This window comes from Cavia porcellus, unplaced genomic scaffold (assembly GCF_034190915.1).
Source record: "Cavia porcellus strain 051 isolate PalLab524CR breed Dunkin Hartley unplaced genomic scaffold, mCavPor4.1 scaffold_32, whole genome shotgun sequence".
Taxonomy (NCBI): domain Eukaryota; kingdom Metazoa; phylum Chordata; class Mammalia; order Rodentia; family Caviidae; genus Cavia; species Cavia porcellus.
In genome coordinates, this window is record NW_026947515.1 from 13,018,854 (window position 1) to 13,090,942 (window position 72,089).

General features: G+C 39.4%; 1 long non-coding RNA gene and 1 other non-coding gene across 2 annotated transcripts; both read right to left on the reverse strand.

The window, feature by feature from the left end:
* Positions 1 to 12,840: 12,840 nt before the first annotated feature.
* On the reverse strand, positions 12,841 to 28,774 carry LOC134474329 (uncharacterized). The gene is made up of 2 exons (XR_010045117.1): positions 28,595 to 28,774; positions 12,841 to 14,405 (listed from the first exon to the last, which is right to left on the reverse strand). It is a non-coding gene; the product is annotated as an uncharacterized LOC134474329 (long non-coding RNA).
* LOC111755534 (small nucleolar RNA SNORA2/SNORA34 family) lies at positions 27,254 to 27,390 on the reverse strand. Its single transcript, XR_002790083.1, has one exon. It is a non-coding gene; the product is annotated as a small nucleolar RNA SNORA2/SNORA34 family (small nucleolar RNA).
* Positions 28,775 to 72,089: the final 43,315 nt, after the last annotated feature.

Consider the following 72,089-nt stretch of genomic DNA (forward strand, 5'->3'; position numbering starts at 1 on the left):
TTATGTTATCACCACAATCTGTGTTGAACTTGGAATTTAGTATTTTTGGACATTTCTTCTCTTTAATGTTTTACATGAATGTGACATTTGATATTAATTGCTGACTTCCTGTAGCTGTTAATACATTTTTAGATTTTCAAGAAAAATAGTCAAACTCATTTCCCCTTTTTCTTATCTACTTTGCAGGGAAGCATCCAGTGGTATACATGCTAATGTCGGAGGCTGATGAGGTGTTGATGTGTCAGATTGGGTAATCAGCGCTCCAGAGTTGTCTGAGAGTAAGGAGAGGCAAAGGAAAATGTTTCTTTTACTATATATATATATTTGCCCCATCTCAGAGTTTGCCCTATCTCAGTGTGCAACATCCCCATCCCTACCCTGATGGTACTCTGAATATGATTCAGCAATCAATCGCCTTTCCAGACTCTCTTCTCTTGTCAACTTTTCCCATGCGTGAATAAAAACCCTCTGGACATTTATCCTTTCCTTCTCCAAACATTCAAATCCCCAACTCCAAATACTTTAGGTAGATAAATTACATAGAAATTAATACCTAGTCAGAGAGGGACAGGCTTTCCAGGAAGTCGTGGAAATATGAAGACATTAGAATTCTGGCTGGAAGCCCATCTTAAGAAGACCAGACCTCAAGCTAAGGATGCAAAACCAAGCCTACATGTCTCTCTAAGGAATAAGCAGTAACCTGGAATTATACTGTAATTAGCACCATCTATTCAAGAATTCTAGATAGGCATCAGTCACACAGGCGAGGGACCGGAGTATCCAGACTCGTCCTTTTCCGAAAATGCTTTTGTTTTTTCCATGTACACTTTCCATGTGACCTGCTTCCCTACTGGATCAGTATCAGCTAAGCAGCTATACATGTAGTCCTATGGATTGATTATAGTTGATCCACATTGTATCCATTGCTGTGTAAATTACCCCTGAAAAGAGCCTTGGCGGCAACACACTCCACCTGTCTCTCAGGAGCTATCTCTCAATAAAGTTTTCCTCCTTTTAGCTTCCAGTTTCCTTTGAAATTCATTCTTCAGTTTCAAGGGACACGTTGGAATCAGTATATCTGACACTTAGCAGGTTTCAAGTTATATTTCTCCCGCATTACAAATACAGGCATGAACTGGAGTTTTGGCTGTTCAAAGTGGAGAGGGACTGTTAAATGCTTCTGATACAGGGATGATATACAACTGCCAATAATACCAGAGAAATACTACTCCCAGTATGCTAACCTGCTAGATGGCCAATACATCCAATTCACACTCTAAAATTGAAGAATAAATTCTAGGAACAAATGGAGATTCATAGCAGGAAATACTTATTGTGGAAAGTTTCCATAAGAGAGTAAGAGAGAGAGAGAGGTCCCAACTGGGTTGCTAGGGACCTCACTTCTCAAGGGAATTTTATAGAATGAAATCACAAGATGAGGCAGATCTGAGGTAGGGTAAAACCATAATCAACTGACACAATGAAATGATCTCTTAAGACATACTGATTAAATGGGGACCAAATGAAGAAACAAGTCACATAGCTAGTATACACGGAATGAACAGGGAGGGACTTTTCCTGAAAGGGAGACTTCACTTCCATCCAAGGTGATAGGTACCTACTATTTACATTATAAATCATTGCTGTTCATCCCTAGGGAAAGTATGTAAGTGTAGTCATCTTATTTTTTGTCTTGAAGTCTGACCTTTAAAGAATGCATCTCCATCCACAGTTATAATGCATCTTCTTCATGGACTCCTTTCGAAGGCCTAGCCTTGCTTCACTACCTATATTTCTGACTAATTTTTCTGTCTATCATGCTTCATCACTCTACTCCTTCAAGTCTAACTCCTTGGAGAGGGCAAGACCAAGATAAATGAAGACATCCCTGCTGCACTAAACTTCATTTGGGTGACTATCAGTCTGTCTCTTACCAACATTGACCAGCCCTTATTGCTGAGAAGCAGGTTTCCAAAAGCCAGCTCACTTTGGAATTTGTGTGGGTTTCAGGCGAGACCTTTCCCAGTTCCAACCCAGATTCAGCTGTCCATCCCACAGCGTCTTGTTGCTGGCTACTCATCTTCCTGACAGTCTTTTGGGGAGTCAGGATGGTGCAAGCCCAGTTACCTTCCTTGACTGTGGGCCACACGACTCACAGAAACATCCCGTATCCTTGGAACAAAATGGATAGGAGAGTAACTGCTTTCCCCTTGTTCTCTCCTGTCACGTCTTCCAAGCGATCTTCGCCCCTAGGAACAGATTGGCAGGTGCTGCCTAAGCAGACACGCAAGTACTGCCTTCTTGCAGGCATCTCCAACCCCAACCCACCATTATCGTTACTGAAAATTCTCTCAAGACCTTCTTCCATTCTGTTGGTGAGAGAGAGAAAAAAGGGAGAACTGTCCCCACAAATCCTGCATTACCCATAAGGCACTAAAAGAACCCTTCCCCATTCCCTCAAGGGTGGCGAATTAGGTGATGGAACTGATTTTGCTACATCTTTGGATTTCCTGAGGCAGGAATTCAGAATATATTTTCCTTTTTAAAATCAAGTACTATTATTTTAACTGTGCTTAATATGGGGTATAGTACAATGATTACTGAACATGTACACAATGTGTCGTGAGCCAATCAGGGTAATTAACATGCCTGTCTCTTTTTTACTTTGTATTTGAGGGCTTCAAGCTCTTCCGTTGCTCATAGATTGCAGACATAGAGGTTGATATAGATAATAAATACTTGTGAACTAAATTCAAAGGACCAACAAATTTATGGGAAAATGTTCAACATCATTAGCCTTCAGAAGAATGCAGATCAAAACTACAAAGAGACGTAATCTCACCTCAATTATAATCATCAGAAACACCAAAAATAACCAATACTGATGAAGTTCTTGAGAAAAACAAACTAGTATATCCTGGGTAGGAATGTAAATTAGTACTTGCTGTTATGGAGAACAGTATGAAGGTTTCTCAGAAAACTAAAAATCTATCGTATGACCCAACTATCCTATTTCCAGGAGTCTAGTTATCTTGCAGGTATATTTTTAGTCTGCTTGCTTGTGACAAGTCCCAGGCCCCCAGAGTTGACATTTTAGCATCAGAAAGACCTGACCCCTATGTTGCAATGTTACATTAAAAGCTAGACATAAAGTTGGAGTAATGACACTTGATATACTGAGCTTCAAGCTCTTCCATTACTCGTAGATTGCAGACATAGAGGTTGATCTAGATAATAAATACTTCAAAGGACCAACAAATTTACGGCGTTAGTTCAACTGTGACTTCCTATCATCTGAGAAAGGACAGCTTCCTGCCATCTGGCATGGACCTATGTATTTATCATTGTGCTCCAGGAGAAGCTGATGGGATTTCATGGTCACTCTTGGCCTAATATTATCTAGCACACACTGATTGCTTATTAGATTGATCCCCTTCTGTGACTTTTTTGGATGATAAATACTTATGTGGTTTTTGGTCATGAATATTTGTTTTTGAAGTGCCAAACACCATCCTTTGCAAAATGCACAAAACATAAAAGACTGAGAACATTTTATAAACTGATATACACATAATAATTTAATTAAGAAGAAAGCCCCTGATTGATATCAGACTGTGTGGTCCAGTCATTCATTCCCAGGGTGAGTGAGAAAGTTTCCCCAAAACTCTGTGGTTTCAGTTTCCTTGTGTATACCGTCTATGGCTAATAAAAGTTCCAGTTCTTCCTGTTGATTTCCAAGGATTAAATTAGATTTTTAAAAAATACCAAAGACTAGATATTTATAAATAAATGGACACAACTTGAGACCATACTCATAAGCGAAATAAATCAAACTCACATGTATAATTACCGAATAGTCTCCCTAGTGTAAGAAATGGTAAGAGTGCATAAGATTTTATGGTAATCATGATTCCCCATTACATCACTGTGAAGCCTTATAATGTTTTCATTCATTAGTTGGAATGGTTTTATCCTGGTTTGTTTAATTTTATTATGTGTGATGATATGAACAGCTATTTTGAAGAAAGCAAGACATTATGGCAGCCATTGCTGATTTAATATCATTTTGCTTTGAAGTCCTACCATGCTTTTGTTCTTCTGTTTCCACTGGTTCTATCATGTTGTATCTTATTGGATTTTAATACTTGTGATAGTATAAACAAATTTTTATGGGAAATGAGATAATATAGTAGCCATTGTTCATTTTCTGTTATTTGGTTCTAAATGCCCTGTAATGCTTTCATTCTCTGCCTGTTTCTTTCTGAAGAAAGCTCTCTTCATCCTCCATGTCATCTGATCTGGCTAAAGGTCCATCATTGAGCACTGCCTAATCACTTATCAGCACAGTCATTGTGGCCTTGTAGGCTCAGAACCACTGAGGGAGCCTTGCCCACATCTTACCCTGCACCAGTTCTAGCCAAGGGAAGCAGTCTTACTAAAGGCTGTCAAAGTATGGCAAAGCTGGTGAATATTGTGAATATTCCATCTACCTCAGCAACAATCCAAGTCTGTGCCTGTGTTATATAAAATATAAGAATTTTATTTCCAAAATAATGTGCTACATATTCACAGCGTGTTCATTTCTTTAGGAGATCCTCTCATAGGGGTAAAAAAATAAATACACCTTAAACTGATTTCTTATTATATTACACTCAGCTGAAGAAAGTAAAACTATTATCCCTATAACTGTGAGTGCTAGACTGTCTGGGCTACCTGCTGCGTTCACATCAGTATACCAGGTCACGGGGTCTTGCACTACCTTGAGTTAAAAAAATGAATATTTATTCCACAGCACAAGTCTATTGAGGCTATAATTCTTTATTTCCTACTGGGAATTCAAAACTCTAATCAGAACAAATTCCACTCAGTTATTTATTAACCTTAAACTATTTGCAATGTAGAAATAAGCGAGCAGTGTAAATGGAGTGGAAAAGTATCACAGCCAGTGAGACAAATATTTAAGAGTGACAGAGGTTTCCTTTAGTTTATGTGAGGAAAAATAATTCCTAGCTCTCCATGTTGCTGTGGCCTTTCTACCCAGTATTTAAAGCTGGTTTAGTCAGAGAATGGTCGAAAGCATAAGCGATCAGAGCCTTGGACTCTTTGATACCATGGAAAGCTGAAATTCCTTCAGAGCTGCCAGCTGATATGTAACGCCACACAAACACAGCTTGGGGTTTGCTTTACGCCAAAGGAACAAGTGGTCCCTTCTCTAGCAAGGTTACATCCTTGGAACTGGCCTTTGGTCTCACAAATAGGCAGCTTTCATTTCATGGAAATCTAACTCCTATCACCCAAAGGAGTGCCACAACATTCTATGTTAGGCTCTAGATGTAGGCCAGAACAATTCACACTTGTTTTATGTGAATCACAGAAATTCAGAGACACAAATAATCCCTTAATTAATTCATAGGGTCTATCTATGCAGGACCTTTAAGACTGAGCCCCAGGGTGACCTCATTTTTTAACTGTTCTTCAGTGACTTTTTTCCCAAGGAGCATGCAAGGGGAGTTGCCACAAGTATCAGTGCTAGCTAAATCTTTGTATGCTTAATATTAATCAAATCTAAAAGTGGAAAGATAAGTCTAAAATGAGGCAACCTCACTATTCTATTAATAGTCTAACTTTCCATTAAGAGTAGAAAAATATGAAAGATCTTATCTACTGCTATGTAAGAACAAAATGCCTTGATGTCACTCATTTTAATTGATGTATCTTCTTTGTGGAAAACACAGAATTTTTAGCATTTGGGGGGATCTGCTAAATCTTATCTTTTAAGTGTTCATGGCATTCAGGAAAGTAAAGAGTTACTTCCCAGCGGAAAACTGGTTATTCTCTCTGAAACTGGGCCATGAACTAACCTTGTCATCACATTATCTATCTTAAGTTCCAGGACACAATGTTTCAAAATTTCTGAAAGCCAAAGTTCATTAGCCAACTGTAATTACTGCCAAAATCTCTCTATCTAAAAGATGTCACTGTCTAGCCAGTGGCTCTACTTACTTGTACAAAGTCTAAAGACTCAGAATTCTACACAGAAAAGCTGTCATGATAACTGAGTAATCTCTCTGAGTTTATTAGAATGAGAATTTATACCACACCATTGGCATCTGAATCATGGCTCCAACTAATAGATGCTTAAAAGTAACAAATAATTAGTTTCCTGATTTGGAAATTGCATAATTGGCAAGACTTTGCTAAGCATTCTACAACACAAAAATACAAGCCAAGAGTACATCACATATGTAAAACAATGAAATCTGACTCATACTTCATACCATATGGGAAAGTTAAAACAGCTCCATAAAAATAAAAAAAGTCTAGGAAGGTTACATCCTCAGAACTGGCCTTGTAGCTTGCAAATAGTCTTCACTGCTTAAAACAAAATAGACCTTAAAAACTAAAGCTATAGAATTCTTAAAAGGAAACGTAGTGTAAATCCTTATGATCTTGAACTACACAATTATTTATTAGATATTAACCAAAAATGCAAAGAAATATCAGTGAGGTAAAATTCATCTAAATTATAAGATTCATGTATCAAAAAGGCACTAACAAGAAAGTAAAAAGATAATCCGCAGAAAGAAACTATTTGTAAGTCAAATAAACATGTGAAAGTATCTATATCCAAAGTATATTCCTAAAAGAGTTTGCAAGTCAACATAAAATGATACATAACCCAGTTCTTAAATAAAGGATCTAAATAGACATTGTTCTGAACAAATCATACAAATGTCCAATAAAAGTGCATGAAAAGATATTCATCATAATTATATGTTATGGAAACTCAAATCAAAACCAAAATGACATGCTTCCTCAAACCCACAAAGATTGGCTACAATTAAAAACACGACAACAACAAAATGAAACAAAGCAGAAAATCGCAAGTGTCAACAAAGATGTGAACATATTAGAACTCTTGTACATTCCTTATCAGAATATGAAATGGTTCAGCACTGTGCAAAACAGTTCAGTGCTTATTCAAAATGTAAACATTAGGGTCATTACATATTCTAACAGTTCTACCCTAGATATATAAATAAAGCATTAGATAGGACAACAACCCAGAGTAAAGAATTATCCAGCTCAAACTCAACATCACTGTTGAGATGTCCTGATCTCATGGGAAGATGGTACTTAATGTTTTTGACAACAAATCTACTTCCTGGGAGTCATGGAAACTCTCAGGCACTGGAGGTTAGGCAGCCAGAAGAAAGGAGTCTTTCTGATGCCTCCCTCTTTTATTATTTTTTATTGAGAAGTTATTTTGTCCAGGCATTGTCCATTTGGAATAGATAATCCACAACTTACCATTATTCAGCTTACAATTTTCCAACTTTCTAGTGGTTCAAAAGCTTACCCACACACCTAATTCTATATTTTATTTTCAATATAGAATTCTATAAATTGCATGAGATAGTCCATATTTTATTATAAATGAGGCTTTATATTAGAAGATCTTGCTTAGCGTATTGGCCAATAACCTCTTGGGAGATTGACAGTTCTCAATACATTTGTGACAGATTAGGATAATCATGATGTTTGGTTTGCTGGGTGGGGAGTATTAAATTCATTTTTCATTTAAGATATTTTTATCTTATAATAAGTTTACCAGGACATAACCCCATTTTAAATTGGGGTTAAACTTCACAGTTACCCTATTCTATGTATTTCCCTATTATACATGTTTAAGGTTTAGTCATGATGAGGGACAATGTAGTACTTACCCAAGGTTACTAAGTACTGGATACCGGAGGTTGGAAGTCCCCCTCCATGTACTAAACTCCCATTCTTCACTATCTCATGAGACTCTGAGCCTTCTTCATTAGTCCAACTACATCTCCCTGTCCTTTAGTGTAAAGCATAAGACATATTTCAGCTCAGCTATGTGATCACAATTAGTATTATGAATTAGAGAGATCAGACTAGCCACTATTAAGGGATTAAGGACTAAGTCATTAGTGAACAGTTCTCTTTTTAAGAGAAGCAATAAGTATAAGCTTACTTTTCAGCGATTTTGGAACAGTACCACTGACTCTAGTCTAGAGGCAGGGAGACCAGGACCCTAGAGCTTCGAGTGTGGGTGGTAAGAGCACTGGCCCCACCCTCTCAAAAATCACTGCAGCTGAAAGTCTGGGATGGATGAAATACTTTCTCAGCTCATCTGGCTTTCCCTGAAGAGCAGCTGCTTTGATATGTCTGCAAGACTTGGAGTGTAGAGCCTGGGACCAGGAAAGTGCTCCATGAAATGTGCTGTGCACGGTTTAAGCACTAGAAAACCCTGACACAGGGACAGGACTTGGCATCCACTCCTATGGAATAATGTAATATTCTGAGCTGGTGGCTGCTAATTGCAACTCAAATTCAAACTAGAGGAAAGAAAGAGATTTTGTAGCCTCTTCCATATTTTCTGGACACTTGTAAATCCCGTATGTCTGAAAAGGAAGAATAATGTTTAGGGGGGAAAAATCAGATAATTAGAGTTTTAGAGTTTGATTGGAACCCACTGGCTCTTATTAGGATCTATCTAAATTCATTCCTTGCCCACATTTCCTGGTGTGGTAAACAAGTGTTTCATGAATAAATGATTCAAAAATTAAAATAACTGCAAAGCATTGGGTGAAAAAAAGCTTTATTTTTTTTTCTCTACATTATCTATCTCCCCAAAGTTACATAAGAGATGGGTCTTTTGTGGAGAATCTAATTAGATTAAATTTCACAAGATACATTTGTAGGAATTATCAGAAAGTACAGGAAAATTTAACATACTTTAAAAGACTTCCAGCCATTTAAAGAAAAAAATACACAGCATCATCAATTCATCATCAGTATCATTATCAACTGATCTTAAGGACTTCACTTTGCAGGCTTCCATCAGCCTAAAATACACTAATGAGGTATTAATCATTTTCATCCATGTAAACTCACTTTCTGGTACAATGACATCACTTTAAGATGGCCTTTCTTTCACTTCTTCCATCAGCAGGGACAGGTTAAAACATGTCAAGGCCTCTTTGAACTTGTAACAGGCCCTATAGCCTACCCTACACATAAATTTTTGTAGAACACAATAAAAAAACAAGACAAGCATCCCTGGGTTGAGCTCACTCAGGTGCCCCAGGAGAGAACCAGCCAGTGTCTCCCGAGATCCGCGCCATATTGGAACTTAGGGTCCTGGGAAAGAAAGCAACCCACTGCCATCCCCAGTAAGCAGCCGTGAGCCTACAGGCACATAGGCTGAAAATCAAACCTCCCATCCTCCCCTCCCACCCCCCGTTAGCAAATGGGAGCCAGAGGTCTGAGCATCTCTTGGGAGGTTGACCGTATGCAATATAGCAAATATGGGGGATTTCCTTCTACCATCTCTTTGAAGGCAAATATTGTTATCACTATTTTTCTTTGTTCTGCTTAATTGTATTTCTCTATTCAATATTCTATTTTGATAAGTTCTATAATGCTCTGTATTTGGTTTGATTTTGCTATACCTGATTGAAAGGAAGCTACTGTGAAGACAATGAGATATACTATGGTACCTATTACTGATATCTCTGTAACCTGCTAGATGTTCTGTACCAATTTCACTGCATTGTCTCAATTAGCTTTGTTCTGTCTTGTTCTGTTGTATTTTATTATCTTCAAAATAATAAAAAAATTAATATAAATAAATAAATGACACAGGGATAGAATGTCTAACAAATTCAGATAGAAACCCAACTAATTAATGGCATGCTCTGCTAAAAGCAGCAGCATCAGAGTGCATACATGTAAATAAAATAAGAAGACAGAGCAGTAAAAAATATATCAGGATTAAGAACCAGAAAAATTTCACAACTAATAAACACAATTTTGTATCCTTGTAATGATACCAGCATTATTTTTTAATGTAACAGAGTACTTTGGCATGCATTCCCTTATTTGCTTCTCACAGTAATTCTGTGTAGGAGGCAGAGATGGTATAATTGTTCCCTTTTGGTGCAGTCATTACTTTATCAAGTAAGCAGCTGCATGATCCTGGGAACAGGGCAAGGCTCTGAAGAGTCAAGAGTGGACAGACTCGGTCTGGTCCTCACAGAGTCTGATGTGGAAGACAGATGTGCGGTGAGTAATTCCAGGCCTCAGAAGGTTATAAGAGGGTCAGTGTAGACTGCAAATAAGAAAACAGAATCTCGAAGGAGTTAAGTGATTTATGTAGGGTCATATGACATCTGTGTGAAAGTAAAAGCTTAAAATGAATTTATTTAGGCTAATAAAAATACATATACATATTACCAGCACACAGTGATAGCATTTAAATATCAGAAGGCATGTGATGCAGGAGAAGGAAAGCCCTTCAAAGAGCACGGAGGAGCTAAAGAGTGTAAGAGACATCCCCGGGGCCCTTTAAGGCACATACGCCTGGCAAGCTTTGAATAAAGATGCTCAGGTAGCAGTAAGAGGACTGAATCTCCACTGGGCCACCCACACACACGTCAGGAGACATGATAAGAGTTTCAGGTATGAATTCTGGGTCAGATTAGCATGGTTGATAGCAATTCCCTTCATCCTTACAACCAACACTCCTCATGAGAAGGGCTCCCTGGGACAAGTTTTCAAATCTTTCTGAGCATCAATTGCCTCTTCTGCACATGGGGGACAATAACAATACGTATCTGAAGTGCTGGCTGTAGAATTCAGTAAGGTAGTATGTGTAACCTATTTTGCTGATTGTCTAGCATATGAAATGCAGTAAATAGTAAATGAATGGTCAGTGGACAAATGAGAATGTGTAAAGTACTCAAGAAATTCCACTAGCAGTAGCAGTCGTGGAAGCAGCCCAGCTAACATCACCAACTCACGTGTGCAGCCAAGGAACCATGAAAGATGTGTGAGTGTACTATTTCTTCAGTGGGGTTTGCAGGCAGATGTGTTTCTACGGTGGTCAGGGAGACGATGTGATCAACATTCGTGCTGGCTAAAAGTTTGAACCAAATGTTCTCAAAAACCTTTTCCAATGCTTAAATTCCAAGAGAATAAGTGTCAAATGGGCTGATTGTAGAATTCAGGAAGTTTCTACCCCTTCGGGGCAGCAAGAAAGGTCATGGATGGAAATGAAAAGCCCTTTCCTAAACCCTACTCTATTTGTTTATCACAAAATAAGAGGTCTTTGTTTTTGTTCCTTTCTCTAAAAGAACATGAGATATTGCCTCTAAAACTCCCAGGATTCACATGCGAGATTTCTTTTGCCGATTTTTCTCCAAGTCCTCCCGAACAAATACCCCTGAGAATTGTAAGAACCGTTGGAATATGAATTACAGTCTTTTACAATATTTGGTTTGCTTCCAGTTATGCTTTGGGTCTTCAACTGCAATGTAGAAAGCAGAAACTTCATTTCTCCTGCTCTGTAACAAATAGATTTTCAGATTGTGCCATCTGCTGGTCAAACTTAAAAACCAAAACTAATAAACTGCTTATTCTGAGCAGAGAGGAGCTAGGTGCATTAGGGAAGGGGGCAGGAAATGTCGTGTGTCCCCAGACTTTAATCCAAGCCTCTTGGGAGGTAGCAACTTGAATTCCATTCCAATCAAACCATGGGACAATTTCAAAAGTTCATTTTTGATTTGTTTAGAAACACATGTTTCTGTTAAAGAACAGTTAGTCTTTTTGCTCAGAGGTAGATTCAGTCTCTAGAATGAAGACTCAAAAGGGGACTTTCCTCAAGTCCTCTCAGTTGCCACCTCATTGATGTTAAGTCATTTATTTTTTCACTGTCCGAATACACATAAAACTACTTTTGTGACTTGTATAAAGAAGATTGAGTAAGAGAATCAAGATTCAAAATCTGAAATACCCAATCCATTTATTATGAGGAACGTTTGACCAAGAACAGATACAAGGGGGCCATTTCAGAGAAACCCCTTTATTTATTGACACAGCCTGTGGACACAAACCCCTTAGGTGGAACCCCTTTATTCTAGTTTGTTTTCCATTGTCATAACAAAATACTTGAGCCTGGATAATTTATAAATAATATGTGTTAACTTAGCTCAGAGTTCTGGAAAACAGGAAGTTTAAGAACATGGCTCTGGCATCTATTCAGTAACCGGTGGGAGTCTTCATGTTGCAGTATAACATGCCCAAGAGCATGATGACAAAACACAGCAAGTGTTCTAAAGAGAACTTGATCTCATAGCAAAGCCATTCCCATCATAACCAGTGAACTGATAAATGGATTAATCTTTTTATTAGGGCAAAGCTGGCATGATCCAATCACCTTGTAAAGGTCCCACTTTTCAGTATTGCTGGCATGGGGACCAACTTTCCAACAATGAAACTGAAGAGAAGCAGATTAAAGCTGTAGTAGGACACATGAAATAAAGTGAGGTAAATAGGAGGGAAGTTGAGATCTTAAAACTGCACTTTAAAACAAAAAAACTGCAACTTCAACAGGTTTTTTTCCTGCTTCTGGAGGCCAACTTAGAATGGGATCCCCCTTCTTTTATCCTTTCAAAGAACAGTATTACATTCCTGAAAGCCCTTTCCAATAAGTGGATACTAGACCCTTTTCTCCTGCAAACTGCCCTTTCCTCCAGCCCAGACAGTGTCTACATGAGAAACATCATGGCTTAACTTCAAACAGTGGATCTCCACTTCAAACCCATGTAGATGCCTTGCACTGTAGCCTGGCAGACAGTGAGAATACACATCCCAGATCACACATCTTGAAGACAACCTTTAAATGTGCCCTACTCTGGCTTGTAACTACCTCCTTTCTCTGAGCACCTGCCCTGTGCTCTTGAGGGCATCCTGTATCGGCCTCTAATAAATCTTTCTTATGTCTCTTGTACTGATGCTTCATGAAGATTCTTTTTCCAAGACAAGAGTCAAAAAACCTGAAAATCTATTTTACAAGTGTGGATTAAGTTCCTTACTTCAGCCTCTAGGATTCTCAGACCCAACTAGGTGACAAAACCACCAGACATTTTTTTAAACAAAGGAACCACTAGGATTTCTTTCATGCCTCTGCTTTAATCTCTCCAAACTGAAGATTGAACCCAGGAGGGTGAGTCCTACAGTACCAGCTAAAGGGTTCAAACTCCTTCAGGAGCTTCAGCTTTATTCCAGCTGTGGAGCCCCCAGAGCCCTAAAAACCCACTATGTATACAATGCTCTTTGCTGTAAAAAAGCAAAGAATGATCAAATCTACTTCCTTCTTTCCTGGGATTGGCCACTTTCACCAGAATAAAATTTACTGGTATTTTTAAAATCTAAAACAGATGGTGGTTGTCAGGCTCACTTACAGCTGACACAAAAAAGTGATGACTTTCAAATAGCTGTGACACCGCTGCTCTGGTAGGCTTCTGTGGGTACAGAGCTGACACAAAACATATGCTTCCACATACAACTAGTTTATCTAGAAAACTGATAAGCTAGTTTCTAGACTAGTTTCTGAACTAGAAACTGATAAAATAGTTTCTAGAAATATTAAATAGTCCCCAAAGTAACAGTAAAACAGTGGTATAAATTAGTTATTCTCTAGGAAACATATCTACATAAATATATTTAAAAGGATTATAATGACTCTAACTGTTTAAGGAAGATACCTAGAAAGGAGACTAACTGGGTCAAATGGAATTTCCAGTTTTAGGTTTTTGAGAAATCTCCACACCGACAAGATGTATTATGGACATATACCAATTCCCCACAATAAATGCAATCATTATGTACTGCATTATATACTAATAAAAATCAAATTAAATTTTAAAATTAAATTAAATTAAAAATAGAAGGAAAAAGGATCATGAGCTGAACACATATCCACACATACTCGCTTTGGCAGCACATGTACTAAAATTGAAAACACATTCACATATAGGCTTAAGTAAGTCAATTCATTTTAGATGGATTCTTGAACAGGTCCATTTACTAGTTACAATGAAAACCTTAACCTCATGGACTGGTGCAGGGTGATAGATAGAATGCTTCCAGGAGGACTTGGTCTTAAGGCACAGGGTAAATAATACAGCTCTTCCCAAAGTGCTCCTCGGACACGAGCTGCTTAAGATAGCTGGTCAAAGGGAAGTCAAGCAAATCCTCTGGGTTACACCTTTCTTCCTGGAGATTCACAGTACATATGAGTCTATAAAGAAGCTGAGATGTTTAGAAGTAAAGGAAGATTTTTAACAGGTGGAATTTGCTTAACAGCAACATTTTCAAGTGTCATTGGCCAAGGAGTCCCTTTGTAGAGAAACATCAGATGAAGTATCCTAGAATTAGGCGCCAATACAGAATATATCATCAAAAAGTTGGTTTTTAAACAAGCAGGTACACAAGGGTAGTGCTGTTGATCTTGATGATTTTCCAGAGGCAGGAGAGATGAACTTCTGTGGCAGGACCCATGTGCCATTCCTGTGACGCAGAAAACAGCCCTGTGGCAGAAAAACAGAGAGTAGACTGAATCAATGGGTAAGTCCTCCAGCTGCAGAGGACCCACCTGAATCATTCTGCTAAATCTTTCTCCAGAATTATCCTCTGAATTGCTGGAAATGACAGTATGACCTGCTGTTATGACAACTGTAGCAACAACAAAATTACCTTCCCCATACATCATTTAGGAAATGAATCAACCAAGCTGAATTTAAAACCCTTGATTCTATCATGACCTCATCTCCACTAAACCTCACAGGATCCCTGCAATATGTATAATCCTTCCAAAAAGAATTTGATTTCCATTCTTCTAAAAAATGAGAATGCGTGGATGGAGGTACTTTGTAAAGTCCTCTCCAGGGTTCAGAGTTCCTAACACTCATGAACAGTCACAAAACTTTATTAATTTTCCTTTTTTGCTCTTTCCTAGAATTTTAAACTCCTAAGAGAACTTTTTACATAATTTCCATACCAAACATACCTACTTTTTATTTCTGGGCTACTGTCATAGAACATTCTCTTTCCTGGTTGAGGAGAGGTATTCATTGTAGGAATGAAACAATATCCAGAGATTCATAAATGGGTTTCTCAAATTGAAGCTTATTAAGAATGCAGCAAATCTCCCTGGAGAAACACAATTTGCATTGTCTCTCTAGAGTAGGTAATCATACACTTGCCCATTTCCACTTTTACTAGAACTTCATCTCTCACTGAGGACTTCTGTGCAAGAAATTGGTTTCCATTTATTTTGCTACTTCGTATAAAGCAAAAAGATTAAACATTTCCTTCTCTCATGCCCTGAAACCTATTCTCATGTTTTAGGTTTCTCAGTTTCTTACAGTTGCACTAAAAGACATAAATGACCTCTGAGAAGACTTGCCACATGCTGTTAGAAGCAGAGAAACCACCTCTTTTCTACCCTGGAAGCCTAGCCTGAAGTGCTATGTATAGGGAGCTGGTTCTGACTCAGAAGTGCTCAGTTCAATAAGGATTAGCGGGGAGCTGCATTTTTAACTCATGAAATGAATCTTAATTTCCACTGAAGAACATTTCCAATCCTTGTGCACTCTGAGAAAATCTGTGTGCAATCAGGCAGGAGTCTATGTCCCTCTTGCCCATGCAAAACAGAAAGTCATGTGATTTTTTTATCACAATTTATTACCACATGAGGAGAAGATAAACAAAATGAGCAAGATAAAAATTCAAATAATTTGCTTTGGACTCCCTGGGGGATGAGAAGAAGTCATTCCCATATGTAACTGAGTATCTTGTATCATTTATTGCATATTCCTCAGATACTTTCAGGCTTCCTCAGAGTTCTCTGCCAGTCTGTTTCTGGGGATTTGTATAAATTACAAATATTCTAAAGGTAAATACGTTTACTGCTTTAGCGCCTTTCTGATTGCTGAGACATAATGCTCAGTACTCACAACTTAATGGAGAGAGTTTTAATTTTGGCTCACAATTTTTAGAGGATTTATTTTATAGCCATCTCCAAGGCATAAAAGCCTGGGTGGAAGAAAATCTGCTCATCATGGCAACCAAGAAGTGGAAAACAAAGGGAAGAGCTTGGGAGGAAAATAAAGCCTTCCAGGTCCTGCCTGGGTGACTTACTTCAACCAGCACACCCCACACCCTGCAGCTGACATCATTAGCAGATGAATACATTGAAGAATGTAACACTCTCATGATCAAATTGCCTTCCAAAAAACCTGCCTCTGAGTTCATGAGAGTTTGAGGGGACGTTCTACATCTCAGCCATATTTTTCTGCTGCTGGTCCTCCAAAGATTCATGTGCATTTATTTTGGCAAAATGTATTCAGTACATGTCTAAAAATCATAAAATTCATAACAGTTCCAGTACTGCTGAAAAGTCCAACTCTAAATTCTCCTCTGACACTCCAGGCAAACTCTTGGTTGTAAGACCTACAAAAGCAGAAAATTCCAACATACAAAGGCGCAGGATAAACATTCCCATTCCAAAAAAGAGAAATAAGGGTATAGGCAGGAATAGGACCAAAGCAAGACTGAAAACCCACAGGGCAACATTAAACCTTACAGTTACATGCCCAGCACCTGGGACAAATTTTAGTGAAATGTGAGCTCTAAGAGGCTTGGTAGTCCTGCCACTAGAGCATTACTGGTGGCACCTTTCATGGCCTCTATCTCAATGTCCAAAGCTTTCATCCACAGGCATTCAGCTTCCTGGAGTCTCCACCTCACTTTCGGTTTCAATTCCAGAGCTTTGTACACTGCCTTTTCCCCTTTCAGAAGCAGGCTGCCTGGCCTCCTGGGTCTTCTTCTGAAATTTAGGTGGCTCCCTGAACCAATAACTCTTGCATTTTACAGGCCCACAGAACTAGTAGAACATGAATAATGCCACGATTTGTCACCCATTTTAGCAGTAATCAAATCCCTTTAGTCATGGCTGCAGAGGCCTCTGAGTGCCTGAATGGTTGAGCACAGTGAAAGAAATCTTAGAGAATCAACTCCATAGGCGGCCTTTTTCAAGCAGGAAGCTTCAAGGCTCTTTTTGGAAATGAAAGCTTTGCAGTTTCTTTGTTAGGTTAAACATGGCAATTCAGTGAAAGAATACAGCCAGCCTAAATCTGGGGATTCAGAGTGAGACTGCCCTGGAATACCTCTGAAGGAGGGTCTGACTCAAGTTTATTGAGTGAGGTTTTCATTGACAGGTTTGGGAGTTGGAAGCAAGGGATCAGTGGGGTGATCTCTTGCTTCTAAATAGCAATAGGTATGTGGCAACTAATGATACAGTAACAGCTAATGTTTTGTTGAGCCAGGTGTGCTGTGACTTAACGGGGCAGGCTAGGTGACAACAGAATGTAGGGGTATTATTTGGGGACTCAGACATTTAGGAACAGCCACTCTGGATACCATAGGGAGGCAAGGATTAAACCTATCAGTTCTCATGTTTTAAACATAATTAAATACAGAAAACAAAGTCAGAGGTCAGGTACAAAAGTATAAAATTTTCATCCTTTTGGTGCTGCTTCATCCTAAGCCAGGGCAAAATTGTGAAGTCGATAGAGATGGCTGGTAAGAATCAGGAGCCAGGGGTCAGTGATTATTTTGGGGAGCAAAGTTAAGGTTGAGATTCTAATTATTACATGAGAACAAGGATAAAGTGAGCAAATTTATGGAGAGAGAAAACCATGAGAACAATAGGTAGCTTTCTTTAAAAACCTCAGTCAGTCTTCAAGATTTAAGGACAGAAGCAAAATATACACAAATTTCCAGCCAGAGGATACAATTCTAACCAGAATTTCTCATTCATCATCGTGTACTCGGCTTACAGTATTCTATGGCTTCTCTAGCCCATGCCTCCAAACTTTCTCAAACTCTTCCTGCCAGCCAGTTCCAAAGGCTTCTGAACCACAAGTCAGGTTTTGTCGTGGCAATGGCCCCACTTCTCTAAAATCTATCCTACTCACTCATTTCTGGACAAAATGGCCAAGACCCGCAACTTACAGGAGAGGTTTATTTTGGCTAACAGGTTTTAGAGGATTCAGTCCGTACTCTGCTGACTCCAAGGCAGGATGGGCAAGATGAAAAGGCCAGGTAGACAAGAATTTGCTAACATCATGACAGCCAGGAAGAAGGAAGCGGAGAGACAGAGAAGGGAGAAGCCAAGAAAGAAAATATCTGTCTAGGTCATGCCCACCATGATGTGCCCCAGTGAGGCCCCAGTTCCCAATGGCACACTTAGCTGCTGAATTTATTAGTGGATGGCTTAGTTATTTTTCTTTTTGCTGAGACAAAATACCTGACTCCCAAAGTTAAAGGAAGAAGATTTATTTGGCTTAGTTTATAGAAGATTCAGTGCACAATCAGCTGGCTCCAAGACAGGATGGCACATGGCTCAGGGACAACAGCTCATGGCAGAAGGGAGTCAACAAAAGCAACAAAAGACCTTAACAGCATCTTTCTGCCCCTTTTACTTCATCCACACTACTTAAGGCAAGTAGCAATCCTAGTGCCCTCGAGCCAATTATTGTACTATGAATCAGTTCACACAGTCACACACTCCAGATCCACCTATGACTGAATGGGGCTTTGGGCAGGGGGACATCTAGACATAAATCATAATACTGGATTAATCCACCAATGATCCCCCGCAACTCAATCACCTTCCAAAGCTCCACTTCTGAGCACATGAGAGTGGGGGACATTCACCACAACACACATTAATTAGTGATAATAACAGCCTTCCTCTCCATTTCCTAGAGGAGCCCCACCTGCATCATTTTCCAAGTTTGGAGGTATGGTTTGCTTTTCTATTAGGATCAAAAAAAGAAACCCAGGTATCAGAAAATTGAGAGGATGCCCCAACACAGGACCTACACTATTTATCTAGAACTTTGTCCAAAATTTGTAGGAGGATTTATTTCCTCAGTCAGTGGGCCCTAAGCACAGGGATCACCACAGTTACTTCCCAGTAAGCCTAGCAATCAAACCCCGAGTTGATTGATATTCCAACAACAGCTTTGGAATATTTTTTTTTTTTTTTTTTTTTTACCCCAACAACAGCTTCCTTTGATTTGGTCAGCAGCGAGCAGAGGAACCTGAGCATGGAGCCTAAGGGTGCTGTTGACATGAAGAACTATGTGGAACCCTCAGCTGGATACACTTAGCCTGAGACAGAGATCGTGGTAGTTGCTTGGCCTTGGGAGAATCTGAATCCCCAACACTGGCCTTCTTTTCTACCCCACTGCCACCAAGCCCCATCCTCTGCTTTTATTCTGTCTCCATCTTTGTTAATATCAAATTTTGGCCCAGAAAGCTAAAGAAACAAATTCTACCAGTAATCAAGGATGTCATCAATGATGTCTTCTTCCCTAAAAATTTGCCATCTCAATACTGAACCCAAAAAGTTTTCAAAATTTATTTCCTCCTTGGATGTGGCTATTTTGCCTCATGAGTCCATTTGGAAAATTAAATATTTTAAACAAGGGGAAATATTGCCCTCTGCAGGATATATGAATCTTACAGGGATCACTCACAAGCACAATACATTTTTTTAAAGATGCTTTTGTTCTTTTCTTTTACTGCAAGATTAATGCAGTAAATAACAGTCTTGTTTGTTGATGTCTGCATTACGTTCTTGTTGCCGGGACAAAATACCTGACACCCCCATGTTGAAAGAGGAGAGGTTTATTTTGACTCAGCTTGTACAGTTTCAGTCCATAGTCTGCTGGTTCTGTGGCAGGGCGGCAAAGCAGAGGGGTGTCACAGAGGAGAAACAACTCATGGTATGGCAGGCAGGAAGCAGAGAAAGGGATCAAGGCAGGAGGGAAGGAGACAGATCCTTTTGGTCAATCTACCCCTTCTAACCAGGCCTAATCTCCCAAATCATTGCAAACCATGTCCTCATAGCCAAAGCACTTACCCAAAGCCTGTGAACATATATGAATATCAAGATTCACTCAGTGATTGATAAATAATATCAGTTCCTATAATTAGAGGTATGGACTATGTCAGGTACATGAGAATAAAATTCATCTTCTGCTTCTCAGGAATCTCATCAGCTTTGTCCTGCTGTGTGTTCTCTTCAGTCATGATAGCAAATGTTTTTAGAAATTCTAGGCTCAAAGAGAAAAGTCAGTACCTCCTGAGAATCGGCCATGTGGAGCTGGGGGGAGCCCACCAAAAAGCCCCCCAGCCACCCTTTCTGGGAAGCTGTGCAAGCCGTGCAGGGCCCAGGAAGAGGAAAGTCAGATAGCGCCTTCCAGCAGCCTACAGGCGAACGGGCTGAAAATCAACATCCCCTTTACCCCCAGTAAGCAACTCCTGGGTTTGGAGGACAGGCTCAATTGATAGCAACTGAGGTACAAGAAGCAACCGGATGCTTGTATTGCTCAGTTGGTTTTGCAGGCCTGGGACCAGAAGTCTGAACATCTATTGGGAGGATGACAGTATGCAAAATAGCAAATGTGGGGGATTTCCTTCCATCTTGCCTTTGAAATCCGATATTGTTCTCACTGTTTTGTTTTGTCCTGATTAATTTTATTCAATATTCTGTTTTGATTGGATTTATTCTGTTTTGTTTTGGTTTAATTTTGCAATCTGATGTAATGGACAACTATTGTAAGGATAATGGGATACACATGGTAGCCACTGGTGTTTTCCTAAGTATCCTGCTCCGAAGTTCTGTACCAATTTCACTGCTCTGTTTTGCTTGCCTTTGTTCTGTCCTGTTTTATGGGATTTTATTATCTTTAAAATAAAAAAATACACTTTTACCATTGGCTATGGCTGCTGCTCCATAAAGAGAATGGGAGAACCTTTTATAAGTTTTAGTATTTTTAGTCTTACTTACAAAACTAGAAATGGAGGGGCTCTATTTAATAGCATATTTAATTTAACCCATCATATCAAAATTTCATCATCTCAATAGAAAATCATTTTTAAATCTTTGATAAAACATTTGACATCCTGGGTTTTGTGATATTTCGCAAATATCTTCATGATCACAAAGGAGTATATCTCCTGCAGTTGGAGCTCTTCAAACTATCTGAATATGTACACCTTCTATCTTTGAAAGCTGTGGTCCTAAACAATTATGCCTCATTATAGATTTAATCTTTTGGTATCTGAATGCAATTTACTCAACAAAATGGTCTCTCTAAGCAACAGTCTCCATAGTTCAGTTATCTTAACCCTCTCTCTGACTTTTTTGTTAAATAGAGAAGCTTTAGCTCTCTTTACCAGATGATTTAGACTAACAATTTGGGCATGTATTGATATCAAGTTTTACTCATTAAATAAATATTTTTATTATAAAGATAATAAAATCCAATAAAACAAAACAGAGTAAAGCCAACCAAAACAAAGCAGTGAAATTGGTACAAAACTTTGGAGCAGGATACTAGGAAAACAACAATGGATACCATGTGTATCCCATTTCCTGACAAGAGACTTTTCTTTATCTGCTGGATTTCTTCGTTAGCTCTGAGTCTTTGGGAGCTAAGAGCTCTGCCATCCCTCCATCCTGCTATCTGCATGAACAACTGTAGTAGGTAAGATTATGAGCCACACTGTACAAAGGAAAAATTTTTATGTAGTATCTTTATATTAGAAAAACTTATCCAGCTCATTCAAGAGTGGCAAGACTAGACAAGAACATTTGAAGCATAAGAAATACCAAAATACTTATTAAAATGAGTTTACAAACTACTGTTACAAACCAATAAGTATGTCCCCTCTGCTATAATAAGATGCCATTATTTCCTTTCTTAGCAGTCTTTCTGGAATTTTCCTGTCCTGAGGATCCCAGTAAAATCCAACTTCTTTTTCCTTTCCAACCACTAGGGTATTGGTCATCTCCTGTCCTCTTCCTCATACTTTCTGAAGTTTTATAAAAGATAAATTTTCAGTGTTCAGGAGCATAGTGCTTGATGACACACGCCTATAATCCCAGAACTTTGAAGGCTGAGGCATGAGGATCACTGTGAGGCTCAGGCCAGCCTAGGCCACCCTGAGCTATGAAGAAAGACTCTGTCTCCAAAAAAAATTACAAGATAAAATTATCATCAAGACAATTAATTCCTATTTTATTTTACTTTATTTTCTTTTTTACACATCCACATTTGGAGAGTTATCCAGGGTAATAACTTCCCTCTGTGGGATACCCACTCAGCAGAAAATGTTACTTTCCACTTCTGCCACAAATACTAGAAAGAAGCACATCAAGGGTGGCACTTCTAAGAAGTTCTGTGCAGTCCTTCAAATCTCATCTTACACCCCACTACATGGAGTTCTGGTTGAAGAACTGCACACACATGTGAGCCCACAAGCCTCAACCCTGGGAAAGCATCTTATTTGTTAGGAAATGAATTCCAGGCACCATTGTTGTGATGGCATTGGAGGCCTTATATAGTGCTGATTGTAAGCTGGTGACAGTGCATCAGACTCGAGCCCACTGTTACAAGGAGTCATTAGAATGGCACTGAACCTGATACAACCTGAAATGTGGAGTCTAGATACTAAGGAATCAGACAGAGGATAATTCCTATCTCTTACTGTTTAAAAAAAAAAAAGCCTCTACCTGGGCCAATGTTACTATCCCTGATGAATAGGTTTATGTATCTACTTAGCTAGGATCCAATTATTGAAGCAAACTCTGATCTAGGTGTCACAGCACAGGGATTTTGGAGGAGTGCCTAACATCTACAGTCAGTCTACTTTAGGTAACCGTGGAAATAATGCAAGTATCGCTCATCTAATCAAATGAAACCCCTAAGAACAAAACCTGAGGTTTCCTAGAGAAAGAATTTTGCTGCTTGACTAACATCAACTCTTGCAACTCTTGCAATCTGCAGCCTGCCAACCAACCCCACAAAAGTCAAGCTGGCGGAGATTATACAGAAACCATTGTTCATTTTCTGTTAGTTGGTTCTAAATACCCTGAAATACTGTCATTCTCTTGAATGGTTTTACATTATCTTGATATGTTTGATGCTACAGTATATGAAGTTATACTCAAAGATTTCAAGGAAAGAGACACTATGGTAACTACTTTTATGTCGGGATAAAACACTATTTTGCTTAAATGGTTATATTTTGACCTGTGCTGTTTTGTTGTTATGTCCTCTTTTATCTCAATCTCCTTTTTTTATTATTTACTTTTTATTTTTATCTTTTAACTAAGGGAAAAATAAATTTAAAATAGCAGGATATTTTATATTAACCCACTTTGATTTCCTATTACCTTGATTTGAAACCCTGTATTGCTCTCATCATCTTATTTTGACTGATTTTCCTCTATTCTGTTTTGCTTGATAGTACCAAGTTTGAGAATATAGGCAACAACTGTGAAGATAACAAGATTCACTATGACGCCCATTCTGGTTTGACTATTATCTTCTTTTGAAGTCCTGCAATGTCTCCAGTGTTTTGGTTTTATTGGTTTTGTTCTTTACTGTTTTGTTCAATTCTATTATAACTGATGATATAGGCAATTCTTTTTAAGAATAGCAAGAGGCAGTATGGTAAACATTGTTGATCACCTTCTATTCTGTTCTTACATCATGTATTAATGTCCATCCTTTCGATTTGACTGACTCTGTTTTGTTATGTCACATTTGGCTTTATTCTCTTCAAAAAAGTAATAAGAACTGTGGGAGTAATAAAACCCAAAATGTGTAATTGTCATTGTAAAAAAGAGAAAAAGAAAGTGCTCTAAAGGATATAACTGCATGTATATTTAAGTGTATAAGATAGATAACCATATACTGCATGTATATTTAAGTGTATAAGATAGATAACCATATTACATTTTGTTGGATCATTGACCAGAACTATTTGCAGTTTCACTGTTTGAATGTCCACTTTATATGCTTTAATTTTGTAACTTGAACAACTATTTCTAAAATGACAATATGTAATCTATTAACTAGTGATTTCCTACTGTTTATTTTTTTTTTTTGAAGTTGTGTATAACTTGTACCCTTTTTCTGGTATTTTTTTTTCCTCCCTATATAAAATTTTTTTAAAAATCTAAAAAAATAAAGTCAAGCTGGCTGGCACCCGCATGAGATAATTCCTGAAAACCTCTTAACAATATGCATACATATGCTATTGGTCCTGATTCTCTGGAGAGCCCTAAGTAATTACTACAGTTCATTAAAAGTAATGCAGAATGTCATGGATGCATCTCTGGCCTGATCTCTCTGCGGTTTCTCTCAAATGCTCCATCGTTCAAGCAATTATTTGCAGTGCTCATACTTAAAGCAAGGTGGCGTTCTTACTCTACTCGAATCCTGGCTTCCTGTTTGCAGGACAGGCCTCACCTCATTCCTTCGCAGTTCAAGGGAACCCAGTGACTCAGCAGTGGGAGAGAGGCAACATAAAATTTAGACAGCTGATTCTGTTAGCAAGGCCACTGTGCACAAGCTTGCCAGCATGATCAACAGGAAAAGTCCCTTTTTGGATATGTTCTTCGGTCTCATCTCTTTGGTAATGAGTAACTTGCTTTAAACATATATTGAGTAGCTCCACTTACCCCCCAATGAATAGGAAAACCCCTAGCCAGGAGGAAAGGAGGATGTCGTGTTGAAGCTGTCCATTTTGTCTTGCTTATGTCTGCTTCAAAAGAAAGGCCACTTACTCGATATTCTATGTTTGCTTTCTTTTCAAATCTTCAAGGTTTTCTTTAGGGAGTTTGAGCCACTACAGCCCTGGGTCACAACGCTATTATGCAGAGGGCATGATTCATCCTGACCCAGGATGTTAGCTGCCCGCAATCCTGGGGGACAGACTGTCTCTACCTCCCATAAACCCCTCTCCCCACAATCTCGCTGGTGGTCAGGATCATACCCTGTCATAAGGCTATGTATTCAACCACAGAATGGAAAACACTTTGATTGCACAGACTTGTCCAATACTTGTGATGTTTTATAAGAAAACTTTAAGATATAGACACATTTTAAATTTCTGCTCTGTGTACAGAGGAGCAGAACCAGTTAACTTCTCTTTTTAAATTTCTGCTGGCATAAGGAGAAATAGAACTGATATGTTGAGTGACCTTGGAAGGCCACCCAGTGAATAAGAAGCAAAAACAAAGATCCTTCACTTCCACTGAGTGGTGCTTTCCTAAAATTTCTGCCATGCAAACATACCCTTGCCTACCCCACCACCACCACCACTAATCCTGTCCTTATGCCTTTAACCTTTAGTGCCTTTTCCAAGTATACTCATGCAGGTGAGTACACAGATCTGTGTGTGCACTTTGGAAGTGTTAAGCAGTAGACCCCTGGTGTTGTTACTCTCAGAACCTAACATACATAGAAGCATCACCTACCAGTTACATTAGTCTAACTTTGAAAATGTGTCTAATCTCTCGTTTAGGGAAACACAGTTCAGGGTAGCAGGTTAAAATCTCTGAGATATCCTATAAAAAACAACCAATTCACCACTATCATTCATCAACATAGTTCCCAAGTTTACTAGAAGTCACATTTTCACACAGTATTTCCTCTTAACACCACTCGAATAGCATATCCTATAATTCCTTTTTGGGTATAACTTAATATCCCTAATTAAATTATAATCTCTTTGTAACATAGGGTTTGATGGGTAAGTAGTGTTCTGTATTAATGTTTTTCATAACTGTAACAAAATACCTCAGGCAGGATAACTTTATAAAGAAGAGACATGAGTTGGGTGTGATGGTGCACATCAATAATCCCAGCACTATGGAGTCTGAGGCAAGAGGATCACCACAAATTCAAGGACATCCTGGGCTACATGGTGAGTTCAAAGGCAGGCCTGAACTACATGGAAAGAACCTGTCCAAGTAAATAAAGGAAGAAAAAAATAGATAAATAAATAAATGACACATTTACTTGTCATACTACAGGAGAGTCAAGGGCTTGGCACCTGTCTTGGCTTTGTTTTGGTGGGGACATTCTTGGCTGTGTCACATTATAACAGATGACAGTGGCAAAAGCACATGTAGGAACAAGCAGTCACATCACAGATGAGAAGCTAGAGAAAAGCTGGACAGGTCCAGGCTCAGCCTTTTATGACAAGTCTCTTTTGAGAACTAACTGGGATCCCACAGGCAATCAATCCCTTCTGAAGGCACAGCCCCACTTGACCTAAGGTCTTTTCACTGCACCCTGCTTCTCAAAGGTTCAACCACCTCCCACACCACCACACTAAGGACCAGGCCTTCAATACATGGACGCCTAGGGATTAAATTACACCCAACCCATGGCATCACTTCTGCACCCACGTTAGTCTTCTTGCTTTGCTGAGAAATTCCAGAGTGAATAGGATTGGACTGAGAATAAGTTGGGTTTATGTGGTCTTCCAGAGCATCTTGATGATTGACAAATACCATGTCCTATGGTAGTTCTTAATCCTGAGATTATGGAGCAGAGACATGAAATAATGTCCTCCCCTGCTTTATAAAGGGCCTTTTCCATCCTTGCAAATCACACAGGCATCTTTGCTTGGCATCTCTTGATTCGTTCCCCAACTGTTCACCACCAGCATTATGTGAGTTTCCTATCACTATGACAAAATACCTGACATATACAATTTTTAAAAAGGAAACTTTTTCTCTGTCTCATGGTTTCAAAGGTGTCAGTCCATGGTTGCTTGGTCCATCCTTTTGGGCCTCTAGTGAGGCCAAACATTTTGTTGAGTAGGATACAGCAGAGCAAAGTTGCTCAAATAGTTTAGATATGAAGTGTTCCCCCAAATTCTCATATGTTCAGAGGTGAGGTTTGGGGTGTGATTGGATCATAATTTTACTATACTGATCAGTGGATTAACTCACTTATGAATTTATTTTAAATATGCTGTTGGAAGGTAGGACATGGTTAAAAGAGGTAGGTTACGGAACCTTTAGAGGATCTAGCTCTGCCTAAAACTCATCTTATATTCTGCTTCCTGGCTCTCACAGATTAAAGAGATTGCTTCCAAAGCTAGATGACCTGACATCTTCACTGTCTATCATATTGTCTCTTGTTGTCTTCCAAATAGTTGTCTATGTGGTCGCATACAAAGAATTCATACAAAACAAGATAGTATAAAACTGATCAGAACTGATTGAGAAAGGCATTTTAGGTCTTCAAAATCAGACAATAGGGAAGTCACTAATGGCTGTCATAGAGTCTCCGGTTCTCCTCAAAATAGCTATTCACACTTTCATGTATATTGAAGCTCAACAAAACAAAACAGGCAAGGGGGAAGGGTTGCTTGGTTTCCTGGTGTTTCAGGTCCCAGCTTGGAGTGGGTTCCAGTAAATGCCGGTGGCTCCTGTCCTGGGCCACCACAGCCTGCCACACTAACAGCCACTCACCAGGGGGAAGTGGTTGCTTCAAGCTGTTCCTTTCTAATGAATTGACCATTTCACTGCCCAAGTTCTGAAATGGCCAACAGACCATAGAAAGATATCTCTGTAGGCTCCTGCTTAAAACCAACAGCATCAGGAAGCTGCCAGCCTTGATTCAGGGCCACAAAGTTATTCTACCATTTAGCAGACTGAAAAACAGTTAATTTCTCACAGCATCTCTAAGGGTCAGGAACTCGGGAAAGCTGGGCTGGGTGGCTGTAGCTCAGGCTATCTCAGGAGGCTGCAGTCAGTGTGTTACTGGGCTGTCATCTGCCTACCTCACCACAGTCTAGTTCTGCTTCTAAAATCATCTATGTGGCACTGGAAGGAAGCTTAAACCCCTGCTACATGGCCCTCTCCACAGGATTGCTCATGACTTGAAGATAGTTTGCTCCAGAATGAATAACCCAAAACAGAGGGTATGACCAAGACAGACAGCACAGTGACCCTTATAATGCAATCTTGGAAATGACATGGCATATCTCCTTCTGTGTTCTATGTGATTAGCAAAATATGAGGGAAGGCAACAAGTGATGTGAGCAGTGAGAGTCAGAGATCGTCCAGGGCCACTTTGGAAGCTAGCTGCTGCTTCTCTCCAAAGTCAAAACGAACACTACATTGCATCACCTGTGAATCCAGGCCTAGGGCTGAGAATCTGGCTCTTTGAAGTTTAAGTGTGCAATAGATAAAAAGTCACAAAAATTGGCTGTGTCCCTTCAGAGAGAAGACAGATACTTGCCACTATGCTGACATAAGGAAGGACTCAAATAAATAGTCATTCATATGCTTACATGGTCAGGTGGGGATCACAGGTGGGGATCATGACCTGGGTAAGAGGACATGAAGGAGTGTTGTAGTCAGGGGTTGGAAGATAACAATTACAAATCAGGACATGGGGTTTATAATATTGTTTTATGATGGTCACCCAGAGTTAACACAAGAAACTGCAGGAAATCTATCCACAACACCAAAGACATAGAATATTTAGTCAAGGGCCTAAATCCCACAGCAATATCTCACATGAGTCTAGATGAAACTCAGAGATCATGACAGTGCCTCCCATGAGTCCTAATGGAGGTCAAGAGCCCACAAGAAGGACTCATGCCAGTCTCTTTTACGGATCCATGCTGGAAAGGCCCAAAGATCAGCGGTGGAAGCCAGAAAGTCCATGCCAGTGGGATGAAGGAGCTGTGCTGGTGGGATGAGGGTTCTACCCTGGAGTCAAGAAGTCACACATAACAAAGACCAGGTCTGTCTTAAAAAGCACCACACCTATCCTCAGCGACATGGAAGCCCTGAGCTCCTCCAATGATAAGCACAGTAGAGTACCTGCCAGGAAGCCAACATGATGAGTTCATCTTAGAGACCAAGCAGCATACATCTTCCTCTCTGGAGCCAGGAAGCAATGCTCCATGTGAGAACCAGAGCTTCTCCTGGAGAACCAAGGGCTCAAACAGCAAACTTGTAGGAGAACCCACAATGCCTCAACACCTCAATGTAATAGCTTCTCCTTCTCTACTTCTTTATTTAGGCTGGAAACTTTCCTCAGGTGGAACATCTATGCTCAGTGCCGTGCTGATGTAATCCAGCTGGCATTAAGCTGACCACCAGTTCTTAATCCATAAGAAGGAGTAAAGGATGTTGATGTCCACCTGAGCCATCCCAAGTGTGATGACTGGGTGCAGCTCCTCCCAGCTGTATCTTTAATAGAGAAGCATTCCATCATGCAAATTAGCCAATACCACAAACAACGGCTTTGTTGTTTTCAGGAAAACAATTTGTTAAGCATTTGCCAACAGACCACTGACCATTTGCCATCTTTGGAAAGGCCCAAAGATCATTGGCAGATGGCAGATGACAACAGACCATTTGCCAACAGATCACTTTCCTCTAGATCAGGATCTCTGAAGTTCACACAAAGATAAAGATCTGGTTCCAATCAATGCTGGCTCTGGAGAATAAGAAAGTAATCATTTGAATATGGTAATCCACAAAGAACAGAGTAATTTCCCCACACTGCATTGGATAGCAGTGCTATAACCCTGCATGTTAACTCAAGCCTCACCATGTTTGCCATTGTTTGGATCACAAATGGTCCCCCAAACGGCTCATGTGCTCAGAGGCTAAACTTTCAGATGTTGGTTAGGTAATGCAGACACCAAATTCATCAATGGAAAAACCCAATGATACGTTCAGAGCAGGATGTTAGGAGTTAGGGCCTGGTTGGACAAAGCAGGTCCTTGGCAGCCTAGAAAAGACATTCTCAACCCTGGACCCCTCCTCCCTCCTGTCTCTGGGCTCTTCCTCGCCTTTTGTGCTTACCAGCTGCCTTGACCTGAGTGGCTTTCCTCTGCCAAGCTCTGCACCATGGTGCATCTGCCTTGGAACCAGCTGACTGTGAACCAAAATACAACTCTTACCTTTTAGATAGTATTTGTCAGGCAATTTGTCCTAGTGGGGAAAAAAAGCTCACTAAGATCAAAGAAGGACCACTAATTGATAAGGATTTTTAAAAAATCTTTGCTAATTGTTGGTCATTTGATCATTAAGTTCTTTTGAGTTTGAGGCTATGCTATGGACCTCTCATAAACTTTTTTGCATCAGATCTTCTCAACAAACTTTTTGAGAGAGTGCAATTTTTATTCCCAATGAAAACTGAAAAAAATACAAAGGCTCTAAGTTAAGCAATTTTCTCAAGGTTACATAGTAAATTCCATTTTAAAGGAAGGAAAGAGAAAGAAAGAAAGAAAGAAAGAAAGAAAGAAAGAAAGAAAGAAAGAAAGAAAGAAAGAAAGAAAGAGAAAAAGAGAAAGAAAGAAAAGAAAGAAAGAAAGAAAGAAAGAAAGAAAGAAAGAAAGAAAGAAAGAAAATGGATGGATGTCAGGGTAAAGTCAAGTTTAGAAAGCCCTTGAAGATTAAAAAAAACAAAAACAAAAGCAAAAACGTAATTTCAGCATGCCTTGTGTTGCAATGAGAGGAGTACAGCTTCAGTATTCTTAGGGGCTTTTTGGTTGACCAATCTTCCTATGGACTACTAATTGCCAAAGCATGGACAAACGTCATAACCCGATTCTGAAAATAGATGGTTTGCGTGGTTTCTCAGCAGTTTGTACTCTCAGTCCTCTGTTAGAGCAGAGGAGAGACGAGCGTTCTATTTAGAAGGAGAATAGAAAACCTCAGTGACCTTCCATTCTCAAGTCAAGCTCTCCTGGGGTATGGCCTTGTTTTCTTACGTGAGGCTGAGATACAGTGAATTCCCAGCCGTTGGAAGCCCAGGAGTCCTGCTCGTATCAGATTAGAGATTGGCAGTATCAATGTATGTCTCATTCACACACTACACTTACATCGCTCTGCTGCAGATCATGCTCTGGGTTCAAAATTGTCCTGGAGTCTATGTGCATTTTAATGAAAATTATAATTACAGAGAACAAACAAGCATCACAGCAAAGTGTCTGCCTTCTGTTCTCTCAGAAAACAGAAATATACCATCGAAAGTGACTCCACAGTTATGGAACTTGACAATTAAAAAATGACCTAAATGTTACTTTAAAATGCAGCCTGTGAACTCAATGGCCAGTGAGATGCAACCTGGAGCAGTTAGGTTTTGGCACAAGGAGTCCAGGATCTAGTTTGAGCTATTACACCAATAGAAAGAAGAGCATTAGAAAGCTATTCAGCAGTCTCACCCTACTTGAAGAAAAGAGGAAGGGTATTGAGGCCCTGGCCAAGGACTACCTATCTCCTGCTCAGAGGTATGATGATGGAATAAAACACAGACAAGAGATTTATTTTAGTTACAAGAGACACAAAGGTGGTGTCAAAGCCCAATGACAGTATAGTCCTTGGCCTTTATTGGGTGCCCAGCTTGATTGGAGGATGTACTGGTGGGCTACAGGAAGTGGTGGGGGTCAAGGTTGAAGAATTTGATATGCTAAGTAGACTACTGAACTAGAAGGCACTTGCACAAGTCAGGTCTTCAGCTTCCATGTTGTCTTGCTTTGAGGTGCCAGAATTTTACAGCCTGTTTGCTAGCTTCAGCTCTAGCCATCAACTTAAATATTAATATTTCCTTAAAACAGCCCCAGCTGTCACCACCAGTCATGTAGGGTTAGGACAGACCTTTAACTTATTTTTGCACCATTAATTATTAACTAATTAAATATGAATTATTGCCTGCTCTGTACCATGTCAAGCTGCTCCTCAGCAAGCAGCTACATGGGACATTCATGACAAATGTGGCATTGTGCTTTCATTATTACAATGATTAGCTATCTCTTCAAATATCATGATATATATGGCGTCTGGTGTCCCCTAGTTTTCTCCCCATTCATAGCCTCCACTTTGTTGTTCTCTAAATAGAAATGGTCTTCAAAGGCTCCTTATCTTTCCAGTTGTCTCCTGTGTGCTCTCCCTACGTGTCCCCAACCACTTTGGATCCCCCCTTTCATCTTCAAAGAAAATAAACATTTGTTTTCTTTAGTGGATTTCAGTACCTGAAACAATTAGAACTTAGGTATACCTATAACTAAGGCAGCTAAAACCAGAAATGAAATGATGTACTTTTGGACAGATTAAAAGGGACTCAAACTAGTGTAATATAGGAATCAGCGAGAGGAGTCTAAACCTCGGAAAGAAGACCCACAATCTGCTGGAATAGAAATTTCATCTTCACACTGTTCTGAACAGTGTATCTTTACTCACATGTCCCCCACTCCTCTTTCTTTATTTGTTGCTCTAATAATGCTCTGATTACCATCTATCTTCCTAGGCATTTGTGGCTATGACCTGGAGGTCAGACTAACACTCCGTCCTCAACTGCATGAATGTCCCTTAACTACGGCTAATCTCCAAATCAAGTCAGTTGGACCTCACCTTCCACCTTCCCCAATACTTTAGTTCGGAACTCCCTGTCTTTTAAGTCATTCTCCACATTGCTTCTCAGGGATCTTTTGATATGACTTTGATTTTGCAATTTCATGCTTTTTTTCATCCAAAGGTCAGATTTTTAGTATGGTTTCTAAGGGCCTTGTACTTCTTTTCCAAGCTTCAGTATCTGCTTCACTTCCTCACTCTTACCACTGGAACACACACACACTGTCTCTCTTTTTCACTCTCTAGCTCCTGCTCTTATTAAAACCTCATTGCTTGGAATTACCCAATCTATATTTAGGATTCCCTAAATGCATCCCATTATTTCCCCCTCCTCATCTTACAGGGCTCATTTTAAACATCTCTACTTTCAATAAAACTGTAATATTTTCCCAGATGTATAAAAAGACTTAATAGCTTCAGTCTATGTTACTTTTATAAACCTTTATCATGTGACATTTTAACTACTTATTTAACTGACTTTTCCTGGCTACCTGACATGTTCTTTGAGGACAGGGATAAGGTTTTATTTATCTTTATGTCCTTCAAAATCTAGTTCATAGCAAGTACTCAAAAATGTGTTTTAAATGATACAGACAGAAGAAAGATAAAAATTCACTCTTGATTCAGCCTTCTCCTGGCTGCCAGAGATAAGCAATTGTCTTCCTTCATACATAGACGATACCAGCACAAGACTGTTTCTGAAACTGTTATCTTTACTCCATATATATATCTTGACTATCAAATTAAAAAGATTGTCACTGGAATATATCCGAATCAACCCATTGCTATTTATTTAATGTTCAGGCCATTGTGGGCTCTCAAGAAGTAAGTCAGAAGCTGGGTAGGATGGTGCATGCCTGGAGTCCCAGCTCCTCGGGAGACTAAGGTAGGACCCGGTGAGCAAACCAAAATCCTAACAACAAAGTAATTGATGAGCATCTGCAGATAGAATAACTCAAATATAGGAACCATAAGCATAGGGGAGGATGCTATGCCTTGGAAGGATTTGTCTCTTCCAAAATTCATGCTAAAGTTTAATTCCCACTATGAGATATTAAAAGGTGTAACTTTTAATACATCCTCATGAGTAGCTAGTTCATGCATTTAATTCATGGATGAATGGGTATCGGAAAAGAAAGTCTGCTGCAAAAACCAGTTTGCCTAGTTCTGTTACACAGCTGCCTCTCACCATGTGATACCGTATGCCATCAGCAAGGACATCACCAGATGGGGAACTTTGATCTTGGACCAGAACTATAAACCTCTCTCCTGTATAACTTAGCCTGTGATGTTGTGTTATTAGCTACAGAAAATGACTAAGACAGAGCTGCATAACAATGGATGGCATGTGTGTGTGGCTTTATGTTGACATAATCCAGAACCTCATGGAAATGACAGTTTTTCTTTTTTCTGAGGTGATGAAGGTTTAAGACATCCTTTCCTGGAAATATTTGCAGACTGTGATGCTGAATGGATCATATTCTTACTGAATTAATCTCTATATTAAGTAAATTTCCATTTCCTCTTGGGTCTCCAGAACTCAATCTATTCACCAGTCTGCTCAGGTTTATGAGAGACCCCAACTACAACTAAAACCTCCTATAAGAATTGTATAAAATAGGGGCTGGGGATTTAGCTCAGTGGCATAAGCGCCTGCCTTGCAAGCAGGCAGTCATGAGTTCGATACCTGGTACCGATAAAAAGGAAAAAGACAAAAAAAAAAAAAAAAAGAATTGTGTAAAACCACTTATCACCAAATTAGGCTATGATTGAAACTTCTTTGTGTTTTAGAGGCATGCTGATGAATTATGCAGAGGATATGCCAAGGGTAAATTTGGTTCATGGTTGCCCCATAACCATACTGACTATTAATGAACTGAGGGATGGGACTAAGGAAATACAAGGTGAAATAAAAGGAAATATAATTCTCTTAAGTATACAGAAACTCACAGGTGTGAGTAATCTGCAGTAGGTATCTGCTCTGCCAACTAGTTAGTCACTTGAGAGTATCTCCTTCACTTAGCTAAGAAGTAGACACTTGGAAGCCTAAAGTAGCTTATACACTCCTTTAAATACGATTCTTAAACAGAAAACACTATCCAATGGCAGAAATGAGTGAAACAAAACTGAGAAACAGAAATCCAAGTACCACCAGTGTCTCCAAGAGTCCTATCTGAAAAAGAAGGAAGAAAGATTTCAAGGGCACCATTGCTTCTTTAGAACACAATTGCTTCTTGAATGTTAAAAACTCACTTTTTCCAATATCTGGAACTAAACTGCCTTCATATCCAAAGGTCCAAAAAGCAGTCTGGAGGTCTGGGTGGATTTGATCACCACTCTGCACCCCACCTCCCACCATTGTCCTGGAAAGACTCTAACAAAGCTATGAAGTCTGACCAGAAAATATAGTGCATGCTTAAATCTTTTATTATAGTAAAAGCACAATGCTATTAAGCCACTTCAGAGTGCTCCTTGTCCCTTGAAACACACTCATCTCACCCTTCTTGCTGCTTTCTGAAGAGGCTTTGGAAATCGCCTTCCGGGATGTCTTTAATTGTGCAATTATGGCTGCTTCCATCTCCTAAATGGATTCAAAACATTGAACCTTTCACAGTTATGTTGACTTTGGGGACGAGCAAGAAGTCATGCAGGGCCAGATCCAGTGAACACTGTGGCTGAGAATGCACCAAAACGCATTTCCAAGTCTGCCCTCAGTGCCAGCTTTGACTTCATTTTTTTAATTTTTAGTTTTATTAGTACACATTTGCAGTACATAACGTTGACATTCATCTTGGAGAGTTGGTAGGTGGACATAATCATCCCTTAAAGGGTCTTTATGGTTAATAGTTATTGTGTTCTGTTGAAGAAGTTATCCACCTAAGCTCATGAAAATGGTTTTATCAAAGCTTTACATCTTTATCATTCATATTCATATCATCCAAAAATGATCTTCATGCTTGAAGTGACGAGGCAATCAAGAAACACTATTCACGTGTGAATATTCAATGAATTCGGCAGTATTTATTGAAACTGGCACCTTTTCTCTCTTTATTGATGCGACATTTTTGTTGTAAACCAAGTGATCATACTCCTAGGGTCTGTTGCTCGACATTCCAGTCTCTAAGGCTGGTATATCCCCATATCACTGAGATCCTTTGTATTTAATGTAGCTGTACAGTGATACTTGTAGTATGAGACCTGTATTATGAACTGATGTCTTCTGTCACTTGGAGGATGTGATCAATTAGTATCTCTTGGAATACTGCTCTTCACACTATTTCTACCTCATTTCTAATTATACAGGTTAGTCAAGTTTAGAAATTTTTATGTGTATTAATTTTTATTTTCTGCACTTCATTTAATGTCAATACTTCAATCTAGAATTTTCTGCCCTTAAAAGTCAAATTGTTAGCCATTTCTGTGTATTTAATCTACTATTAAGTCTATTAAATTTTTAATTTATTTTAATTCAATTATTTCTATTTGTTTTGTATGTGATGAAATATATAAAATAAATTTTCCAAATTTAATCTATTTTAAAAACATGTAACATACTTACTTTAAAGCCTGTCTCACTACTGTCTGTTTTTCCTCTTAGTACTGGGGAAGATGGTCCTGCTTCCTGGTAAGTCTGTTAATTTTAATTTGACTATCATCTGCTGTACATTTCCATAGATATTCTGGATGGTATTATCTTCCCCCAGAGATGATTGATTTTTTTCTTATACATAAATGTGACTAGTTTGATCACTTTGATCTGGCCAGAAGTAGAAAAAATACAAAGCTGTGTTTTAGACTTTGTGAGAGTCTGAATTCTTGATTACTTTAACCTAATGTGTTGCACCCCAAGAGACTCATGGGAAAGCCTAGGAAACCAGGCCTTTCTTCTTGGCAAGCCCTGAATTTCAAGTTTTGACTGCTGATATCTCCTCTCAGCCTTTCATGCTGTCAGTTATTCTTTTCTAGTTAATATTTCGGTATTGTGCCTATGTGAAGCGATGCAAAGCCAACTTAAGAGTCAGCTCCCACTTGAAACAGAAATTACGCTTAGAATCTGGGGTCAGTGTATCTGAAATTCACTTCTCTGGGACTTTGGCATCTCAAGTCCTGGCTGTCTTGGGCATCTATCTTCCTTAGGGATATTTAAGTTCTCTAAATTGTGACAGTTTGTTCCTCTTAAGGAAACATCCCATTTCACCCAAGATGTCAGTTTTATGTGCATAGAGTTATCAGTCATGCTCTCTTATTATCTTTTGGTCTCTGAAAAGATAGATAACTTCCTCTTCATTTCTGATATTAAAAATTAGTGGGGTTCAAGGATTTTTTTCCTCTGTATATCTTAATAGAAGTTTCACCAGTCTCACTGATCTTCCCAAAGAACCAGGTTTTGTTTTCATTTGCTTTTACTTAGTTTGGATCACATTATTTTTTAGTCACTCTGCCAGTTTCTTTATAGTAGATCTGCAGCTGGTAAAATTGTCTTTAGTTTTCCTTTGCCTGGAAACTCTTTCTTTTCCTTTCACTCCTGAAGGATTCTTCTACTGGATATAGCATTGTGCCTTGATAGTTCTTCCTTTCAGCATAGTGACTTCAAAATGTCACTTCCTTTTGGCCTCTAGAGTTTCCAATGAGAAATTAGAGCTAAGATGTTAGTTTTTTCATGGCTTGGAAGATTTTTTTCCTTTAGTTTTCTGGAATTTGATTATGAGGTGTGTTGGCAGGGACATCCCTGGTACGAGTTTCTGTGGATGGTGGACTGGAATTGGCCCACAGGCCATAGCTGGCAAACTCTGAAGAGAGGATTAAAGTCGTAGGAATAGTCAGGCCCGGGATTGCCAGACTTTCTGATTTTAAAAGAAAAGTGGGAAATTGAGAGGTCTTTAAATTTGAAATTGCACCATCTTTTGAGTTGCACAATACCTTTTTTTAAAACCAAAATACTGGAAAATAGAAATAAAAACAAAAATAATTGCATGGCTCTAGGGACCATGAGAAATAGTTGAATCATATATGTTGTTGTAATTCAGGGTAAGTTTGAACTTGCTGTATACCCAAACTGGCCTGAAACTCCTCATCCTTCTGGGTCAGCCTCCTGAGTTCAAATGTGGTAATTCTTAAAATTGTAAGGTGTTCTCGTCCATTTTTTTCCCTTTGCCTTTAACACAAAAATAACAATTCAGATTTTCTTTAATATTATTTGCTTGGCATGCTTTTATCTTCAACTTTTGTGAGTCACTTTGTTTTAAACGTGTTCTCTTTTCTCAGCTTATGATTAGTTTGATTTTGCTTTGCAATCCAGTCATACCTTTTAATTGTGATATCGCACCCATTTGCAGTGATTGATATGCTAGATATGATCAACCTTAATTTGCTTCTTCTCTGATGAATGTATGGGCTTTAATGCAGGGCTTCTGAAAGCAGAAAGGCAATGATTACAGGAAAAGCATACATCAGCAGAAACTTGGAATAAGCATGTGGTACTCTGAGAGGGTTAATATGTTTAAAAATAGGGGTATATAGCTTTTGATATATAGAATAGTTAAAAGATCATGCTCTTTTATTTACAAATAAATCATACATTCTTTTTAAAAATATCACCGAAGAATAAAAGAATTATATACCTCTTCCTTCCTTCGGTTGCCAGTGCTCAAAGGAGCCTCAAGCCATTTAAGGTGGTGGGTTTTAAGCTTCTCATATACCAACTAGCACCTCCACCTTCCTGGCTGCTGGCTGTCACACAGCTGGACCTAATTTCAAGAAGTGGAGGAGCTCAGGCATGTGGCATTTGGGACTCACTCTGCTTTCCAAAGCAATTGGAAAAATCTGCTCTGATTTTGCAGTCCTGAAACTCAAGCTGCCAAAAGGCACAACAGAATCATCATAAGGAAGTTTCCACCTCCTCTCAGGCCTTCTTCTTGGCCCTAAAAGGGGAAGGGGAAGAAGAAATTGAATCAGGCTTTAGTCCGTAGCTCTGCTCCTAAGTCATGGAACCTAATTCACTTCTATCTTCCCTCGTGCTCGTCAGGTCCCAGATTTAGATTGAAAGACGAAGGAATGAAGTCAGTGGGGGGAGCTGGGTGCTGTCAGAAAATATCAAGAAGGAACAGAAGTGAAATATGTGTCTGTGGCAGGCGGCTGATGGGGTAACAGAGGCTGTGGATGAATTCTCCAGCACCTTGGATGGAAAGAAACTTGTCCTCTTCCTCTGCTGAGGCAGAAGGGCTGGAGGGCTAAGGTCATCCTGAGCCAGCCACGCTGAAATGGCAAGGCTCTGAACCTGTGTTTTCTCAGCCTTGAAGGCCAGCTGTGTGGCTGCACAGCATCGCACAGCACAGAGAGGCAGCGAGCCCAGTTCCCTGATTTCCCATCAGGTCACCTATTAGGTTCCCATTAGCATGCTTACACCACAGTCAGCAGTTCAAGTTTTTAGTTTCGTCCAGCGCCCTTCCCTGTGCCCCAGGCAGGGAGTTTTGATGAACAGAACATGGAATTTGAAACTAGAGAGACTTGGATTTGAATATTGCCTCTACCACTGAATAGCTGTGTGACCTTGCACATTGTGCTTAAGAATGAAATGTGAGATGCAGTGTACCCACCGCACCGCTGCATTCAGAGTTGTGATCCTGCAAAGAAACACAACCAAAAGGGCTGATGGCGGGGGAGGGGGAGAGATGATTTAATTTAAGTGGTAGAGGCTTGGTGAGCCCACAGTTTAACCAGAAAGGCTGCTGGACTGGATGTTCTAAGACTCACAGTATGAGTCCAGAGCAGTCTGCTGGTGAACTAGGAAAAGCCAACGGTCCAAATGAAGTCAAAAGCAATTCCTTCTTGCTTAGCTGGACAGTTTTCAACTGGCAGGATGCAGCCATCCCTGTCATGGAAGGCAATCTGCTTGTTTCTTTCTTTCTTTCTTTCTTTTTTATTTTATTTTATTTCATTTGTTTTTGAGACAGGGTCTCACTATGTAGTTCAGGCCAGCCTTGAACTCATTATGTAGCCCAGGCTAGCCTCGAACTCATGGCCATCCTCCTACCTCAGCATCCAAAGTGCTGGGATTACAGGCCTCTGCCACTATGCCTGGCTTACTTTCTTTTGATACTGGGGCATTGAACTCAGTGTGTTCTCCTGAGCTATATCCCTGTAGGCAAAACGTCAGAGGCAAGACATTGTCATACATACACCACCACCATCTCACTTACATCTTAACTGAAATGAAGCAACCATTCCTTATATAGGCTCCCTGGGTATGGGGAATGTGCACCAGGAAAAGAAAAAACAAGCTGAAAACTAAAGAGTTTCATTCTTGTAAATAATACTAGAAAAATCATAAAAGGCTCAGACTTATGACTTTCAGAAAACAAGTCATCCCATTCAACTCTTTATTATTAGTAACAAATGACCAATGACACATGTCACAGCTAATTGGATCCACCATAATGTGTTAACAGCAAGGCTAAAAGCAGCTGAACTAATGTCTCCTCTGGCTTAGGGACTCTGGAATTCACAGACTATGTCTTATTTATTTAAAGACCCTAACTCTGTGCTTCACTTATAGGAGAAACTTGTTAATTGAGCAATATTGACCTGAACTGAATAAGATTAAGTCCGAGGAGCTCCCAAAGTAGGAGATCAACTGGGAAGCCAGGAAGTTGATAAATAAATGCTTTCCATGCACATCCCCTCTAAGTAGTTGGAGAGTGGAGATAAAGTTCATACTTACCTTGTTAGGAGACACAGCACAAATACATAATCTGCATAAACCTAGAGAGAAAAATGCAATACTTCCAAGAGTATATTGAGGGGAAAGAACAAAACAGGTAAGGTGGAAGAAACGAATCACACACAAGATCACTGCAGACAGAAGGGACTGGTTGTTATATATTCTTAGTACCCAGAGAAGTAAACCCCAGAAAGCAGTCTAGCAGGGACTTGGGTTGCACAACTCTGCAGGTGAGAAAGGCTGGAACTGGTGGAGTTCTGATCAGGGTGACCTGACATCCTCCTGAGAGTCCAGATTCGTCTCCTCTTCTGTGTGGTCCTTGCTAGAGCATGAATGCACCTGTGAAAGGGAGGACAGCCCACACAGAATCTCTCAGAGAAGGACACGAACCACCTCTAGGGAAGCTTGCTTGCTATCCAATTTGATGGAGACATAGAGACCAGTTGGTCCTCTGCTGCTTGGGAGAAACACTGCATACCTGTCTTCCAGAGATGCTGAATGACAAAGAAGGTCAGGGATCCAAGCTGCTTCCCTCCAAGCTACAGCATTTGGTGAGTGGGTGAAAAGGGAACATTGCTACTAATACCTCTCTCCCTCATAATCACAATTTGTATATAAATCTCAGAAACTGTCATTTGACATGAAAGATCATTATTAACTTGCCCATGCAGTATTATTTTAAGGAACCTGGTAAATCAGCAGATTTTCTTTCTTAATTTGACTATCTGAAGGATTCTCAAATATTATACCTTCACAATGTGGCCCCAAAGCTAGAATGTTTGTTCTTAAAGAATAAAACCACTCCACTAAGCAGCTTTGCAGATGGTCAGATGCTTTTGTTCTCAAGGTAGGGAAGAGAGCTTAACAGCTTAGTACAAAAGGTATGTTATGCCTGCTCATTACTATGGAAAGTTGAATTCTTTTTGGTGAGAAACAATTGAACAGAATGACAAAATTCCAAATGTCCTGAAGTCACTACTAACAAGTACATAACAGCAGGTAAGTCTCAGTATCTCTCTTCATTTCAGTGGCTCACACTTCTATAAAGAGATAACTAGTTTCCCTTGCAAGATTGATGACAGTGCTATTAGGTATTTTCACCCTCGCTGTGACCACAGAGGCCTGGTCCCCAAACTGAAAAGGTCATTAACATTCCTCGTTTCATGGAAATATCATAATGCAACATTTGACTATTTAACTTCAATCCTCAGCAATAGAATTCATTCAAACTGAAAAGGACCAAAAGTTTCTTGGATAATACATGTTCCATCTATGCTTTGGTTTATGAATATTTTCTTCTGCATCAGAGTACATAACCTCTTAACTCTTCGTTAAGAAATAAGAGTGTTAATTCACTCTGATGCTCATTTCTTCTTCTGACATTACATGAGATTGACAGTTTCTGATTCGTGCAGAACAGGCTCAGATCAGCCTGATTCAGAGAGAGTAAGAATGAACCAAAAACATGACAGTGAGGCGGAAAGGTTCTCACTCTGACACATGACAGAAACAGCCTACAAAATCTGTCTAATTCTATTTTTTATTTCACTTTGGAGCTAATAAAATATGTTAAGTGGCGATCGCATTGGCAAAATAATGGCAGTAAGTCTGCTGGGGAATTCAAGCTTCTAGATCTCATGTGGATCGTTTAGGAGAATCGGGCAATGTCTTTGTGTGGGTGCCTTAACACTCATATGCCTGGCACACAGGATACTTTGTGAACACAGAAACTCTCAATACGGAGTCACAGTAGATTCTGTTGCATAGGTTGGGGCCAGAGTGGGCCCTACCAGGCCTGTCTTATGTTTCCTACGCAGCTCTTGAAACCTTTTGACAAAGTGGAGGTCCAATAATAGTCACAAAAATATAGTTCTCAGGTCTCATCTTAACCCCTTGGGAAACTCTAACACCATTTAAAAACCATCCAAGAAGATATGGGAGTTTCCAGGCTGTGGCTTTTTCTAGCAAGTTCTCATAACTTCTATGAAGCAACTCTCCAGGACACCAGGATATATTTCAATCTCAGGATAGGTATAATATCATTTGCTAAAATAGGACCTGGCCAGAAGCAAGCACCTCCCCTCCCTGGTAAGCGGCCGTAGGGTGGCAGACTGCAGCCCTTCCAGGGGGAGATCCAGTAGTGTCTCCTGAGATCTGCGCCATGTTGGAACTTAGGACTCTGGGAAGCCAAGCAAGCACCTCCCCTCCCTGGTATGCGGGGGCAGGGTGGAAGACTGCAGCCCTTCCAGGGGGAGAACTAGCAGTGTTGGAACTGAGGACGCTGTGAAAACAAATGACCATCCTGCCTCCCTGCTTAGCAATAGTGAACCTACCGTTACATGGCCTAGAGTCAAATATCCCACTTCCCCTATCCTCCTTCTCCCCCCTCACCCCTGCCCATTAGCAAATGGGAACCAGAAATCTGAGCATCTCCTGGGAGGTTGGCCATGGCAAATAAGGGGGACTTCCTTCTACCATTTCTTTGAAGGCAAATATTTTTATTACTGTTTTGCTCTTTTCTGATTAATGGTACTGCTCTATTCAATATTCTGTTTTGTTTAGTTTTATCATGTTCTATATTTCATCTCATTTTGATATACATGATTGAAAGAACAACTATTCTAAAGATACCAAAACATACTATGATACCTATTACTGTTATCCCGGTAACCTGCTGTGAAGTTCTGTACCAATTTCACTGTACGATCTTAGTTGGCTTTATTCTGACTTGTTCTGTTGTATACTTTCAAAATAAAAAAAAATAAAATAGGACCTGGCCAAATTGCAGTTAATTCCCTACAGGTAGCTGTATAGTCCAAACTCAAGATTTTGTAGCTGAAAGGACCTAGATTGAAACAATCACAGCTACTCATGGTCACAATGAGGAAGTCACACAGCCTTTCTGAACATCACATTCCTTATAAATAGTAGCTATTTAGAATACAAAAGGTTTTTTATTTTATCAAATACTTATACATAATTTATTAAGTTCTTAGTAACTCAAATTATTTCTTGTAACAGGCTTCAGGGGTAAGTATTATTTTATAGGCAAACCCACTAAGGCTCACAGGTGGTAGTGGCAGAGACAATGTTGATCACCTTACCTGATCTTTAATAATCAAAGAAGAAAGGAGCTTTAAAATGTTTTAAGGAAATATTTTTAAACAGGGCAATATTTTCATAACTTTATCCTGGAAATTTTCAAGCACACGAAAGTGATGAGCGTCCATCCATTATACACAGTGTTCAGCTTTAACAATTACCAACACCTCACTGTCCTAAACAGAGAAGTTTTACATCTGTGTTTTCCTTTAGATGCGATAAAAGCATTTTTGCCATTCTTTTTTGATCTTGCTTTTATTGTTGACTAAATGAAGACAATCTGATTTCCTTTTCCATCAGAAAAAGGATGACAGATCTTTATATAGAACAATATTTCATTTGTTTATTTAATTTATAGCAGGAACTGAACTCATGACCTCACACTTAGCAGGCAGGCACTGTGCCACTGAGCTATCTCCCTGGTTGAACAATATTTTTATAATAGTATTTTATACATTGCTTTGAACAGTTCATTAAGTAATTCTACTTTATTTCATTGAATTTTTCAGAAACTTTTTAAGGTAAGCAGGAAAGTTACTTCTGTCTCTATTGTGCAAAAAGTCAAATAAAACGTAGAAAGTTTAAAGAGTTTGCCACAGGTCACATGTCAAGTAAGTAACAGAAGATATCAAAATATCAATTAAGTTTTAAAAGTTTTAGTTGGCTTATTGCCCAGACATCAACATATGGAAAAATTGTGGGCTCTGGAATTCAATAGACAAATCTTCATTCCCCCTCCGATATACAGTCTTACTCAAGGACACTCTGAGCCTTATACAGCTAATTATTAAAATGAACAAATAATAATTTTATCATGGACTATTGGAAAACATATATTTTAAATTATTATACAAGTAAATAAGCATACATGTATGTATAAGTATATATGAAATCTATACATGTGCATGTGTAAATATACTTATGTGCATATTTTACTAAGACTATGCCCATTAAGTATAATTTCCCTGTTCTCATTTCTAAGTAGAATCAATCAGAGAGCTTATCAAATATTCAGAACTTCACTTTCAAATCACCCCCAAATTTTTGGCATTAAGATGTTCACCAAACGACTCTGGTTGCTTTTATTCTTCACCTAGATTATTTACTTCTTTGGTGCTCAATTGTTCCATTAAACTTTGACAGCCCCCAGCGTAATCTATTATAAGGAAGGCTTCACTTTTTGGAAGAACAAGAAAGACTATCATTGTCTTATTTGAACTCCGTTTCTTCCTGAAGATCGAGTTTATAGTTACTTGATATGCTTTTATAAAAAGAAAATTGTGTATAATCACTAAAAAAAGAATACATCACAAAAAAGTTTCTCTGCTCTCAAACCATATCTTTCCTAAGTAAGATAAACACATCTGTGTCTCCTTACCTTCCTTCCATGTTCATCCACAGATGCTTATTAGAAACATCATAGATAATTACGTATTTGTTCAGGTTTCTTGTACTTTACCATAAGGGAAGATGTGTCTCTTGTGACTAGATTTGAGATCTAATCCATGTTTCTGTCTTTCTAGGTTTGCATTTATATTCCCCTACATCGGTACAAATTATAAAGCAGCTTTTAGAGAGCAGACTCAAGAAAAGATGTTCTTTTCCCTTATTGCACTGTGCAATGACCCTTCCCAACTTGGCACAATGCCTGCTGCATAACTGGCATTGAATATATTTTTGCTGATTGATTAAATGGGTGTGGTTGTCTAAGCAGCTTGGTAAAGCACTGAGTTATGAACTTTCATGAAATCTGTTTTCTGGATCTTTCCTATGTACAAAGGAAGTAATTTCAATTGGAGCTTATATTTTTTCAAGTAACAATGTCTTGGAAACCTATTTTAATAAATAGGCAGTGATGATATTTAATGAAAAAAATGAACCACCTATCCAAACACGCATGTTTTAGTAGAAGAAAAATGTACTATTTTAATTTAAATATCCTTCTTGCAAGCATTTTTGAAAACAAAGAGAAGTAGAATGAATAATTATAACCAAGACAAAGTATGAAGCAGTAAGATCTGAGGAAAATTGGGATGTTTGATTGCCTTAAGGTTGGAAAAATATTTCTTTTCTTCAAGAAAAAGTTAAAAAGATTATGCAAAGCAGGAGCAAGGACATTTGTAATACTCTGAGCCATTCTGTTGAGTTCCTGGCGTCTGATCGCATGGCTCTCTCCTTTCTACTCCTCCTCTGTAAGAAAATATACAAAGTATAATTTGTTCCCTTAAAGCCTTAGGAAAAATGGCCTGGTTTTTTCTGAGGAATTTCTAACCAGTCATTGTTGAGAATTATGAATTTCTTTTTAAATACCAAGCTTTAGAATTGTTGGAAGGATTTTCTATTTAGATTGAGATTACCTGTCTGATTTGATTCTCTATTAACACTTTGAACTCTACCTAGATAACAAAAACCAACTTCAGCTTTTCAATGTATATAGTCTCCATGTTGTAACTCAGTAGTTTGAATTCTGCATTTAGCAAACACCCAAATAGGTCTGCTTAGGGATGTTTATAAAGGATATATAGTATTATGTGTGTTCATTTTAGCAAAATTGGAATGTACCAATGAGCAAAAGAAGATATAAGTAACCCACAACCCAGGAAAATTGTGTTGTCCTTTGTAGGTATGAATACAGACATTTTAAATGAAATTATATTTCATTTATTGTTTTGTGACCTTTTTGCACTCAGTAACATGGGCACCTGTATACTTGTTCTTTCAAACCAAAGAAGACAGCTTTTTAAAATTTTTATTTTAAAAAGAATAGAACCAAATAAAATAAAAACAAACCAGTAAGTGACACAGGACTCTAAAACAATACAAAATCAACATGGTCATCACAATGTCTCTTGTTGTCTTCAAAATAGTTGCAGATACCTTCAGACATAGTAAAGATGAAGCATAACAGAACAGAATAGAAACAATAAAAACAAAACAATGAATGCAATAAAGGATTCAAAACAAGCTGAACTCCATCCAGTCAGGAGCAAGGCCCCCACACCATACTCTGGCTGTCCATCTGGGCTATCCAGGCAGTCCAGAAGATCTGAACTCTTCCCAGCCAAGTACAAGGCCCCAGGAGTGCCACACTCCAGGGTGTATCCCCATTAGCCATCTGGATCCCAGAGGTCCTGAACTCCACCAGCCAAGTGCAAGACCCCCGCAACACATTCCAGGGGTGTGTCTCCACTAGCCACCTGGGACCTTGAGGTGCTCAGGTCCACCCAGTTAAATGCAAGACCCCAGTGACACACTCCAAAGGTGCATCGCTGCTAGCTGCACAGAGAATCTGAGCTCTGCCCAGCCTAGCATCGCAGTAAAACCCAGTGCAATCCATCAGGGAAACACCCACCCAGCCTCACAGGTCACAGAGCACAAGGCTCCAGGGCCATAGTTTGGAGGTGTGACCCAGCTAAAAACAGGGATATAAGAGGATTGAAATTCTGCCTAGCACAGCGTTCCAGTGAAATCCATCAGAGGGTGCCTGACCAGCCACATGGGTCCCAGAGGAAAATGACAAAACAGAAGAGCAAGACATAGTCTCAGTCCTCCAGCCCACCGAGAACAAACCATACTCATAAGTGAAATAAATCAAACTCACATGTGTAAATACCATATTGTCTCCCTGGTGTAAGAAACTGAAAGAGTAAATAAGATCCAAAACCTTCAACAAATATTGTGAAAGAGTAAGAAACTGCTCAAACGGGAAAAATAACTTGAATAAGGGAAAAGGAGAAAAGGAAGGGAAAAAGAAAAATGGTAAATGTGTATACAGACACTTAAGATAGCTAAGATGATTATAGTACCAATTCTGTTAGTTCTGGAACAAAAGCAGTTAACATTCATAGTACTAGATCAATGTGCTTGTGTGCATCTGGTAATCTGAGTAACTGTTTTGAAGGTAACTATGCAAAATAACAACCTTTGTTAAGTTTCTACCATCTTGTTTTGCAAACCTATTTGGTTATTGTTTTGGAGTTTTGTGTTATTGTTATTTGTCTCTGTTTCATGTTTTTCTTGTACTGTTTTGTTTTGTTTTATTTTGCCCTCTTTAAAATAAAAAATTAAATAAAATAAAAAAGATGTAAGGTCCTTGCAGGAGTCAGATGATGAGCTGTATTTCCACACAAGGTATAGGCACATGATACAGGATCTCCCTTTACACTGATTCTAAGCAGTGTTCTTGATGTGGAATATTATCAGTATCACCAAGGAATTTGTTAGTAATGCAAATTCTCAAACACACCCAGAGTCAGAGAGAATCTGTGTGTGAAAGGCCCTGCTGGCAAAGCGATGCACACTGAAGTTTGAGAAACACATCTAAGTAAGATAAACAGTCTGCTCCAGTGTGAGAACTGGGCACCGTGAACTAACCAAATGTCTCTTGCTTCTTCACCCTACTCAGGCATGTCTCATGTTTCTTTTTATCCACTGTATACATATTTGGGCCAACAAGTGACCATACAGAGGATTCTGATGTACAGAGACAATGATGAAGTTACCCACCTATAGGATATGTCCAATTATGAAAGTGCATCCAGGGGTTTAGATGAGTTTATCTGGGGAAAGATGTTCACATCAAAAGTGCACCTCTAAGCAAGCAGTTACTCAGTATTTACTGTGTTCCTTCTCTGGGCTCAGCAACATAGGAGGTCAAATGAAAGACACTGAAGTACCTACATTCCTTCCACGTTTGCATATGCGCACACAGCACCATTTTAGAACTAACACATCCTTTAGCAGTTCAGTCAATTGAAGATTATAATCTTTAGAGGCTTTCTTTAGTTAATTATATAGCTTATAATGCATACATACAGTTTAAAGATGCACACAGATGACTACTCTGATTGAAGAAGGGAGAATACATTTATTTTCAGACATGCATTTAGAATTTATTTTCCCTGGAGTTGATCAAATTAACTACCTTGCATCTCTCTGAATTGACTGACAGTCTGGTAAATTAATAACATTTTCAAAATGTAAATATGACCTATCCATGTTCCTTAGAACAGTATCCTTCCTGTTTGAAAAATTTATTATCAACAAAAATATAAAATTGCAATAAAGGCAACATCCAATCTTGTACTTATGCTTGATCCCACTCATCTTAACCTACTCCCATCCCTGAGATAAAGAATATATACTACAGGAAGAAAATAAGATGTTCTGGAAAAAATAAACCATTCTTAAAACACACAAAAAGGACTTCTTGAAATATAGCCAGTGAAATAAAACTCTCAATAATTACATCATGAGATGCAGTCAAAATATACTGCAAATGTATAAATATTTAAAAATTTATTACACTGAAAAGACACATTGCTACTAGCCCCACTCAAAATAGTCCCACTCTCTTCAAATATACCCCCTTCATTCCTCCCACCTTATCAAGTTTTTCTGGAAGTTCTTTTCCATGAGAGTCTCTAGCGGCACTGTCATGGCTGTGCTAATTCCCCAAATCAATGTCCCTTCATGCTCATTTCAATAGTGGGGGAAACCCGGAAGTCATAGGGTGCTAGATCTGGTGAACAAGGCAGATGAGGACACATTGCACTATGTGTCCGTGCCAGCCTTCCCACTGGCTGGCACTCAGCAGCTAATTTCACTGCTCTTTTTTAACCCTATCTCATAAAGACCAGAGGGAGGACTTTCAGAACTTTCTGGAAATGAAGAATGGTGGTGTAGATGTGTTGAAATGATGGGGAGTATTTTGTGGAGATTAATGGCAATGTGTCTTTTTCTGTGGTGATTTTTAAAACTAAAACATTCACTGTATTTTTATCACACGTCATAGATTAAACACAAGTGAAGACAGAATTTAAGAATAAAAGATGGATCTAAGAAATGATCCAAAATTTAAAAAAGATGTAAAATGCAAGGAATGTAGAGGCACAGAGAACTGAATTTTAAAAAAATTAATGAATGCTAAATTAGTTTTAAGAGAGAATAAATAAAAAAGAAAGACAATATTTGAAGAGGAAGTGAATAATAGTTTCCCACAAAGGAAAAAGGACAAGATTCTTCAGATTAAAGAAATATATGAAATTCCAAGTCAGTAACAAAAAAAAATTCACAGCCACCTAAAACAAGGTTCAGAACTACTCCCATTTTATCATACTTTTAAAAAATCATGAATTATATTACAACATATCAACATCAAAGATGCAATCCTACAGATAATATTGATAAACAATAAATTTTTAATGATATTTACCATTTTTAAACTACCATTTACTGAATATTTACTGAGTCACATTGTAAGTTTTTTTTCACTTTACTGTTTATTTGATCCTCACTACAACTTTATTTATTATTATCCTACTATATAGATATGGAAACTGAGGTACAGATGGCTATGCAACTTACACACGGTCACTAGACTGTAAGTGCCACACTGGGATTCAAATCCCCCCAGTCTGGTTTCGAAGCTCACACATTTAATTACAGTGTTCTGTTGTTTCTCAATGACAAGCAATTTACAAAGGAAAAACAATCAGACTGAGATCAGGACACGGTGGAATGGTAGCCCCGAAGCACAAAGGCAAAATTTCAGTCTTAGTTTCTACACTCATGCTAAAAATATGAGAGAAACAAAACTATTTTCAGACACATTAAACACTGAGAAAGTTTAGCAATCACTGACCATTTGTATCTTGGAACGATGGTATTGAATCTGAAAGAACCAGTGATGTGCAAGAAATGATAGTAATCAAATAAATCACTAAACAGAGTGGTGAATCTCAAAAAAGATTGATAACTATAAAGACTAATTGGTTACAGGTGATTCAAAACAGTAAAACTGAAATGCTAACAATGTTATGAAAGATGAATGAAATCACTAGATTTTTTTTAAAGAGAGAAATTAAAAATAACAATAAGAATTTCAAAACAGGCTAGTTGGACAGTAACAATAATTAATATACTGCATATTGTTATCTTTGCAGGAGTTATTAAAAGTACAAAATATAGGCAACAAATGTTGTCCAAATAATATTATCTTAAATCTTTATTTTTAATGAACTAAGAGAAATTAGCTGAAACTGGGATAGGAAAAGGGAAAAGAAATATATATATATATATATATATGATAGTTGAGATTAATAGATTTAAAACATTTGCTACCCTTTTATTCAGAAAAATAACAAGCTAATATGTGTGAGCTTTAGACTGTTCATCATGTTACATATTTAAATTCACTTGTAGGTGAATATATAACCTCTGAAATAGTACAAGGAGAGAATAAACAGATTAAGGAAATTTAATCTAAAGAAGATAGGAATAAGGAGGAAAAGTAAAGAAAAAACATGGTAAATAGAAAAATAGTAACTATATGTCAGACATTAATTCAAAAATAAGGATACATGAATGGCACTTTAAAATACTAATCAAATAAAGATATTTTAGCCATATCAATTGAGATAAAAATTTTGTTATTTATAAATAAGGTTGTTACATGCATCTCAGGAAAATAAAACAAAATTGAGCAAACAAATATCAGCTACATAGCCTTAAAATATTAGCTTGAAGCGTATGCAGTTACCAACATTTGACTCCTTTTGACCTACAAAAGCAGTAATTTATATAAAGTTAAAAGCAAGTAGAACCATGAGAAACAGAATTTTATAATGTGACTTTAACGTTCAATTTTTACAAACGGATGGCTCAAATAACCAAAAATAATAATGAGGTTGAAAAGTTAAGTAAATTCACGTATTAGGATTTTACATCAACTCTTATATCAAGTTCTTTTCAAATTTCTGTGGAATAATTTCCAAAACTGAGCACATTCAAGTCGGTAAAGGATATTTCAATAAATATCAAAGAATTGATAAAATGCGTGGACTATAATCTCTGATCACAACAGAGGAACATCTCAGAGAGAGAGCAAGCGTCTCTAGTATGCTTACACATTTAAAAATGGTTTTAAATTATTCATGATTTAAATAGGAAATCATGATAGAAATTAGAAATAATACTATAAATTATGCCAGGCTGGTTTATCATTCTCAATTTGGCGTGTTTAATTTGGTCAGTATTAGTTTCTGAAGATGCTGCTAAAGTGAATGTAGTAACTTTCAGGAGTAACCACAAAACAATTCCAGGAAAACTGTAAAGTCTTAATCAAATTGCTTACCTATATCACCCACCTACCCATAACTTTTATGTCTGGATTTTGTGTCCAGTCTTTCTTCTGCTTTATCCAAATAAGAAGTATCTCCTTTTTCACAGCAAAAATTTCCACAGGAGCACCATCTCCATGTGGAATACTATTGATCAGAATTTGCAAACAGTGAATTACTGAGCTAACCCTCAATAGGAGTCATCTCAGAATAGCAGCTACTTTAACTTACTACAGGTAGGTTTTCCAGTCCATAATGCCTCTCCCAGATTAACTCTGGTAAGCAACATTATTGAAATTTAAATCTCCCCTACTCACAAATGTGGGCAGATCTGATGAGGTTCTAATGTCCAAGAAGCACAGCAACAAACAATCATTTCAAACATTAGATGCCCCCAAACCAAAGCAATACAAAGAAGAGCAAGAAAATGTTTTAGGGATCACTGCTCATTCTCTGATCATCTTCCTTAAAATGTCGGTGAATGAAAACTCAAAGAAAAGCCTGCAGAGGTAAGTAAAGCTCAGGTCTTTCTCTTTAGGACCCCACTTAGGAAGCATCCAGTAACCCCCAGCATAATTCTCCCTTTAATGTCATAATATCATGTTTCCAAAGGAGGTCAAAGTCCCAGAATCAGGATCTACCATGCCAGGGAAAGGATGAGAAAAATCCCCACAAATCAAACAGACGCTGTGGATTTAGGTTGGGAAATATAAATATTTTGTTTTCTGTATTTCCTTTAATGATGTGATGTTGCAATTGACTTTAATTAAGTAGAAGTAATTATTGCATTAGATAAAATTCATTCAGAATCCTTACTCTGACTTAGGGGCTCAAAGACAAAAATCTGATATAAAGTGTCAATCTTGTGAAGGCCAAGAGAGAGATCAGATTTTACACAGAACAACCCAGAGGGTTGTTTGTTTGCTTGCTTGTTTCAAGTGAAGTTCATTATATTTTAACGTCACTCAATTCCTCTGGAGCTCGCACTCCTGATGGTGGGGTAAAATAAAATTGCCAGTGAAAGTTAACTTCCCCTGCTCATATAGAAACATGTCAATTTGAGATTAAGTCAACTCCATCTACTTAAAAACAAAATTTCTTCCTTCCTTCAGGGCTCACTTTGCCCTCTTCTCTTTGCAAAAATGGTTTCTGGATGTAGAGGGAAGTCCATAGATCCTTGTGACAGGAGTCTTGTGTTATCAAACTCAAGTCCAAAAGCTGATTTCGCAGAAAAATCAGCATCCAAGAGACCGGGGAGCTGAGGAGAAACAAATGCTTTAGTTAGTGGTCAAAGAATGGAGAATAAAATGTTTTGCTCACAAATTGACTATGCAACTGCAGAAAGCTGAGGAGTTACAGATACAGAGGAGGAATTCTGAGAGAGAGAGACAAAAGTGAGAAATATTTATGCCTGTGTGTTAATGGAAATCTTCCAAGAACTCAGGTGCCAACTATGTTTGCTCCTTTCATTCTCTCGTGTATCCAGTCGTGGCAGCTGGTAGGTATCTTTGGCCTTGAAGACAAACTAAGCAAGTTTAGGTCAAGGTCACCCTCTATTATAGATCACAATGATCAAGGTGCCCACATGCAGAGCTGAGTTGAATCTGATCCAGAGATTAAGGCAGAAAAAGTAACAGACACAGCACAAGGGCAGGGATGCCAAACCTTTTCACTCTGTCCTAGTCACTCATCAGACATCTATATGGCCAGGTCAAAAGCCTTTATTTTCACAGAAGTGGGCTTCACATTCCTGAAGAGTAAACAAGGCAATCGTTAGCATCATAACCTGCACAAGAGAAGTGTGCTCTACAGCAAACCTAGCGGGGGGCTAAAAATGTACCAATCATGAGACATCCAAAATCGGTGACTGTTAGTATCCTAAAGGCAAGTGAAGCTGGAGAGTTTATGTAGGTTTTTTTCCCCCTTAGTAACACTTAGAGTTCTTGGTGTCCCCCGCTCATTATTGATCTCATCCCTAAATGTCCCTGGCTGCTGTTTCTTAGATGTGAAAGATCTCACTGTCCTTTGTGGGACACATCCTGCTGGCATCTGCTGCTGAAGTCTGAGATCCATGACGTCCCTCAAATCCCCAGACCCCTAATCTTCGTAGCAGTTTATTCCCTCACCCTGACTACAAGCCAGTGCCAGAACAATGCTGCTCTCAACGCCCTGGTGACAGAAATTCTAGACCATGAAAAGCATTTTACCCCTTGCTGTCCATGACAAGTGGGGATGCAAAGGATAAGCCAGGGTGTTCTCTTCTCCTCCCCTAAATCATCTGGGATTTCTGGAAGAGTTTCCAATGCCTCATGACTCTGCTTTTACTTAAGCATTATGGAGGCAGGTGGAATAAAGTCTCTCCAAGGTGTGGCGCACATCCTACTCAGATTCTCACTGTTGCCTGCCCTCTTCCTGTGGCAATGGTTTCTGTGCCCTTTTCCTACCTGGTGGATATTTCCCATAAGTCTTTTTCTCTACCTGCTTTATCCTTTGCCTCTGATCTTCTGTGATCTAGCTTGGCTCTTCATATACTAAAAGAAACCCCTGAGAACATAGAAGCCCCTTTTCTCTCTCCATGAAAGCTGATTTCTAACGAGTTCAATGGTCTCCCAACATTCCTCCGTACAAAGCAATCCCGTGTTTCCAGTAACCCAGGCCAACACTCAGGAGGCATTCTTAACTTCTCTCTCTCTCTCTCTCTCTCTCTCTCTCTCACGTCCCATATTTAATGATGAACAAATACTGTTGAAATTGCCTTCAAACCTTTAAAGTGTCCAGATCGTCTCTCTATAGAGGCTGATACCATACAATCCAAAGCATTTCTTTCTTTCCTAGATGTGCCCTCTTCAGGCTACCCTACAATAGCTGCCAATGTTATTGTGGATTTCAATTATATGTCCATTAATTTGCAAAACTACCTGATAATAGTAATGGGCCAGCCCTGAGGTCTTTTTGTTTGCCAATCACTGTGGAAAATGTTGCTGTTGTTGTTATTATTATTTATCCTTTAAGACTCCAAGGGTAGGCATTATCCATGATCTTTGTTTATAGATGCAGTAACTGAGACTAAAGGCTAGAATCTGTCCAAAGTCATATGAGCTGGTCGGTAGCCCATCTAGTATCTAAGACCAGATTCTTCAACAGCAGCAGTGAGCTATGGAGGGGAGAACTTTGAAGGCTTGTCCTTCAAAGCCACTGCTGAGGGTTGCCATCTAGAATGGCAGGGGCTTGTTATTGCCCGATCTGCCAGTATTTCAAGAGAAGCCTGCAATCCATATTGTATAGAAAAGGCCCTCATTTTAACCCATAATTACTTGTTTTAAATTTTAATTCACTTTTTAAAATGAGGGAATTAAATATATCAGGGGCTTTCATTTTGCAGTCTTTGCTAGACCGTAACAGAGAAACCCACTCCACCACTCCACCTCCCCACCACTCGTGACAGTAGGGATCTTCAGTGGTCCTTACTGGGTTACGTACCTAGAATGTTGTCTGTCAAACTGATGACCATATATGTTTGCAAACACAGCAATAGTAACAACAACAACAACAATAACAGTAAAAAAAAAATTCTGTGATTACCACCCTGAGTTAAATATCATCCTTAAGAACTTTTCGTGTGCTACATCATTTTCTTTTCATAAAAACCCTATAATTTGTATATGTATTATTATCCACATGCTATTCAGATGAAAATGCTGGGTTGAAAGAAATGAAGTCACAAGGCTGATGCTACAAAATGCGAAATAGTAGAGCTAGCAACAGAAATGGGCCTCTCTGACTCTAAAACTTAAGCTTTTCCTATCAGTCATGCGGGAACTTTGCCAGGCACAAATCTTTGAGAGTCTAGACAGAAACCAGAAACCCCTGGGACAACCTATTCATCCAAGTCAGGTGGCAGTGATGATCTCAAAATAATGTATTTTGCTTCGCAGACTGCTAAGCAATCATCCAAACATTATTCTTCCTAAAAGCACCCCAGATACCTTTAGAACACCAAACAGAAGAGGAGATAAGCAAAGCAAAGAGCAGGGCAGTGTGTACTCACAGGTGGACAGGCTGACGGAAAAGCAAACAGAACCTGCTGGAAATTAATAGGAAGTCAGTGGCTCAGCTGAAGAACTGCTGTGAGGGCCCTCTGTGCCCTCTGGGCATATGCTTGGTTTGCAAAGAAAATGTCACTTGCAAGAGTAGCTCGGAGGGGGAAAAAAGCCTGCAATCCCTGGAACTCAAAGGACAATATTAAATTAGCAGAGAGTGTCATCTTCTAAGCCCACACATTTCTTTGTCTCTTTGAATCATAATTCATATTCTGCTTTCTGAATGCTGCAGCCATGGCTGTCAGTACAGGAAGCCTTCGGATTCCCTGCACCCAAACTTCATCTAGCATGTTTATTTCCCATACACTACTAATGTCTGTCTGGACAAGAAGTTGCCAAGGGTAAAATCTATGATTATGCATTTCTACATGCTGTGCCATTCACTAGCTTTATCGCCAACCCTGAATCATCTCTAATTTCCCAAATCTTGTTTGTCCCACGCTGTGTTCTATGTTCTTCCAAACATTTCTAATATTACTTTGAGGGGATATAACAATAAATTATAAGGTTTGACTGTTAAGGGATATATTGCCAAAAGACTTCTTCACTTCTACATAGTGCTTAGCAACAGGTCTCCCCAGTTAATGTGTTCAAGATGTGTTTGGATCCCCCAGCCTCCCACAAAGCTCCTTCCCCTGCACAGTACTCAGCCCGTTGTTTATGTCAAACATTAACAGCTTCCTGGAGTCTTCCTTTTCCGAGCCCCTCCACCGAGGACTTCAGCAAGCCTTGTGAACGTTATCTCCAAAACCTCTCTCCATCCATCCTCCCCTCCCATCTCCAGTGATACAGCCCCAGCACAAGCTGCGCCATCTCACCTGGACTGAGACACTGCCCATCTGCTTCCCCTGCTCACCTTTCACCCTCCAACTGCTCCTCACAGATCTACCAGTCTAATTTACATAAAATGCAAGCATGCCACTTGCCCCTTGGCAAAACATAAACTCAAGACTATTTGCCTGAAGATCTACCTGGCGTGGCTCAGGCTTCTCCGTTCATTTCTTTCCTTTTCTGTCTGCTCAGACCACACTGGCTTTTTTCTCTTCTTCAGGGATCCTAAGTCCTGCCATGTTTCCTTTCTATTGCTATTTCTTGTGTCTAAAATACTCAATCCTCGGTTTCTGTCTGGGTGGCTTGTTCCTAACACTCAGTCTCTGCCCCAAATTCACTTGCCAGAAAACTTTTCTGACTGCCTAATATAAAGCCCGTCCTTGACAGCTAATCCCTATCCCCAGCTCCCTTATTTCTCTCCGTTCTGGCACTTTCATAAATTATAATTTCTTTATGTATTTACTTTGCCTATTCAATATTATCTTTTACTGCTGCACATTAACATCTAGCATAGATTCTGGGCCAGAACAAGTAACAAAAAATAAATATTGAATGAATAGAGCCCACAAACACCATGTTACAGCTCCAGTAAAGCACATGTCAGAGTCAAAATGAAGGCAGAACTATCACTGCCTTGTGTGTGAACACAAACAACCAGATAAGCTTATAAAAATATACTTTCAGTGAAGATTCCAGAGAACAGTTTCTAACTGATTATGTGAAGCTAGGGAGCAAGATGCAAGGATAATAAACACGTTTAATTTGAAACAGATGGAAATCTGGTCAGTTTCCTGCTGGTTAGTTCATTGTGAGCCTTTTAAAAATTATTCTTTTCTCGTCAACATTTTATGAAGTTTAAGCAGTAGAATTTGTCCTTGTGAAGGGCATCCCAGCTTCCCAGCAGGCGCTGGACAGTCCCCCTCATCTCGGTGAGGTCTAGTTTAATTGAGACTGTGAGCTGAGGCATTTTTGCATATCTGCCAGATATCGTAGATGGTAATGCTTAGCTACAGCGTTAGGCACAGGAACCCCAAAGTAAGCAAAGAACTTTCAGATCCTCAAATAGGACACTAGAGAAATGTATAACAACATATTTATTGAGTGTAGATTTCCTTAATATACCAAAGTATGCCTTTGGGTTGTCAGTTCAAATGTCACAAGTGGCTCAAAAAATTGGAGGACTCATAGAATAGACACAGAGCAGATGTTTTTCTAAGCTTAAGAATTTTGTTTTCCTAAAAAACTGCCAGCTACTCACAACTGCACAGCATAGAAATTGTGTAAGCCGCATCTTTCAAAAGGAGCCAGAGAACCATCCAAAGAGAACAGAGGCTTCAAAAACCACAACTTCAGAAATCAAATTCAAATCCTTAAAAGGGAAGTGACATGTCACTTTTTTATCTGGATGCCATAAAGAAAATTTCAAGTTTCTGTTGAAGTATCAGTGAAGATAGTCCAACAAATGGTGCTAACATAAGGGTCTAGTAGGAACCCTTTGAAATCTAAATCCTTAACCATTTCTTCTAATGACCACTACTGTAATGCTGGTTTTTAGTATATGTGTTGCTGGAGTGAGCACTGATGCTGGTTTTTAGACTAAATTTCTTTGACTTTTTTTCAAGGGGAAAAATTAAATCCACCAGAGATGTCACCACTTAGAACTTCTGTAGGTGGGAAACTACAAAACACTAAAGTCAAGTCAGCCCTACGTTCTGAGCCTTTCACCAAGCCCAGGACAATTTTGTATGTATGTGTGTGGTTCTAGGGATATGTATTGCTAACTCACTAAGTCCCACAGGATCACTAACCTCCCAGAGTACTGGGACTGAAGGTGTTTGTCACCATGCCTGGCTCCAAGACTCTCAGCCAATCCCAGACTGCAATTCCCAGGTGGAAAAAACATTCTTGATTTTCAGATCATCACTGTGTAAGGTTGATTACAAAGGCAACTGTCAGAACTCTTTCCTGATAGTTAATATTTTGGTTTTTTAATTTTATTTAAAGAAAAAAACAAAACAGAAAAAGAGTAGAAATAATACAGAATTTCAAAAAAATAAGCAGTAAGGAATCACTAGTTGATAAATTACATATTGTCCTCTTAGAAATAGTTGTTCAAGTTACAAAAGTAAAGCGTGCAAAGTGGACATTCAAACAGTGAGAATGCAAACAGTTCTGTTCAGTGATGCAACAAAAACCTAGTAATATGGTTATCAATCCTACACATTTAAACATACATGCAGTTATATCTTTTAGAGCACTTTTTTCCTCTCTTTTTTACAGTAGTAATTACAAATTTTGGGTTTTATTACTCCTACATTTCTTATTATTTTTTACACTAGAGACACAATGTGATATTTATAAATATGATTCTTATTTATTTCACTAATGAGGAAAGTTGTCTCCATTTACCTATGAAAGCCTCATAATCATCCTTTTTATAGCTGAGTAATATTCCATTGTATAAAAATACCACATTCTTTTTCATGCACTCTGCGTTTGATGGGTATTTGGTTGTTTCCATGATTTAACAATTGCAATTGTGCTGCTATGAACATGAGTACACATATATCACCATATATGATCTTTTCAGTTTTTCTGGGAAAATACCCAGAAGGGGAATAACTGGATTGAATGGAACTTCCAATCCTAGTCTTCTGAGAATTCTCCACACTGATTTCCATAGTGAGTGAACCAGTCTGCACTTCCACCAACAATGGAACAGTGTTCCTTTTTCCCCGCAGCCTTACCAACATTTGTTTTCGGTTGATTTCTTGATGGCAGCTATTCTTTCTGGAATTAGATACAATCTCAATGCTGTTTTAATTTGCATTTCTCAAATGACCAGTGATGAACATTTCTTCATGTATTTATTTGCCATTTGTATATCTTCATTTGACAACTGTATGTTCATCTCAGATGCCCATTTTTGAGGAGGGTCTCTGAATTTGGGGGACTTGATGTTTTTCAGTTCTTTATATGTTCTTGATATAAGTCCTTTGTCTGAGGGGTTGCTGGCTAAAATTCTTTCCCATTCTGTGGGTTTTCTTTTCACGCTGTTGGTGATTTCTTCTGAAGTGCAGAAACTTTGCAATAATATGAGTTCCCAGTTGTTGATTCTTTGAAGTGTTTCCTATGCAGTTTGTGTTTTGTTCATGAATTCTCTGCCTACCTTGTCTTCCAGTAGATTTAGTGTTTATGTTTTAATATTTAGGTCTTTGATCCATTTAGACTTTAGTTTTGTGCATGGTATAGACATAGATCTAGTTTCAGTCTTTGGCATATGGAGAGCCAATTTTTCCAACACTGTTTATTAAAGAGGCTATCCTTCCAGTGAACTTGTTTAGCCCCTGTCAAATACAAGGTGACTGAGTGTCTTTGTAGTTATGTTTGCATCTTCTAATCTGTTCCGTTGATCTTCAGGTCTATTTCTTTGCCAGTACCAAGCTGATTTTAGCACTGTAGTCTTGTAGTATAGTTTCAAGTCAGGAACTGAGATGCCTCCTGCCTTGCCTTTGTTGCTCAGAATTGCCTTTGCTATTCTAGGTTTCTTCTATTTCCAAATGGAGGGTTTTCTTTAGCTCTGTGAGGTATGTTAATGGTATTTTGATTGGGATTGCGTTAAATCTGTATAACAGTTTGGGGAGTATGGCCATTTGATAGTTAATATTTTGAATCTATCATTTTTATTTCTCTCTATATTAATCTGATATTTTGCCATCCATTCATTAAATATGGATTGAACATCTACTTTTTACCAGATATAGTGCTACATACCAAAGATACACTAGCGTAGACAATAGACAGACCCTTTTCCTCACAGCATACATAGGCTCATAGCTGAGGTAAGCCTGAGAACTTACTATTATAGTACACCTGGACATCACTAAAACAATCTTACTCGCATGGCACTGGGCAGTAAGGAAGGACAGGTATATACCCGGCGTGGGAGTGAGGAGGTATCGTGGATGGCACCATAAAGGAAGCGACAAGAGGCATTTCCAGGAGGATGAGGATATGGTGGAGGGAGAGAAGGACAGTGGTTCCCCTCTGAACCAAGCCACAAAAGCCTAAGAGCCTTCAGCATTTCTAGGCTGCCGAGATGGTACTGCTGGTGACACAGCCCTAAGGAAAGAGCAGAGAATGAGAAAGTGAGCAGGCTCAGATCAGGAAGGACTCTGCAGCTCTTGCCTGTAAGATGACCTGAGTGCTTGAGAATCACTGAAGATCTATCTAACCTAAAAAAAAATCAATACAATGCAAAGTGAAGGAGGGAACACTGAAAACAGTCTAGCATGAAGTAAGTTGACTCTCCCTTGAGAAACATAATACATTGGTGTCTTCACTGAAGGCATTAATGTGAAATATTTGCCCTTTAATTGTTTCATTATTCAGAGGACTATGGCTATCTTTCCTTTATTACTGTATTCTGCAAGAAGATATTCACAGCATTAATTTCTTTTATTTTACAGTAAATATTTTTATTCTACATAAAAATATTTAAGTATCTTTATTTATGAAATTAGGGTCCCAGTTCAACCCCTTCCTCTCATCACCGCACACTAAGCTATGTATCGTAATCCAAATATCGAGTTCAATCATCCAAGGATTGTAATCCTCTTTCTAGTCTTCCTCACAATCCAAAAAGTTATATTTGTAATCCCATTGAGATGTTATTGGAGTCCTAGCAAGTTAATTCCAATCTACCATCACCAATCCAACCCATGGCAAGAGTAAACACACCAAGACATGTTCCAAGTTAAGGGGAGCCGAAGGGTTCCTAAATCCAATCCTCATGAGGACATGTGAAGAAAGGCCGCCGTCCTAGGCCTCTCCTAGCATTTATTATCTTGTGAAGAAAGGGGGGTGGCTCAGTGATGAGTGATAGTGAGGAGGTGGGGATTCCTGAGTAACTTGAGCTGGCTGGCCAGGTGCAAGGAAGGCATCTCTGTAATTTGCAGAGACAAAGATATGCAGAAGGATCAATTTACATAACCTAATTAAGGTAGCAGTGGAATGTTTTGGGGGGGTTATCGCTTAGGTTTCTGATATGCAAACTCTTGTGCCCTGGGAAATAATAGCCTCTAATCTTGAGGCTCCTACCCAGTTGACATTCTCAGAGCTATTTGCTCTAACATCTCATGTGCTCCATCCTGTATTGTGGAGAACACTATTCCAGGAAACAGGACTGTCTGATAGCTATAGACTTTGCACATTAGCACCTGGCTAGCCTTATTGGCAATGCTCAGAGCCAATTGAAGAGAGAAGGAAATACCCTAGCCAGCCTTTCACATATCAGTATAAGGAAATGAGTCTCCAAGTAATCAAAGCCACAGCAATTGTTCTGGATTCAAAGGGAGTCACTGGAGTTGTCTCCCACAGCTACGCACTGAGGTTCCTGAAGCATTCATAAATGTTGAACATTTTGGTTCCAAGTTCCTTGTGAGAAGAAGAAGGAGAGAGAGATCTTCCCACCTACCCAACCAAGGGCCAGCTCCATCCTCCACACTGCAGAAGTGAGAAGATCTCCCAAGCCCTGGGAGCAAGACCAAGGAAAGAGGAGAAGACAACGCTGCTGAGCAAAGCCCTTCCCTCAGCAAAATGCACCTGCAAAAAAATGTGAAAGCTAAAGCCAGCCTAGAGCTGCAGATCCAGCTGCACTGAACTTCCAGACATATTTTAGGTAGAGTCGAATCCTCTGGACCAAGGCTGGATATCATAATATGTGACTCATAGGCACATTTTTAAGTCCCACCTCAAAATACACAGGGGAGAACTCAGATCTAAACAAGAAAGCAGGACAATAGTCTTGGAACTGAGCAAAGAATGACAGCTAAGCTGACTGGAACCCAATTGCACCCTGACACCTTTCCTCCTCTTTAAAATTATTTTTTCTTTCTCCTATTTTTGTACCTTTTTGCCTACCTCACCTATATATTAGTCTCCTTATAATGTGGCTCTATAACTCTGATTTGTTACCACTGGGTCAGATATACAGAGGAGCCTGCAATGTCCATGCAAAGAACTGGGAATACACAAAGGCAAGTTATCTTTGTTCTACTCCTTTATTTGGCTAAAGAAATACATTTTTTTTTTTTTTTTGCAAATACATGGTATATTTCTTACATGTCCCATATGGATTAAGAGGAGATTAATCCAGGAAATATTTTTAAGGTGAAAAGTGATCTTTAAGACTTACTTGCTAACTTGGAGATGTAACCATTCGTGATAATTAACATGAAGCTATTCCTTACACCAGATATTAAAAAGAACAACAAATTGCAGTTATTGGAAGATTACACATGAATTCCCCAAATTACTTCCAGGGCCCTGGTTCCACCAAATCAGAAAAGAACTGGGTTATTCAAATGATATGTATTTTAAAATATCATAGTTTTGTTTCCCTAAAAGTCTTTACTTTAGTCACAATCTGGCTCATGAAAATTGTGAACACGTGATTGTAATAAGGAGAGCTTAGAAAATGGGTCCTTTGTGTATTTATCATTTCCAGCCACTGAGACAAAATACCCAACAACTGAAACTGGAAGGGGAGGTTTATTTGGGTTCACACTTTTAGTGCGTGGAGTCCCTAATCAGCTGACTTCAAGGCAGAAACTGCATGGGAGGGGCTGGGGATTTAGCTCAGCTGCATAAGCGCCTGCCTTGCAAGCCGGCAGTCATGAGTTCGATCCCCGATACCGATAAAAAGACAAAAAAAAAAAAGAAACTGCATAGGAGAAGGGCATGATAGAGAAAAACTGTTCACATTTCTGCCAAGAAGCAGAGAGAAAAAGGAGGAGCCAGGAACATCAATATATCCTTACAAGTCACACCCCAGCAACCTTCCAACCAGGCCCAACCTCTGAACATAAAATGTGGAGAAGTCACATCGGAACCACCATATTCTACTCCCGACAAAATGTCTATGTCTGTGTTGTTATTAAAAATGTGTGTAGTCCTTCTCGAAGAACTTCCAAAGTCTTCCCAGTTCCAGCACCACTGGAAAGTCCAAGTCTAAAGTCTCTTCTGACACTCAAGGCAAACTTCTAGCTGTGAACCCCTATAAAAATCAAAAAGAAAATTAACCCTTTCCAAATTATAATGTCACAGGGTAAGAATTCACATTCCAAGAGGAAGTATTAGGATAATAGAAATTGAATCAATGCAAAACTAAAACTCTGGAGGGCAAACATCAAATTCTGTACTTCACATCCAGCACCCACAGCAAGTTGTGGAGAGATGCAGACTCTAAAAAGACATGGTCATCTTTGCTCCTGTGGCCTTGCTGGTTACAGCCCGTGTAGCATTTCTCTTGGGCTGGCTCCAATCACTGCCAGAAGTATTCCTCAGTAAATGTTTCCCAATTCTGGCATCTCCAACTTCTTGAGGTCTCCACTGCACCTTCAGCTTCATTATCACAGCTGTACACACTGCCCTCCCATGGACTCTGTACAGGAGTTGTGACTTTGACACATGTTGTTTTTCTGATTTCCCATGCCTCCTTCTGAAATTTGGGTGGAAGCCTTTGTGACTCTGTGATTCTGGCATTCTTCATGGTTGAAAAGCCATGGATGATGCAAAGTCCTACTATAAACTTGAGCAATGGCCTGGCCCCCTTGGGTCATGGTTACAGTGCATATGAATACCTAGCAGGCTGAACTCAGAAATGAGCAGGAATCCTAGGACCTGTCTTTTCAACTTTGAGCCTTTAATGGGTAGAATCTTGCTGATTTCTGAGATGTTCTCTAGGCATTTTCTCCTTATTCCTTTCTTTTTAATGCTACTCTTTACAGCAGTCATGCTCTCTGTTGCCACAACTTTGCAATGACTTTTCAAATCATTTAGTTCTGTGTTTGACTCCTGCTTTTCATTGTAAATCTAACTAAAAGCAACCAGCCATGAATATGACACAGCCTGAATGTTGGGCTCCCATGAAATTTCCTCCACCAGATTAGTCCCGCTGCCTTTGGTATCTGTCGCCAGTAAAGTCTCAGGACATGGGAAGAATGTAGATAAATGTTCTGCCATAGCGTAACAACCACCAAGAGAGTCTTTGTTTCCAACTAAACTTCCTGAACCTGGATTTTATTATCCACATCCCTTTCAGTATTTAGTCTTCTGAACTCTGACAACTCTCAAACAACAAGTTCTGTTTATAGCAATCTATGGCTTCTCTAGTCTGCATCTTAGACCTTTCTCAACTCCTGAAAACCAGTTCCAAAGGTTTCTGCACCACATGATCAGGTAGTCTCAGAAACAATCCCACTCCTAGTACCAAAATATGCATCAGTCACTTTCCTATCACTCACAAAAAATCCCCAACACTTTCAATATAAAAGAGGAAAAGTTTCTTTGGGTTCACAGTTTCAGTGGGTTCAGTCCCTGGTTGGCTGTCTAAAGGCATAAATGGTATAACAGAAATCACATTACAGAATGGCACAGATTAAGAAAGATGTTCACTCCAAGGTGTCCAGGAAGTAGAGAGAGTCTGGGGATGATAATATACCTTTCTAAGTTGCCCTCAGTAATCCACCTCTCCCAACCAGTCCCTATCGCCAAACTTGAGACTTGGAAAGAATTTGAGATTTTATATCTAAAAAACCATAATGATTTTTATTCCTTCAACACTGAAGATTGAACCGAGGGCCTTGTTAATGCTAGCCAAACATTGTATCAGAGCCTTATTATCCTCAGTTATCTCCCCCACATACATACCTTTTGCGCTACAAGGAATTGAACTCAGGACACTTATACCAATATACACCCCAGGTCTTCTTTTCACTTTGAGGTGGGATCTTACCCATTGCTAAGTTTCCCAGAATGATTTCAAACACTCAATCCTCTTACCTCAGCCTCCTGAATAACTGAGATTATAGGGATGCAGCACCACACCCTGTACAAAAGTTTCAATCCCTAATACTGAAACTTGTATTTAAGGAAAATTGTAGGGCAAGGAAAGGGGAGAGAAGAGATGTAGCAAATGCAAAAGCAAAAGGGCGAAAGCCCTTTATTTTAAGATAAAAGTCTTGGCCTTGAATCAAAGTAAATGCAAAATCTTCGTGCAGGCAGTGCTCAGAAGGTGATGCCAATCTCAAAGACTTCCAGAGAGACATCCAGCCCATACGTGGCCCCCTTCAGATGCTTTCTGAGGCTCTCTCATGAGCCCCTGCCCTTCTCAGGTAGCCCACATAGCCGTATTGATTCTTCCCATTATTCTAGCCTCCCAGTATAATTTCTGTCCAGTTCTGTTTTGAGATCAAAATCTTTTTGGCTGCTTTAATCTCCATTTTAGTCATTAACCCTTAATGCAGAGTCTACTAAGTAACAGGAATTTCGGAGAGAGTTTGAGATACAAAACACATCAGAGATCAGTTGAGAACTCAAATGTGCTCCAGGCACTGTAGCAGGTGGTGAGAACATATCAATGACTAGGACCAATAAAGATGATCAAACACGCACAGAGGATCCAATAATGGGCCACACTGCACTCTCCAACTCATTCCCAGCCTTACAGAGCAATGTGGGGAGAGAGTGAGCTTGAACACTGTCCCCACCTACATGTGGGAACCTACAAGGGAACCAAGCAACTCAACCTCAGGAGATCAGTACCTTGTCTGAGAAAGTGATGCTTTGGAAACATTTACTGTGGGAGTCTGAGTTCAGAACCCGCCGACTGTGCCCATGTGAGCCTGTATGCTTCTTATTTTCTCCCATTTGAAAGTGATTAGGCTTTTTTTCTGTCTGGGGATTTCTACTACTTCTGACACTAAAAGCTCAGAAAACCACAAAGCAAGTTTTCCAATAGATGCTTTTTACCAGTGCCAGGCAGTCTTATGCAGTCACCAATTTGCTCTTGCTGAGACTTGTGAGGCTAAAGCAGGAGAGAGGAAAAGAGGCATGAGCTGGGTAGTCCTGCTGGCTTTGAGGCAATCAGGCTTCAGAAGCAAGGGTGACTCTCATTGCTTGAAGAAGCAGTGGAGGAAGCATTTGCCAATATGAAATACAAAGATTGTCGGTAGAAAGGTAAGGTACATGTATGTACATGTGTCACTTTGTGTGTATGTATGTGTGTGTGTGTGTGTCTGTCTGTCTGTCTGAGAGAGAGATTCAAATTTCCTTGAAAAATAAATGTTTGTTTGGAAATGTGTGGTTTCCACAGCAGTTTTTGGAATCTCAGTGCAGAGAATCACAGGGGGACTGACTCTGAAGAATCCACAGCCTTCCCAGTCAGAGCTGTGTGCTGGATACAATCAGAACCACAGCCCTTGCATGTAATCAGCCTCAGCTTGAGGGTATCTGGGGAAATTTGGAAGATTGCAGATCAAAGGAAGAGCTTGCTCCAATTTGTCCAGAGTGGGAAAACACATCGTTCAGACTCATATTGGATTGCTTCACATCCTGCCCAAACATGCTCACTAAGCCTGGATGATTTAGTACCACAAGACTTGTTTTTTCTAGAAAGAATAGATGACCAAAAAAGAAAAGACAGTAGATAGTTCAAAGGCTCAGAGTGAGGAGTTTCTTATTTGCATGCTGTGTGTGGCTGGGTATAACTGACACAGAATGGTGCCTTTTTTATGGTGCAAAATTGAGTTTATCATAATCAGAGCATTAAACAGTCACATCAGGCATGCTGACACAAGCCTGTAATCCTAGCACTCTGGGAAGCTGAGTCAAGATCACAAACTCAAACCCAATCTGCGTAACTTAGTGACTTAGTAAGACCCTGTCTCAAAATAAAAAGTTTTAAAAATCTAGGAATGTAGTTCAGTGAATAAAGCCCCCAAAGAAAAAGAAATAACAAAGATGTTAGAAAGCTGTAGTCGAACACCTAAGAGCCTGACAGATAACAAGCACTAAATAACTATAATTGGTTGATCAGTTAACTCACTGATTGAGTAAACCAACATATGAACATATTCTGGCATTCCTGTACAGTGTCTTAAATACACCCAGAGACACTTCTATTGAGATTGGTTACTGCCTTTGACAGATATGGCTCTTAGCATTGTATGTAAATCCAAATCCAGACCCAGACCCAAATCTGCCTTCAAGAAGCTCCCATGATTCCAATTCTACCAGTTAGGATGAAGCCAAATGAATTTGGGCTTCAGTCTGAATGATGGCCCTTCAGGTATTTGAAAATCACTATGACGTGAGTCTCCCCTGTGTCCACTCTTCTTCGGGCTAATTATTGCTATCCCTTCTGGTCATGGCTCACAGAATGAGCTGGCCTTTGGTTTTCTGCACCATCTTCATCATGGTTATTTGAGTGGGCCCCATTTATCCAAGTGCCCCTTGCGGTCAAGCCTTTAAGTCAGGGATTTAGCTACAGTTGAACGAGAAAGGGAAGAATGTGCCCATCCTCTTCTTTTTCCAGACCTTAAGTCAGCTGATCCAGGCAGTGGCCTTGCTGGTGAAAACACAACCTACTGCCCATTCATCTTGCCTGGATCTCTTATGCAGTATTTAGGTCTTGAATAGATCCTCAGACAAAGTGTTTGCACACAGTGAGCAAGTCGTTCTTGGATCTTCTCTACCTCAGACTATGTTAGCACTGTAGGCCTGATGGTTTTTTCTGGTTCAATCTGCTCTGGTCACAGTTATTACCCTTCCCACGCAGCATCCACACAACCCAAGAGTCAGCATTGAGAAGCAGAGGTGCCCTGTCCCTTTCCCCTCACACTGCTGACAGCTCCAGGAAGGCATCCTGAAATAATAATAAAGTCACTGAGCTATTCCTCACATACCTCAGTGCATAACAGCTTAGTATTTCAAATGCTTTAGAAGGGTTCTTTATGAGGGAGATTTTTATAACAGACACAATTGTATTTGTCCTGAAGGAAATAAAAGAAAACAGTACCATCAAAAGAAAGAGGAGTGTATTTCTCCATTCAGACAAGACGTCTGGGGATGTGCATGTGGTACACTGAGGTGAGCGGCCATCTTGTGAACAGGAGATAATGGAGAGCAGCAAATGGCGGATGACCTAGTTCTCTAATGGCATCCTGGATTCACTTACCAGCACTGTGCGAGACAGTTTGAGCTATAGTATATTCACTTCATCACAGAGTCAGACTGCTTCTGAGAAAGAGAACAGAGTGGACACAGAATAGCAGGACTGATTCACAAAAGAAGAAAATAAAGTTAAGAACGTCTTGCCGATGGTCACACAGTTGCAAAACAGCTTCTCAGTCCATGTTTCCACAGTGGGCAGTAACACAGCTCACTTAGCACCTCTAAGCACCTGAAATCTCCTGATCCATTCAAATACAGGCCACATGAGACCTCTGAGGAGTGAGGACTGGCTGCCTGAGACCCCCTTCAGAATCCACCAGGAAAATACATATAACTCTTCACAGTAGCTGACTTCTGTATCCCTGCAGAGCCAATATTCCGCCAAAAGCCTGGCTAGGCCCCAGAGTCACTACATCCTCCAACTGTGTCTGTCTCTGTCTCTCTTTAACAAAATGGAAAAACTGGGTTAAAATGTGTGTTACTGCTGGAGATAAAGATTAGCTCACCTCCAAGGAAGGAAGGCAGCTATAATCATTAGGATGGTCCCTGGTGTGAATCTAATTAGATGTTCCCTAGCTGGAGCCCAGCACATGGGTGTCATCATGAGACTTCAGCCATGTCTCTTTCCTTTTTGAGATTTCTTTGGTGTTCAGTAAGTTGGCTTTCGTGTTCTCGGTCCAAATTAAACAGCATTTCTTGGTCCTCCTCTTGTGTATGAGTTGCATACATACCAATCTGAGGGGACAGGTTCTCCCACCACATGTATATTGAAACCACACAGGAAACATACTGGTGGCGGCTGCCTCTAATTGCATTCCATTTCACAAAGCAGAAGGGTTTAGAATCTGCTTTGCTTGTGTCCCGGCTTATTGGGAGAAAGAAAACTGATGAGCCCCTCCAAATGAGCCTTGTCTTACAAGCTAAAAGTAGAACAACTCAGGGTCAGAAACACGGTGGTCAGACTTCCAAATCTAACAGTTCCCAACATGGATCCTTGCCAAGACTTTTAAACTCTGTTTCATTATTTCTCCATGAGTGCATTGATGTTCTCTTGCTGCAATAACAGATAACAACACATTTAGTGGCTTTGTTATGTCAGAGTTCCTGTGGATCTAGAATCTTGCTGCATCCTCAACTCAGAGTTTTATCTGAGGTTCTGAGCTTGGTGGCAGGACATTTCCTTTTCCTTGCAGCTTTAGAACTCATAGTGGCCAGATGATTTTGAATCCTGAACACGCTTGATTAAGTCAGACCCACCCAAGGTAAACTCCACATTGCTTAACTGATTAGGATCCTTGGTTACAACTGCAAAACTTTTTCACATTCTCCATAATGCAGCAGAAATGACACCCAATCAGATTCACAGATCCAGCCCACCTACAAGGATAGAAGATTATCTAAAGCATGCATGGTAGGGGACAGAATCTTGGAGCTGTCTTAGAATTCTGTCTACAATATTCTACAAAATTAAAATATTCACAAAACCTATCTCATATGATTAAGACTAAATGAGATGCTGAATGTCATAGTAATTACGCAGCAAGCAGTAGCTTCTGTAACAACTTTACCATTTTTGAACAACTTCCCCATGACAAGCTCCTTGCCAGGAGCTGGAGGACTGAGAAAATAATAATACACACCTTGCTATAAAAGAAAGCATGACATTTTTCTAGTACATTCCACCCATTTCAAAATTAGGCAAAAAGCCTTATAGTCTAACTAAATTAATTTTTAGATGTAAATCTCAAGGTTTTCTTGGCTTATGAGGCCACTGTCAAAAGTAGAAAGTGCTGATTCTACTCACATGCTGAAATCCATGAGATTATTATTTATGCTCGGGATTGACTGCTTTCAACTGGAGGAGGAGCTATTTGGCACCATTGCTCCGGCACATTCGAAGCCAATGGTGTCTTAGCCTCGGTTGCCTGTGTTGAAATTGCCTGGGAGACATGTCAGAATCCCACCGACCAAATGTCAGAGGCAATTAGAGTAGGGTGTACTGTGCACTGAGTTTTTAAAAGTCTCTCAGAAGGTTCTAACATACTACCGGAGTAGAGAACTGCTGCTTTGGTCAAAGTATGGTAGTTCTTCTATAGTCCAAAACTAAATTCTCTTAAAAGAAACTGATGAAGACCAGATAAGCCAAAGAGATATGAGCAGTGCTGATAAACTTTGTTTCAGCAAAGAGATTGACACTCACCACATTTCATACCTTTCAAGCTACCATTGCAGCTCAGGACTGCTCCTGCTTTCTGCATAGACAGCTTGTCTCTGGGTGGGGAATATCTGGGACAGTACTGAGAAAACATTAAATTCTGCATGTAGCCAGGACAGCTGCTAGTGCTCAGTATGCTTTGTGCTCATTCATTCATTTAGTACTCGCTCTGTCATGTGTGTGCAGTAAGCCCCTATTACATGACACCCTCCATGCTAGGTGCTGGGGCTTCAAAAGTCCATAGAATCCAAATACCTTAAAGAGTTTGGCATCTAGTGCCAAGATGCAGATGCCTTGTGTGTAACAGAGAAGCTATACATTCTGTGTGAAGGCCATAGAACTAATTTTGAGGTTATAAACAAGCTTTTTAAAATTTTTCTCAGTTGTATATGCACTGTGTATATATTTCTAGGCTTTAATCATTTAGGGAAAAAAGCAGCCTCCCTCCAACTTTTTCTCCTCCTCTTCCGACTACCCTGACCTTTCCCCACAAAGCTAAGGGTGGAATCTTTAAAACTGTTCCAAAAAATGCCCTAGTTATCTCAGAAAGATAAACACAGAGCCCCTACCTCTTCCCTCTTGTTCCAGCTCCTCTAACCCTAGTTCCTTATCTGTCTGCATGAGCCAGGATGGTCTCCTGTGCTGAGGGGGGCTGAACATTACGCCCAGTAGTCCCTACTTCAGCAGGACTGCTTGCAAGTGTTGCAAAAAAATAGACACTCATTGCCTGAGAAGACTTCGGCAAAACCTAGGAAACCTGGATTCCTCTTTTCGGATAACACTGAGCCAGAAGCAGATGTCTGAGAAAAGGAGCTATGTGTACTCTGGTGTCATAAAATTAAGACTGGATTTGGTTTATAGGGTGCAAAGGGGATGTTTTCTCCCCACATCTTATGTTCCTGAAGAGACATGAAATGCTTCACAGGAGACAGTTCAGCTGGAAGGCACCCAGAATTCCTGCTCAAGAAGAACATGTCACACTCCCCTCGTTCTCTGGATCTTCGTAAACATTTATTGAGAATCTACTATATATGAGACACTAGCTATACTAGTCCAGTTCCACCCCTCTCCCACCAATCAAAAAAAATGTTAAAGACCAGAACCCTCCCCGGCCTTAAAATTAAGTGTTCGGGCAGACCTAGAAAGATACATCTTGAGTTGTATTTTTATACCTCTTCTGGTATCTGGCATCCTGGGGAAACTGCTATGTGCAGGTTACTTTCATCTCTATTTTTAATACTTTAGAAGAGCAATGCTTCACCCCAGGCTGTCAAGGGCATTCAGGAGCCACATCAACACAAACTGCTCTTGGTTCTCCATAGCATCAGCTCCCCCCATCTAGGGAAAGGAACCCGAGGCCATGCATACCCAAGTAAAGGAAAACATCAGCGAAAATCTAGGGATGGACTTGCCATTAATTATCCTTCGGGTGTTTATGTGTGGAACAATAAATTACTCTTCCCACCAGAATTAGAAGGTAGACCACACTGAGGACAGTGGTGTCCCTCTATTGAGAGTTGGCCAGCATGACAGTGAGTGATTAAGGAACACAATGACAAAATAGTTTAAGATTTAGGATCTACTTTTTTAATAGAGGGGAGCCTTGTATCCATAAGTTGGTTTGAATTTGAATACATGTAGAATCTAGAATATGGACTGGAAGGTCCCTTGGGGTGCCAGATTTTATAATTGAATTTGTTTGGCAAACTTGAATTTGGTTGTTTTAAGATGTGGCATGGGCCAGGTATCTGACCTCAGAGTGGATTTTGAAACCACCTAGAAAACTACAAAAATATTCCTTTCTATTTTGGAAGACGACACTCATCTCCTCACGACAAGAGTATTTATG